Genomic DNA, 72,089 nt, shown 5'->3' on the forward strand with positions numbered 1-72,089 from the left:
AAAGTCTGCAAATTCTTTTTCTACCATGTGGTTGGATAATAATCCAACTTTCATTGAAGGCTCAAGGCTGAAGCTTATATATGAATTCAAAATGTTCTCTGCTCTCTCCTTAAGACTGAGAGACCAATCATAAGAAGCAAGTAGTGAATATGGCTGGTTTGTTCGACAAACAGGCCGAGATTTATTCGGATTCAAGGCCAACCTATCCAAGCGAATGGTTTTCGAAGCTGGCTGCTCTGACCTCTCAACACTCTTTAGCTTGGGATGCTGGCACTGGCAGCGGCCAAGCTGCTCTTGCTGTTAGTCTCTCTCTCTCTCTCTCAAATTTGGTCTAATAACTATATGTTTTTGCTGATTTGTGGATTTGTTAACCGAGTGATATGAAAGCATAAGTCAAAGCTGATGAATGAATATTTACTTCTTTTTAGTCGCATGCACACCCATTAGGTAAACCCCTAAAGCATTTTTGTGCTCTAAAAATTTGATTGGTTGCATAGTTCTAACTAGTCGTGACTTAGAATCTGATTGGACGAAGCACTTCTATTCTACCATATAATCTATTATTAAGTGCAGAATTGAGATTATTGGATTCAAATCAGTTATGGTCCATTTGGTTGGAGTAGTAGGAAAGTGTGAGGATAGAAAATGAGGAAGAAATAGAAAAGTGAGAGAATAAAAAAAATTTAGTTTTCTCTCATTTATGTTAATTATTTGGTTAGAATGATAGAATAGTGGAGAGATGAAAAACTTATTTATTTGGTTGAGAAAAAAAATTAGAGGATGGAAAAGTGAAGTTGATATAAATTTACAATTATGTTCCTATTAAATAAAACAAAAAAACAACACATTTTTTAGCAAAAAAATTGTGTTCGCGCAAACAAAAAAGTAACACATTGTTTTTAGCAAAAATAATTGTGTATGTGCAAGTGGCCAAAAAAGAATAAAAATAAAAAGCAAATGAAAAAAAAAAAGGACCTGCCCATTTTGGGAAGAAAACTTTTTGGTGGACTTGGAAAGAAAACACCTGAACCTTATCATTTCTTTTCGTTCCTCCCCATCTCTAAAAGGTTTTCCCTCCCATTTTCTCTCTAATAAGGTTTTCCATCTTCCCTAAAATCTACTCTACCAATCACACCCTTAAAGTTCTTATGTAACTCAATCATGATATTAAATTTAATAAATCTTATTTACTATTTTGAAATAAGTGAAGCATGAACTTTCTCATATTATTATTAATGAGTGATCTTAGTTGTATGATAAATATGCTAATATACCATGGTATCAGAATTCAATGATTAGGGTCACATCAATTAGATCAAATTAAGACCCTTTTGAGTATATACCGTTGTTAGTTTCTTTAAAACTTTCTCCCATCTTCCCATGTGTGTGTTAAAATATTTACTATTCTCCAAAAAAAGAAAAAGTATTAGATCAAATCAAGTCATAATCGAAGGTTTTCTCCACACACACACAAAAGAAAAAAAAGAAAAAGAAAAAAAAAGGAGTTCTGTAATAGATGAAGGTTTTCTTATAATAGTAAATAAATAATTATAGGCACAATATATTAGGTTACCCAATTAAATTCAAATACTTAAGTGGATTAACCACATATATTTAGTATTATCTTTTCAAAGAACAGTTAAATTCAGTGTAAACAGATAATTCAATTGGGAGTCTAAGGTAGGTATGATTTTAGCTTAGACTTCACTACCCAAGAGTTGTTTGGAATCACCACCAACCAAAAACACAATTTTAACAAATGAAATTTTATTAATCAACAATAGTTTGAAAACCAATAAACCATCTGGAGCTTTTATCGAGCTTCCCCGAAACAAAGAGATAAAGATAACATCCATGAAAACAAATCTTAGTTGAATTGTAACTACTAATTCATGAGTAGTCTAATGTAATCCAAACTTATATCTAAACCAAAACTAAATAAATAAAATATTAAAATATAAAATATTCCAATGAAGATTGGATGAAAACCTGAAATAAAAATTCTGAAATTATTTTGTTCTTTTTAAGATATTCTTGAACCATATACATTATGTTCGCTTTTCCAGGTTGCTGAGTATTTTAAGCAAGTAATTGGAACAGACATAAGTGAAGCTCAACTAAAACATGCAACGCAACATCCTCGAGTCAAATACATCCACACCCCCTTATCCCTCTCTGACGATGAATTAGTGACTCTAATAGGTGGTGAAAATTCAGTTGATTTGGTGACTGTGGCTGAAGCTGTGCACTGGTTTGAACTCCCAAAATTTTACTCCATTGTTACACGGCTTCTACGTAAGCCAGGAGGAGTAATTGCCATATGGGGCTACAATGACATGGAAGTAAGCCCAACATTTGATCCTGTGATGAAAAGAGTCCGTGAAACAACCCTCCCCTTTTATGACCCAAAGGCACAATGCTTTCTTGATGGTTATAGGACACTTCCATTTCCTTTTGAGAGTGTAGGTTTAGGTTCTGAGGGAGAACCATTGCAACTCGACATTCAAAGAGTGATGTCCTTTGAAGAAATGGTGAGGGGCTTAAGGTCATCTTCGGCAGTCACTAAAGCCAAGGACCAAGGGGTGGATTTATTACCTGAAGAAGTGATTAAGGAGCTTGAGAGTGCTTGGGGTGGTCCTAATGTGATAAAAACTGTGACCATCAAGGCCTTTATGCTTGCAGGAAAAGTAAAGGTATAAATATTTTCAAGCAATTCATGTTTGTGAACTAAATGTATGATCTTTTTTGTTTCTTGAGAAACAACTCTATTTATGATATGATGATAATGGTTAATAATAGTCTACTTGTCCTTAATTATTGGCCAGAATTGGGTTTCCTTCCTCCAAGTGAGAATGAAATAAAAGCTTTAAATTTTCAACTTGCTTAAAGTTATGATCACTTCTAAAGAAAGTTACAAAATATATACATATATACTAGCACCAATAATGATAAGTCCAATACCAATATTGTTAGGCATACCATATTACCATGTCTATTTTCAATGGCATCCTTTCTTTAACGAAAATTAAGGTCTCTATCATTCCTTTTTATAATATAATCCCTCACATTGCTCGGTCTGTAAAATCCTGGATTTTTTCCTTCATATGTCATCATTAGTATGGCTCAAAGAACCACATTTAGGATGCAGCTGTGAGAAGTCACACATGGTGCAAGTAGTAAACAACAGTAGAAAGAGAGCCCAATTGACATGCAAACACAAGCATGCTTTGCATATCTTTAAGTAGGTAAGACATCAAGGGCCTTGAATTTTTTGTACCAAAGTTATATCGTTACACATAAAAGTAGTAATGTAAAGCAAAGTCTGATGTAGAGATTGCAGGGTTAGCTCTTGCTTCCATTGTTTGAGAAGTATCACAAGATTCACAACGATAGGGATCAAATTATATACCTCGGGTTCTCAAATAGCTTGGCACAACTTAATAATTATTAAAATTTAAAAAAAAAAAAAAAAAAAAAAAAAAAAAAAAACTGTCTGCACATAATCTAAAAAGGAATAAATAAATAAAGATGGGGATGGTCCCAGGATTTTAAGCTAGCGGGTACCAAAGTAAAAATAAAAATAAAAATAAAAATAAAAAAAGCATCCATATAGTATTAAAAAATTATAAATACACAAAATCGTTGTTTCTAAATATATTAAGATGCAATCATTTACCAACAAAAACAAAAACAAAATAATGTTGTTTTTTTTAATATTAGGTTGGTTCACAATGATTGATCTATTTTACCACATCAAGCTACTTTATCTATTTTACCACCTCACTTTACAATACATCTGATATCAAATGTTCTATTTTTTGTATCACTTCAGTTAAAATAATATAAACAATTCATTAAAATAATAAAGAAATAGAGAGAATTTGAGTTTTTTAATTGAAGGAAGAGATATAATCTTAATAAAATATTATATTTTATTTTTAATAACTTGCTACGATTAACAGGTATTTATACCAATTTACTATAGTTGCAAAAAATTAGTTTTAGCTTCTCTAATAACACAATTTTTTGGTTCTTTGGTGGTAAAATTTTTTTTTTTTTTTTTTTTTTTTTTTTTGCTAAAGTATAATCACCATTGTGAATGTTTTTATTGTTTTTGTTAAGTTTTTGGATTAGATAGTTGCTATTTGGATGAAGTTAGCTAGGCTTATTGAGGAGAAGAGAGGCATAATGTTTTTGAAATGGAGGCCCAACTATAAAAATTAAATATATAATAACTATTAAAAACAAAAAATTGGACCTGGGGGGCTAGGCCCCCACTTGGGTCCGTCCCTTAATAAAGACAAACATGGAATTGTATATTATTGTTATTATTATTTTTTAGAAAGAAACCATATATAATCTTTATTAACCTATAGTGAAATCGGCCTAGATTACTAGAAAGGTGTTATGAGACATCATCCATCCATACTAAATAACTTACAATATGAATAACATATCTAGCAAGGTTATTAGCGACAAAGTTTCCCCTCACGGAAAACATGAGAAAATATAAGATAGTAGAAAGACTCTGCAAAAACTTTAGCATGCTGTATCAAGAGACCAAATAAGATGGAGAAACCTCTTTCAAAGAATTTATAACCAACTCGGCTTCCCCTTCAAGGACAGCTGAATCAATGTATATTACTTGAATGTAAAGACATGAAAATAGTATATTGTATAAATCAGAATAGAGCAACTATCTTGAACACTCAAAAGCAAAAGGGATCTGATAAAGGAATAGAACGAAAGAATGCTGCATAGCATGGATATATAACAAATATCACTATTTATGAACGTCACCTTGAGCTTAGCTGTGTAGGGTTTGTTGCTAAACAAGATAGTAAACTGGAGACAGAGGAGAAGCTACTACAACGTTTCCTTACATTTAGTTGTTTAGGATTTGTGGAGAAAATCAAAATCCAAATAATAAACCAGTTTTATTTTTTAAAAAAATTAATAATGATTTGGGAAAATTGTGGGGTCACTGAACTAGACAATATTATAAAGTGAACAAAAGGGCAAATGTCTTCAATTTTTCTTTTATATGTATACTAGACTCATCACACACACTTTACACCTGCAATAATGTTATTTTTTATTTATTTGCTTTTTTTGGTTTAGTGTTATAATGCTTAAAAGTGATATATAAATAATTGTTGTATTTTTTTTTTTTTTTTTAAATGAGATAAGGTAACGTAGAATAATATTTAAAAATGAGATAGAGAATTATAAGCAGTTGAAACCCAATTGGACATTTGAATTTATTGATTGGGATAAGAATTGTGATAAGTAAAAAAAATTGAGATTTGAATAAAAGAAAGATGATATATGTTAGTGTGGAAGGACGAAGATTTGTGATAACTGTATAAAATTTGGATAACGAAAATTTTGGAATGTTTTAAAGAATTTAAAAAAAAAAGAAAACCATAGAAATTTTGGGATAAAAATGAGTAGTTTTTACGATAGTGGTTTTTTTTTTTTAAAGAAGTAATTTTTTTTTTTATAAATATAATTAAAGTATTTGAATTTAAATAGATAACAAGTACAGATAAGAATCAAACATTTGAATACAAACTGGTGGTGAGAATAATGGTTTTTTTTCCCCCTTTTGTATGTGAGATAGTATTACTTTTGTAGGAAAAAAACTAAACTAAAAGGTATGTTATTTCTGAATTTATATGAGGATATTTTGGTACACCAAAAATTGAAGACGAATTAGGGAAATCCTCTTATTAATAGTATAGTATTTTTTTTTTTTTATATAAAGATAATTGAAGTATTTGAATTAAAATAGATAAGTGGTGAGAATAACAATTTTTTTTTTCCCTTTTGTACGTGAGACAGTATTATTGTTGTAGGAAAAAAATTGTTATTTCAGAATTTATATAAGGATATTTTGGTACGCCAAAAAAATTGAAGATGAAACAAGGGAATCCTCTTATTAATAAAATAGTATAGATAAAATGTAATATTAATAGTGGTTATTATTATAATTTATTAAGAATACATGGATTCCAATTAATCTTATTTGGAGAGAATATGTTATTGTAGGGTCAGAGAATTTACGACCCCGGTCCACTATACATTAGGGTCCAAGGCTCGCGCCGAGGAGAGACTTTTCCAAGGACATGAAGCGAGAGTCCAAGTGGCTTAGGAATGCAGCCGAGAACGATCCTGTCCTTGGCATCCTAAAACCTAGAAGGGAAGAACGACACGCCATCAAAGGCAGCCCCCAAAGCTCTCCCAGAAGAAAAGACGAGTACAATAAAATTCGCACGGGGGTGCAGTGTGGGAGCGGTTCAAGGAAAAGCTGTCACCTTCGCATTGAATGCGCCCACAAACGTCCTGGCCGCATTGAAGAGAAAAGACCCCTGAATAGTGTGGATTCGGTTATTGCAACTAACAGAAAGTGGGGAAAGGCGGCTGATGGGACAAGCACTCGAGTAATTACCTGCTTGATCAACAGATGGAAGGTCAGGATCAACTAAGAGGGGCTATATAATGTAAGAATTCATCCCCGAGAGATGGGGGGGAAGCATGATGTATCGACTCTTGTACTATGGTAACCGAAAGTAAAAGGTATACTAAGAACATTAAGCTCCTCGAACGAGGTCCAATGACCGGAGCCGCTCAGGCCATGCCAGAGAGAAAGTCTTCTTGGATAAACTCAGTTCACCTCTGTGCAACCGCCATGAATACCAAGACTAACCACTGTCCGGTGACCAAGACCTAGCTTTTCAACTTGATCATCAATCAAAATGGAATTTCACATAACTTTACATTCCTAAAATTATACTATAGATTTTACCAAGTACCGAATTTCACTGCAATTTCCCTTGTCTCTATGACTACAGTAGAGGCTAGTCCAAATTCTCTTTTATAAGAAAAAAAATAATTATATGTCATATCCTTTATGACAGGATTTTTTTGAGAAAATAAAATTATTTTATTATTAATTATTAAAAAGGACGTTTGGTAAATTTACTTTGACGATATTTTTATTTTTTATTTTTATGAATTCACTAAAACTTATCTTAACCATTTAGACTTACTTTTTTTATGGGAGATTTCCTAAATTTAATTACACACAATCAAGAATGTAAGAAAACTAATTGCATGATATTTTCATTTTTTTTTTTATCAAAATGATATTTGCATTCTTGAGTTGGCATACACATCCCTATCTCTATTAATCACTTTATTGTGAAACTTTCAAATTTATAAACACATATAATATGATCAAATCATTATACTATTTTTATTATCTTTCTATTTTTTTCTATTAAATAGAAAATTAAATATTAAAATTTTTTACAAATAAAACTATTGAACTATTGGAGGAAACTAATAACACAGGTTAAGAGCAAGAAATAGGAGAAATTGAGGCTACAATAGCTAGCCTTGAATAAAGGTTTGCGAGTTTATTTCATTTTAAAAAAGAATTAATTTGGAGAGTATATGCTAGTCTAATTTGTTTAATGTGATAAAGACATAAAAGTAATTAAAGTTTATCAATTCAATTAAGTAGTAGGTTCATATTTTTAATTTTATTGTTTTTAGTGAGTTGCATTTGATTCTAAAAAATATATATTGAGTTTCATTTTCTCATTATTATCTTATAAAATATTTTAAAATGCACCGCACTTCGTGTGAAAATTCAACTAGTTAAATCCAATTGGATCAATTCACGACCACTTTTCCACATGATCTTAATAAAGTTTCAAATCCAAAATTAAAATAAAATTATTTTAAACTATGTATTGGCTGGTTACTTGGGTTGAAAATATTATTAGGTTGAAGCTGTATCTTGCTCAATATATAATATGTTCCAAAAAAGAAAATATTTTCAAGTGTTTAGTTACGTTTTGAAAAATACACTAGAAAATGATTTCCGTTGTTTGGCTTCCATGTAAAATTATTTCTAAGTAATAAAAATTAAGAGAGAGATGGAGGTAGAAAACAACCAAAGATCTTAGAATGTATTTTCACTGTGAGAAATATATGGAGAGAGGGGGCAAACGGTAAAATTAAAAAAAAAAAAAAAAAAATACCATATTGGTGACATGGCTCAGACTGGCAAGAAAGAACTTCAGTTTTGGTACATGCTAGCTCGATCTCAATAGATTGAGCTTTGGTGCTTTTGTAGGCCTGAGGGAAAGAAAGAAAAAAGGAGAGAACGCAAGCTACTTAACCAGTGTGAGAAAGAGGGCAATGTTCAACAGTGGAGGTGGCTGCTAGTTCGAGCTCCCCACTCTACTATCTCTCTTTGCTTTGAGCATGTAGAGCGTGTGAGAGTAAAGGCTGAAAATGAAATGCCGTAAAATGAAGGTGTAATTGATTTTACACTCTAGCCGGCCCTATTTTACAAAAAAATGGAATTGGGTTTTTCAGTCCACCCAAAGTTGTAAAAGCTTTTCACTTGAACCAAACACATCCTAAATCCATTTCAATCCAAACTTTAAAAAAAAAAATCAAAAAACAAAAAAAAAAATATATATATATATATATATATATATATTCAGACAGGGATGACAAAATCAAGGTTGTTTGTAAAAAAGAAAACAAAGGATAGATTGGATTTCTATAATAAGTTTGAAATTATATTAATGAAAATTTCTCTCATAGAATACATGGCAGTTATTTATTGGATAGAAAACGTGTATAAAGTTAAAACCGTGTAAATTTGTTTTTTAAATCAAAGACCGCGTAAAGAAATTAATGGTGTTGAACTGTTATATGGCCGGTTTACGCTTAATGATTTAATAATGTACAAATTGCTTTTCTTTTCTTTTTTTTGGGACAAGCCTATCCTATGTTTCGTAACTAAGGAAAGGAATTTGGAGCTATCAAAAAAACAAAAAAGGTAAGGAATTTGGACATTATTAAATCATTAAGTGTAAACCGGCCATATAACAGCTCAGCACCATTAATTTCTTTACACGGTTCTTTACACGGTTTTTGATTTAATCAAAAACAAATTTACATGGTTTTAACTTTATACACGTTTTCTATCCAATAAATAACTGCCACGTATTTTATGAGAGAAATTTTCATTAATACAATTTCAAACTTATTATAGAAATCCAATCTATCCTTTGTTTTCTTTTTTACAAACAACCTTTATTTTGTCATCCCTGTTTGAAAATTCAGATGCCCGAATTTTTATCTATTCTCTTATTAATGTCCAGTGTTACACGTTTTTGCATTACCGTCGCCAAAGTCATTTAAATTATTTTTGGCAACAAATTAAATTTGTCCTAGAATCAGACATATATATAAATAGAACCAAATTCTGATTATATAAAAATAAAAAATAAATAAAATGCGGATATGTACTTTCTTAGACTCATACTCACGGCCGTTTTATGTTTTGATAAAACTTCTTGACGAAGCAAAATTATCCCACAGATCCTATATTATTTCCTTCCTTTTATCATAACTACCGACTATATATATATATATAACATAATACACAGTGGGTGACATGTATATTTTTACGCCGTTCTTCTCTCATTCTCTCTCAAACTTAATTTGTGTTGCATCTTTATCTTATACCATATTTATTTTTCTATTGGCTCTTTATACCATGGTTATATATGATATGAACCACCATGACTATGAAGCCTGGTCTGAGTTGAATAATACAATCAGTAGTATTATTGACGATGATTTTGAAAAAACACTTGCTACACCACAAGACGATTTGTGTGATATAAACTTCATTATGTTACCCTCATCGGATGATTCTTTTATTCACAGCGATTGGAACGATTTTATTAACAACAGCGATTTGGAGCATAACAACAGCAATATGGAGCAAAAGTTAAAGGTAGGAGAAAAGATAAAGGGAGAAGAAACGAAGAATAGGGTTGCCAAAGAAACAGAGACAAAGAAGAGGGATGCTTTTAAAGATATGAATGGTGTACTGGTAAGATGTATAGAAAGTTTTTCCCAGAAACCAAGAACACCTACAACTAAAAGGCGGAATACAAAGAATATTTACACTCCGAAAGAACTTACGACTAAAAGGTTGAATACGAAGAAGATTTACACTAAAAAGGAACCATCTTTTTTGAAGTTGAAGAGAAAAAATAAGGAAGAAGTGGAGGGTTATGTGAGAAAGTGCTCCCATTGTGAAGCCGAGGAAACACCACAATGGCGAGAAGGACCCTTGGGGCCAAAAACTCTGTGTAACGCATGTGGAGTAAGGTACAAGTCAGGTCGGTTAGTTCCAGAGTATCGCCCAGCGGCAAGCCCAACTTTTGATGTCTCTAAATATTCCAATTTTCACAAGAAGATACTGAGAAATAAAGGATTAGATCAAAAGTGAAGAGTATTAGAGATATGTTTTTTTAGATTTGATGTTTTTTCCTTTAGATTATAAATTTTAATTATTCATTAATTTTATTGGATTGTATTTATTTTATATATAGTTATCAAAATTTTAACAAAGTTTAGCGTGGTAGTTACATACTGATCGATGGAATCTGCCTACAACCGCACAAATCCTCGGCGAGTACTCCTAAGTTGGAATAGCAATTTTGTCCTACAACCGCACAAATCCTCGGCGAGTACTCCTAAGTTGGAATAGCAATTTTGTCCCACCCCTCCTTGCTTTGCCCCACACGGGTTTTCCTCGCCCCACACGGGTTTTCCCTACCCCGCAAAGTTGGTGGGGCGAGATTTTAGCCCCGCACCACAGGGCAGGGTGGGAATGGGTTTAGGCTCTTTAGACCCACCTCGCCCTGCCTTTCCCCGTTCTCGCCCCACGTTGATAAAGATTATAATTTTAAATTTTTCATACCCTAAAACCTTACTATTTAAATAAACATATCAATATTAGCTTATTTTATTTTACCCAACTTGGTTCTCTACCTCTATTTTGTTATGTGCTATATTATGAGATTTATTTTTTGTGATTGTCTTGTAAAACACTTGGATAATATCATTCAATTTTTACTAAAAATTAATTTGATTTGATGGGATAAATTTAGTTGTAATTTCAAGTATATTTTTATTGATGAAATAAGTTTAATTTTTTTTTTTAAAAAAGTTCTAGTTGTAAGGCAAATTAACAAAAAATAGAATTTTATTGGGTGGGGCGGGGCCCCAAGGGGCAGGGATGGGGCAAGAAAGTTTTCCCCATCATGTAGGGTGAAGCAAGAATGGGGCAAGACAAAACCATGCAGGACGAGAGTGAAGATCCTATCCTTTGACCCTGCCTCACCCCATTGCCATCCCTACTCCTGAGACTCAAATATGGTAAGAATGTGGTAAAGACCCTTGCAGAGTTCCCCAATAGTTTAGAGTTTTATGACATTGACTTGTCATCAAATTATTAGGTACGTGCTTCCTCATCTACTCTACCATGAATTTATTTAGCAAGATTCACTATATATAGATCGCGTACACACTCTCTCATCTACCCTACCGAGAATTTACTTATCTACTCCACCGTGAATTTACTTAGTAGGATACACTATTCGTCATCATCAAAGTCTGTCTTGGAGTTTGTAATTAGTGGTACAAGTTGTATTATATGAAAAGTATAACTTGGTCTAGCACTGCAAGTGCCATTGATGCTGTTCTATTAACCTTTGACATTGGACAACGATATCACCAAGTCTAGCACCACCATCACTTAACAGTTGTGTAGTTGGGAATCACTTGACAGTACGTGTACTTGGGAACATCACTTGATAGTTGTTTACTTGGGACAAAAAGAAGTATTTTTTTGCTTGGGTAAGGCTTAGCTCCAATGTACTAGAGCATTTATGACATGGACACGTGACAAAAATCGGACACGTGTTCATATTGTGTCAGCTTTAGTGCACTGGAGCTAAATCGTGTCCTTTTTGCATATTTCAAATAATAACATAACTGAAAGCTCAAATTAGTGTGAAATACTGATGCCTGTTTAGACCCCTAATTTTAAAATTATGGCTTAATCTCTTTTACTCTAACTTATCTAAGTGCGGAATAAGAGAAAAAGAAGCGCAATCACTGAAACTACTCTCTAAGCCATAAGCAAGCAAACAACAATAAATATAAAACTTAAAGAGTAAGGGAAGAGAAATGCAAACACAAGATAACACCAAGACGTGTTATCGAAGAGAAAACTGAAGAACTTAATGCAAAATCTCTCTGCGACCCTCCAAGTCGAAATTGATCCACTAGTAAATAAGTTGAAGTACATGAATAACAAAAGACCCTCAAAACCTAGTCTACCTAATGTACTTGAGCCCTCCAAGCTCCTTGAAAGTTCAAAAACGTGTATAAACACCCTTGAACGTTTTGACCCCCAAATAACAAATTAACCAATTCAAGCTTAATGACAAACAACTAGTGTGCGGAAAATGAATATAAGCTATAAACAGAATTAGAAATCAATCTAAGCCAATTATAAATCACATCCACAGCAGAAAATAAAAGGCAAAGACAAAGAGAAGAGAGATGCAAACACAAGGACAACACACGATGTGTTATCGAAGAGGAAACCGAAGCCCTCGGCGTAAAACCTCTCCGCCGCCCTCCAAGCGGTCAATAATCCACTAGAAAATGTAGTTGGGATACATGAACAGCAATAGACCCTCCAAGCCTAATCTTCCCGATGTACCTAAGCCCTCCAAGCTTCTTGCTCCAACGAGGTTGCGCCGAACCTTTGTCTTTTCTAGCTTCCCGGATTCCGCTAGTAGACCGTAGCATCCGCCATCCTTGGCATCTTCCAATGCTTCCCAAAGCTCCAAAAACACTCAACACTCTAAATGGGTGTGGGTAGTGTTTGGATAGAAATCTCCTCTCAATAGGTATGACAATGAGAGAGGGAATGAGAAGAGGCTACAAAGATTTCTCTCTAAGAATGAGTAGCTCTCTCTAAATGGGTGGGTGTTTTGAAGAGACCTCTCTTAGGGTTTTTCTTTCTGAATGGCCACACATATCTTGTGGGAATGAGGGGTATTTATACTGTTGTGAGAATGGAATACGAAGAGTCAGTTTTTCCAAAAACAGGGCTGGCTGGCGACTTGACCTCGCGACTTGACTAAGTCGCGAGTTCAAGTCGCGAGCTAACTTAATGGCCAGTCTGGATTTTTGTCGTGTAGTGCTCCAGGTGGCGTGACTGTTCAGCTCCCCTGCATGCTCTGCACGTGAGCAACTTTTGGCGGCTTGCAAGCCGCAAGCCACCCGCAAGTCCTAGCCGCGAGTCTCTGCTTTACTGCACTGTCTTGAGCATTTCTTCACACTCTCTCACACACTACCCTTACATGATTCCCACCTAAATACAAGGTTTCTAAGTGCTATATTACAAGCAAATTTGTCATGGAATAAAGCCAACACATGGTTGATTAAATTCAACCTTACACTCCTGTTACCAACGGACTTCTCGAAGTCTTGTCTTCACTAGCTTACCGAGTCCCGCAATACCGCTCAATTGCATCCACCAAGCCTCACTGGCTTCTTTTGGTAAATCCCCAAAACTTCCTAAGCTCTAAAATACTCTCTACACTCTGAATAAGTGAGGGTTGTGTCTGGGTACAAATGTCTTCTCAAGCTATGACAATGGGAGAGGGAAGGAAAAGGGACTACAATGATTTCTCACTAAAAGATGAGTAGCTCTCTCTCTAAAAGGTGGGTGTGTTGTGTTGTAGAAACCTATCTAATGTTTTCTTTCTGAATAGCCTCTTTTATTTTTGTGGGTAATGAGGGTATATATAGTATGGGTGAAGAGTAAGAAAGTCACACTTAAAATCCTTAAGGCAGAGAGTTTTGTGGATACTTCGTGAGATGGCCAATCTTGCGAAATGCAGACTAGCACTTGACTCTTTAGCTTCTAGCACATGTTTCTCATATGGCCTTTTTGCGGGAACCTTTACTCGCGAACTTCTTGCGAGCTAGTTGCGAAACAACATTAATCTTCATTGCATGCTTGATTCTTCACCAAATTAATATTAAACCCAATACAGTAAAATCTCACATAATACAAGGAAATAAATTAATGTAATTACAATACTTTTGTCATGGAATAAAGCCAACATAAAACATAGTTGTAAATCACAACTTTACAATCTCCCCCTTTAGCTATTCCGTGACAAAAATACCATAAAATAGACTCTAGACTTAAACGTGAGTTTGGGAATAATGGCAAAACTCACTCACACCTAAATTTAAAACCTGTGATGAACTTAGAAGATAATACCTTTATCCTGAAACACTTGCACAAATGCATTAGACCCTCAAGGTAAAGCAAGTAATAAAATGACTAGTATAGTGTAACAAATAAAAATGTGATCAAGTAAACATGATGTAAAACATATGAACAACTTGATCAAACACAAAATAGTCATATGGAAATGACCATAATGATCACATAGTAAAGAAAATGATCAACCGAACATGCAATCAATAAAGCATAATAGCATAGAGATGTATGCATGTCCAACACATAAACACGATGTGATGAAAACAACAAAGTATAGATACTAAACATAACTCAAAGAACCATAAAACCAAACAAGAAAATAAACATAAAGTAAACCAAAAAAAATCAAGGTTTTCTTGAAAAGAAATGTCTTCTCCACCTTGGTATATGCATCATCCCTATGGAATTTCTCCCCCTACAAATGTGCACAAGATAGAATTTCTCCCCCTAAGAATGTGCACAAGAGTCATATAGAAATGACGATACACTCCGGTATACTCTCCCCTTTTTTGTTACGAATAGATAAATGAATCAAGAAAAAGGAGGGAAAGAAATGAAGATATGAACAAGGGTAAAGATGTATGATGGGTGCAAGATGAATGAGAAAATGAAGCTTAAACAAAAGATAAAACATCTTAAAAACACAATGCTAGAAAGCATAAAGAAAACATGATATGCTAAGGATGATGGAATAAGGTATAGACCAAGGCATGACATAGATACCAGAACATTTTATATGTGCTAAAAGGTCTAAAAAGACTTAACTAGCATGAGTGAATGCAAAACATGTCAAGTGATAGAGTGTGTGCATCAATGGTGCATCTAGTGTGCATGTGAGATGCATGACCAATGCATGAGCAAGCACTTATGGGACAGAGTGTATAAAATATACAATCAATGATCAAAACATGATAAACATGAATAATTATGGTGATCCTCAAACATTGGTTCTCAATGGAGTCCAAAACAATTAAACAAATACCATAAAGACATCTTATCAAACACCTAGTATGCACACACTATACATATATGATGAACAATGCATGAACATGTGAAAATCTGCCCTTAATACATGTTTAGAATACCACAATGGGCAAACATCCAAAGTAAATAGACATTTAAAACAAAACCCAATCAAGTAGATTGACAAAAATTAAGCTTTCCAACCACTATTTGAGAAAATCCCAACTATGCACATAAAACCCCAAAAAACATAATTTATGGATTAAAATCAATTAGAAGTGTTAAAAATTACTTTAGAGATGTTAATGGAATGCAAAACACTTAAAATTAGTTAGGTTTTGATGTAGAAGCTTCGAAAAATAGGGTTTGGAGAAGATGGAGTCATAATAGAGTCATATGAGGAGTTTTGGACCAAAAACTTACGACATACCCATAAAATAGCTAATCTAGGGTATTTCACGAGTAGCTAACTTGCAAGTTACGCACGAGTAGCTAACTCGCGAGCTACTTGCGAAAGCCACTGCCTGATGACCAAAAATGCCAAAAATGCATTTTTCAGCGCAGCTAAGTTGCAAACTACTTACGAACGACTCGCGAAAAAACTCTGACCCCTGTTATTCAACCAAAAAAAAAAAAAAAGCTTGAAACATTGGAAAACAAAGTAAGTACAAAACTTAAAAACAAAGAGTGATGAAAACACTTCCAAATACAAATAAAATTATCAAAAATCTTTTTGGTTTGTTCCACATATGGTTGAGTACACATATCACATTTGAACATGTACAATCACACAAATGAAACATGCATTCATTGAACATTGGACTTGTGTGTTGTGTGTGTGAATCAAGTATGAGCTAGTACATAGTCTAGTATGAAATTTCAATGATCAATTCAATCAAGTCATATACAACTAGCACGAAGTCAAGTGACCTATCTCACTAGTAGAAACGAACATATATGACACCCCCCCCCCCCAACCAAAGTGTTTACATTGATTGAAAGCTTTTCATTTGGCTTTCATTTTTTATACTTTTTGATTGATACAACTCAATTTTTGAGCAGCAATGCTATGAAATTTTTTATATTTCTTTGAGGAATAAGCCTTTGGCTTTGACATCATACATTTTGAATACAATTTGCTCCACTTTTTCCTAGTCAAACTAGTTTTCGAAACAAGACTTTTTCAGCTCTTTCTCTTTTTAGAGATTGACTTTTGTAGAGCTTTTTGACATAATAAATAAATGTGAGGATATATATAAGCACAAGTCTACGCATGTATCAAGATCAAACAAGACTATTGACTAATCCTTTACGACAAGATTGAAAATCTATTTACAACAATCAAACATAAATTTCTAGATTTCGGTCACACTTAAAAAATGTGCATACATAACAAGGTAAACTCATAAATACACTACTCCATTAGTACGGAAGTATTAGGCTAAACTCACATGTGATATGTACTCAAACAAACATGATTAAACTTTTTGGATTTTTTACTTTTTTTGCGTTTTTGGATTTTTATACACACAAAACAAAAGTATAAAGGTAAGATCAACAACAAAAACAAAAACAATGCATATCGAGAGATGCATGATGCACAAATGCATAATAATGAAGCATCTAATGCATGAAAAGTCCTACAAAAATCGAAAGAATTAGATCAAGAACTAAAAGAGCAAAAGTTCAACCATAAATACCCTTCCTCATCCAAACGGAACAATTGTTTGGAATAAATGTATCTTAAAAAATGAGATGAGGGTTGGAAGAATGAGAACCGGAGATGCATATAGACAAGGAGGTAAGAGCATTAACCACATGCTTTAATAACTTACCACTTTCAATCAAATCCGATTTAGCTTTTTTAGCACAACTTCCAAGAAGATCAAGTTTTTCTTTTCTTTTAATTCTTTTAAGAGTTTGAAACTTAAAGCAATGAGGTTTAAGATGACCAAATGCACTACAATGATGACAAACAATGGGTTTAGGTCCATTAGGCCTTTGAAGGAGGGATCTAGCAACATGGTTTTGTTCTCTCTTAAACATGGAACATTGAGGTCTTATGTGACCGATCACACCACAATGGTAGCAAGTAGGAACAAACTTAGATCCACTCAAATCCCTAGGGATGAGATCTAAATGAAGGCTTAGGCTTAAGAGCCTTTCTCTCTACTTTTTGGTTTCTTTTGTGTGGAGGAATGTACACCGATTTTTCTTTAAAGATATAACTCATAATAAGCACAAAATCGGATCTCACAACATGATTGCAACAAATATTTTCTTCATTTTTAGCAATAGGTTCAACAATCAAACACTTGGCATGCATCTTAGGAGATTCATTTTCACATTGAAGATCATCAACAAGTTTGTAAGACAAAACAAGTTTAGCATCTAAGTCCACATTCAAATATTCCAACTCTCTCATCTTTTCAAAATAATTTTCAACAAGTTTCTTATATTTCTCAACCAATTTATTGGATTCATTGAGTTTAGCAATCAAATCATCCTTTTCAGTTGTGAACTTGCTCAAATTCTCATGAAACTTCTTAAACTTTTTCTTCAAGAGTTTGACGTTTGGAATTTTAACAACACCCAAAGATTCATGTAACATGTCATCACAAACATGAGGATAAACACTCATAGGGACATATTCACAAACACATAGCATGTTACAATCAACAACATCCATAGAAGCATACAAAGCACTATCCATGGCAATAAACACAAAGGGTCAAGGATCACACTTAGATAATTAAACCAACACAAGTATATCCGCTCTAATACCAATTGAAAGCTCAAATTAGTGTGAAACACTAATGCTTGTTTAAACCCCCAATTTTAAAATTACGGCTTAATTGCTTTTACTCTAATTTATCTAAGTACAGAATAAGAGTAAAAGAAGCGTAATCATCGAAACTACTCTCTAAGCCATAAGCTAGCAAGCAACAATAAATATGAAGCTTAAAGAGTAAGGGAAAACAAATACAAACAAAAGATAATACCAAAACGTGTTATCGAAGAGGAAACTGAAGAACTCGGTAAAAAACTTTTCTGCAACCTTTCAAGTCGAAATTGATCCACTAGTGAATAAGTTGGAGTACACAAATAACAAAAGACCCTCCAATCTCCTGCTAGCAACAGACTTCTCGAAATCTTGTCTTCACTAGCTTACCGGATCTTGCAATATCGCCCAATTGCATCTGCCAAGCCTCACCGGCTTCTTTTGGCAAATCCTCAAAACTTCCCAAGCTCCAAAATACTCTTTACACTCTAAATATGTGCGAGTTGTGTTTGGGTACAAATCTTCTCTCAAGGTATGACAATGGGAGAGGAAAGGAAAAGAGACTACAATGATTTCTCACTAAAGGATGAGTAGCCTCTCTTTAAAAGGTGGGTTTGTTGTGTTGTAGAAACCTATCTAGGATTTTCTTTCTGAATAGCCTCTTTTACTTTTATGAGAAATTAAAGTATATATAGTACAGGTGAAGGGTAAGAAAGTCACACTTAAAATCCTCAGAGAGTTTCACGGGTACTTTACAAGAGAGTCAATACTGTACTGGAGGTCATACTGGTTTGGCCACCAGTACGATATATTTCGGATACTGGTCAATACTGGTTTGGCGTGAAATGGTGCTGGGTTGTAGTTGTTGGGTTCGGCGATGGAGATTGGAGAAACAGAGATGAGGTTCGGCGATGGAGATTGGAGAGACAGAGATGAGAGATGAGCGACAGAGGAGAGAGAGTGAGATAAAATATTATTATTTTTTTACAATACGTGCTACAGTGCAATTCTATGTTTAGAATTGCACTTTAGCAGTATTGCAAAAAAATTTGCAATACTGCTGTTTAGCATTCACCAATGCAGATGATTTTGGGGCTTAAAATTCTAAATTTCCCTTAGATATGGCATTAGCATTCTCCAATGCTAATGCTCTAAATAAAGGTAGTTTTGGATATTCCAGAATATGCTAATCATAGTTTTTGTTTGCATTTTAACGAAGAGTGTCAATCCACTAACTCAAGCATGACTAAGAAAAGCTTTTGATTTTTGACTCTCTCTCTCTCTCTCTCTCACCAAATGCATCCCCTATATTCCCCTCCCACTGTCAGATAATATATATGCTTTGAACCTGGACATTTCGATTCTCTAATGATAGAGATCCTCCCCAAATCTCTTTGAAACCCACTAAATGCTGTCCTATGTTACTTTTTTTTTATTTTAATAGGGTTTTCTGTCTTGTCTTTTTTCTTCTTTTTCTTGAGCAAGTAAAGGGTGGGGGTGCAAATTGGAGATAATAACTTTCATTTCATTGTGTCATCTCTTAGATTTATTTGTCTTTCTTTATTAATTCTGAATAAAAAAAAATCAATGTTAGCTTTTAATGAAAAATAAATAACCATTCCTTTAGCAAATTAGCAAGGCTTTATAAGATGCAAAACTTCCACAACTACCGCTCTTCTACATACCTCCATTTTCAAACACATGCATGAATGGATAACTTTAAAGAAATATCTTCGATGAGAACAAAGTTCACGTCCAATAGGGAATTAAATAATTTTGTATAATGTATAAAAGTTTCTATTTACTTCTGTAACAAGCATATGACGTCACCCCTTACGTACTCATACTTACATTTTGTGATTTCATCAATCCATTGAATCATAGCCATTTGTACAAAAATTCCAGTTATTCGGTCACCTTTTGAACCTCTATAAATAATCATTCTTAACTCACTTCCTCACTCACTCAAAGGCCACTACACTTGAAAAGTAGAGAGAAAAAAAAAATAGAGTGAAAATGAGTGAACAAAGCAAGCCAAATCAGCCAAGGCCGCCCCCTTCCTTGGCAAGCCTTCCGAAGTCACGAAGCCAGATCAAGAACACCATTCTGGCTGACATTTTTAAACCCTGTGGGAAATAATAAGGTGCTTCTTCTTCTTTTTTTCCTTTTTTTTTTTTTTTTTCCGGAGGGGGAATCAGTATCTTTGTAAAAAGAAATGCTGTGTCGCAATATTTTCACAACAAATTTTAAATGATATATTAAAATCAGATATAATTTGTTATTTAAAATTTCTTGTGAAAATATTATATACATAACATTTCGAGTTTGGGTTAGAATCATGTATATATATAACATTTCGAGTTTGGGTTAGAATCATGTATATATATGTATATATGTATATATATATGTATATATGGGTCAGTGCATAGTTTGGTAGATTCTTCAAATCGGTGAGAATCACTACCAGTGTAGTGGTGGAATTTTGGGCTTTTATTGAAGGGACTAAGCCCAATATAGAATCAGGCCTAGAGCTATGTGAGAGGAGAAAGAACTGTCTCAGAATAAATAATTCCTGGAATTTTGGGCTTTTATTGAAGGGACTAAGCCCAATATAGAATCAGGCCTAGAGCTATGTGAGAGGAGAAAGAACTGTCTCAGAATAAATAATTCCTACATCTTATCGGGAACAGTCAAAATGAAGATGAAGAGCAACCCAAGTGGAAGATCTGATTCTCTATATCAGGCCGTCCTCGTTAATGATGTGCTGTTATTTGTTGTACTCGAGTTTGTGTTAATATATAAAATATAATGAACTCCCTTTTCTACCCTTACAAGAAAAAAAAAAAAAGCTTTCTTTATCCTTTTATTTTGTTATGAATGTTTGAATTTAATTTTTAAGGTCAAAAGAGGTAGGGAATTATCTGTTGCTAATTCTTGTTCAATACTCGTTTAGTCTTGAACTTTGATATTTAGTGGTGCATGACATGCTTAGAAAAATAAAACAAATCTTAAGTGGTACTTTAGCAGTTATGCTAAGCTTATGGACAACTATCAAAAAAATGAAGCTTATGGACACAATATCATCAGCGAAACCCAAATTCATCCTAATTAAGACAGATCACATTAAAGATTAAACTTACAAAATGAAAGAATGTGGACAAAGACATGACATAGTGTCCAATAAACCTAAGTTCTTTCTATAACGTTTTAAGAAAATTTGTTTGGGAGTTCCACCATGGCCCATGCCTTTGTCTTTTTCAATTTTTAGATAGAACCCACACCATTTGTTTTCTAATTAACTTAATCGATATAGACATCCATTTCAGGTCCACCACACCAAGTACTAAGTAACTGTGAAGTTTAATTATTGGTTCACATCTCACCCAATTTCCTTTCTAATGGCCATAATCCATGTTTTTTTCCTCTCACCCAAATTTGCTACATATTGATTTTTGTTCTTGTTTTTTCTTTTCAACTATTAAAAAAAAAAAACAGCCATTTGGTTGGTTTTAAATGCAAGCACAAAAATGGCTTGGAATCTAAGTTTGTTTGTTTTTTACTTCATTATATTTTTGTATTAGATTTGACTAATGAGCCATGAGGAAACGATGGGACATCTTGGAAACAGATGCACCAAAAACATTATCCTCACATAAGGTTGTATGGGTCTAGCTAGATATTTCCAAATGACATGGAGATGGATATGGCCAAAGCAATTTAATTTGGTCACTATATCAGTATCTTTGATAATCTTCTTGGAGCTTTTTTTTTTATTTCTTTTGGTGGGTTGTGGCATAGGGCTGCCATAGGCCATGTGGGTTATTCAACGAATTGTACTCCGCAAATTGACATCTCACCCAACGTCTCACCATGCAAACCCAACAAAAGAAACCAAATTATTCCTTATTTAAAGCATTCACAGCAGTTGTTACAAAAAAAAAAAAATGTCATTTTAACACACTAAAAGTTTACTTTATTATTTTACCATATCATTTTACAATATTTCATTTATCAAATGTTCTATCATTCAATTCTATACATTAAAATAATATTTACTACACACTAAAATAATATATTATCTCCTTCCTATCATCACCATCAACAACGTCATCAACAACAACGACACATCAACCACTGCCGCAACAACAACCACCAACAATCACTGCTACAACAACACCGACCAGCCACCACTGGCACAACCACCACTTCACCACCACACATGCCCAGCAAGGTAGCAACCACCACCATCCCACCATCACACATACCCCAGTAAGGCAGAAACCACCAACACCAAAAAAAAAACCAATCACCAAGCACAACCACCACCTAAATGCCAAACCACCACCAATTCAACACTGATTCAGCACCGATTCAAACAAACAAACACAACCACCGATTCATCATTTCATCAAACAAACACCAATAGCAACCTTCACCGATTTAGCCACCGATCTAACCACCGTTTTAAACAGACAAACACCAACAACAACCATCACCGATCCAGCCACCAAGAAACCAAAAACTCACAAACCACAAACCCACAAACCCATCAAAACCCACTCACCTCTGCCGTGAGTCTGTGACCAACCTCGCCGTGACCTAGGTTGCCGCGACCCACCTTGCAACGACCCACCTCACTACAACCCACCACGTCACCATACCCACGACCCACTCCGTCACCTGACCCACACCGGAGCCCACACCAGAATATACCCACCTCGGAACCCATCCTTCACTAGAGAGAGGGCAATTAGACAAAGAGGAATGAGAGAGAGCAGGATCTAGAGAAGTGATGGAGTGGCTCAGAGTGGGATGAGAGGAAGAAGAAAAGAGGATGGCTAGTGACAGAGATGGAGTGGCAGAGAAAAAAAAAAAAAAAGAAAGAGAGAGGAGAGAAAGCTAAAAAGGATGCGAGAGAATGAATAATTTTTTTTTTTTTTTTTTTTAGCATTGTCGTCCATACCTTTGCAAAATGCAACAGTACTATTCATATGTGGCAAAAATTATGAGATTTGGAACATCTGATAAAGGGGGTTTTTTGGTGTTTGATGTGCCAAATGTGCTAAATATTTCGCATTTGGTACATTTAGCACATCTAGTGTGGACGCTCTAAGTTATAACGCATGCTTATGCTAGCTGTTTTCTTAATTCTAATAAAACATATCACACACATACCGACATGCACACACACATACACAAAAAAAATGCATGCAAGTGGACCACGGTCATTTTCCCCAATTCAAATAAGAGACTTCCACATTTTGCCTCATGAGGACTCTAAATCGATGACAACGCAAGATAGTAATCCATCTGAGGTGGCACCGAATGGTGAAAAAACGGATTTATTGAAGCCACCGAATGGTGATTTACCGATGAAACAAGATTTTTTAAATAATTCCACAGAATTTTTCGTTTATTAAAATTAGGTGAAGCATAAATGGCAGTGAGCAAAAAAGGATGGGATGGATTCAGTGCCTTAATCAACGTTTGGATACTATAGTCACTTGTGGTGAGAATTTTCACTCTAAAATTGCTACCCTCATTCCTTAACATCCATATGCCTCCCAAGTGTTGATGATCATTTTTGGAAGCCCAATAGAAAGAAGAAGCCTAGCAACATGGTAGAAAAGAGTTAATAAGTGGATAGAAAAACCATTAAGCTCAAGTGGCAGGAATAATGAATTGCAGGCCCATGAAATAAACAAATGGGCCTTGAGGAAGTAGACAGGCCTAAAGGAGCCCGGAAAGAGAGAAGAAGCAAACCCATAGACAGTATGTGATGTAGAAAAGTGAGAATGGGCTACAGCAGGCTCGAAGTAATGAAAGTAACGAAAGGGGTTAATGGAAAGTCCATGAGCCCCAAGAATGAAGGATAAGGTAATTGGGTCAGGAAAGTCCAAAGGAGTTAGTAAAAACCCATAGGAATGCAGAGCTAGGAAAAGGGCCAAAACGACCCAAGGAAAGTAAATGGGCCAAGGATATCCAACGTAACCAAAAAAGCCCAAATGACTATACTGAGTCATTGAGGGAAAAATAAGCAACAAGCCCAAAGAGGCCCAATAGGCTTGGGTTAAATAACGCTACAACAGGGGATCACAGTCAAGATCACAATCACAAATACTGTAATAGCAACCTCTAGGAGATAATCGCAACAAAATAAGTAAACACTGATAAAGAAAAAGAAGAAAAAAAGAAAGAAATGAAAAACTTGGAAAGATAGAGAATAGGGAGTATAGAATGGCAGGCATGCACCACTAGGTTGATCTCCTCTCTCCCTCTAAAGCCCTGCTCTCTATCAAAAAAGACAGAGGATCCTCATTAAACATAAACCATTCAAGCCCATTCCCTCAAAGCAATTAATTTCTTTCCCCTGGGAGATTTGTCACATTGAGGAAATGGTTTATCTTCTTGGTTTCAGCTCCACAGCATTACTTGGCATGGTAGACTAATTTTTCCCACTTTAATTCAATAACCCCATTATTATTATTCCCCATTTATTTCTCCACTTTTGGCCTATGGGGTGTCTCTTGTCGCTCCCTTTTATTCATTTTGTCCACTATTTCTTGTGTTATCTTTATTATATTTGTCTGTCATAACTTACCCATAGTAGCTCTGCTTGTCATGGGCCTATGATCAAAGCCTAGCAAATGGGGCATAGTTTTTGCACAAGACGGACCAAAGTGAGTTACAGTTGGACCGGTCCCGACTCCCTTACTCAAAACACTTGGGCCTAATACTGCAGGAGGCAGCCTAGCCCAACATTGTAAAAAAGGCTCACTACACCGAGAAACCAATTGGATCAACTCTCTAAGAGTGGGAGTACGAAAGGTTGTTAATAACTGTTTGCGCCCGCTCCTCAGCAATGTGGGGCTCAACTAAGATTAGGATTTAGGGTCGATGCCTACGATACAGCTCGTATGCGTGGTTCCGAAAAGCTACACTTCCAGCTCCCTCACAATTCCATGCTATCATCTTCATGGAGGAAGATTTGGGGTTAAGGTAATCATTGGGGACCCCCAGGGTCCTCAGAGTCCTCACTATTAACCAAATACTACATTGATGCCTCGCTGTCATTGTCTTTATCCTGTAGATTGGCTCTAGCTCTCCTAGCCTTGCCCAATGCATGACAAACACAATGTATGGTTGGCTTGTGTTGGAGAACATTATGATATACAACTTTCGTTCAGGTGCACCACACATACCGAGAAGCAAAGGAGTGCGCTGATGCTCTCACGAAACGGGGGAACCACCAACAGCAGGTTTTGACTATATATCAAACCTGCCCTAGTTTTGTATATTCAGGTTATGTAAGGGATATGATCGGCCTAGACAATAATAGACTGTGTGCTCAAAGGCCAGATATGGCTATTAATGTATGAACTTTGTTTTTAATTAAATAAGACCTCCGTTTCTACCAAAAAATAAATAAATAAGAGACTACCAAACGAACACAAGCATCAATTTTTTATTTTTTTTTTTAAGATTTGGCAAAATTTCAACATGTGACATCCACTTCATAATAATGCTCCTATCATCAAATTAAGATACCAATTAATTTTTGTGTAGACAAGAGTTGAACCCTAAATCTCTTAACCTATAGTATTCATTTCATAATAATTATTTTTATCATCAAATTAAGATACCAATGGTTTTTTGTATAGACAAGATTTGATACCCAAATATTCTATTAAACTTATGACGTTCACTCCATGACGATTGTTCTTATCATTGGGCTAAAAAGTCAATTAATTTTTGGTGCAAGCGAGATTTAAACTACAATAACCGTGTAAATATGCACTGTTACTGTAGTATTTTTGGATATATACAGTGTTATAGACCCACTAATATGTATTGTTTTTGGGTAAAAATGGGTAAAATTCACTACTTTTTCTATTTTCCATGGAGCAGTGCAATTACTCTATAACTAACCAGATCAATGGGTCTATAACACCATACATATCCAAAAATGCTAAAGTAACAATGTATGTTTACACCGTTTAGATTATCTATTATATACTCCATTTTATTTGAATAATAATAATAATTATTATTATTATTATTATTATTATTATTATTATTATTATTATTATTATTATTATTATTATTATTATTATTATTATTTTCATTTCGTCTCTTTCTCCTCAAAAATCTCAAAAAGAATACTATATGGCCTTCTCACCTCTCTCTTAAAAGAATACTCTCTCGTCTCTCACTGCTTCACCGCTGCTGCTGGCCCACTACTACTTCTTCCTCTTCATTGGGATCTAGATTTTCGATGGATTTGATAATTTGTATGGATTTGATGAGTTTGCATAGAGAGTTTGGGAAGAGAGCGAAACTAAAGGGAGAAGTGAAATTGAAAAAAAATTATATATAAAGTTATAGTAACCATGTATATTTATATAATAAGAGCATTAGCATTGGAAAATTCCAATGCTACTCTATTTTACCATTCTAAAACATCACTTTATCATTATACCATACCATTTTACAATACCTCCAGCATCCCAAAACTCTATTTTTATTAAAATATTATTTTTTAACCTTTCTTTATTATTTCTTTCCAACCGTTTTTTAGTCTCATTTTCCTGGGCTTTCCAACAGCCATTTTTATTCCTTTCTCTCAACCTCTAGCACCGGTTCAACACACAACACACACACACCCATGATACACTGATCAACCTATCCAAACCCATCACCACACCCACACACACAAACACAAACATCAAACCAGCAACAAAACCACACACACAAACACAAACCATCAACAAAGCCACACACACACAAACCATCAAACTAGTTGGAGCCAACAACGGCCACCACACCCACCACCCAAGCCACCGATCAGCAAACCCAAGCCACCGATCTGAAACCCACGCCGCCAATTTGAAACCCAGGCCACCGATCAAAAAAATCATCACCGGAGCAAGCCCATTCAAACCCATTCAAAAAAAATCATCACCGGAGCAAACCCATTGAAACCCAGGCCACCGATCAAAAAAATCATCACCGAAGCAAGCCCATTCAAACCCATTCAAGAAAAATCATCACCGGAGCCACCTAAGCAAACCCATTCAAAAAAAATCATCACCGAAGCAAACCCATTCAAAAAACATCATCACTTGAGCCACCGGAGCAAACCCATTCAAAAAAAATGAGAGAGATGAGAGAGCAGATGGAGAGCAGAGACAAGAGAGCAGATGGAGAGCAGAGAAGGTAGAGAGAGAAGAGAATAGAAAAAATGAGAGAGATGAGAGACAGAGGAGAGAGAATCAGAGATAAAATTTTTTTTTTTTTTTTTACAATACTGCTACAGTGCAATTCTATCTTTAGAATTGCACTGTAGCAAGTATTGCAAAAAATTTGCAATACTTGCCTTTACAATTCTTTGATGCAGATGATTTTAAGGCTGCAAATGTCAAATTTCCCTTAGATATGGCATTAGCATTCTCCAATGCTAATGCTTATTGTTGCAAAATGTAATTATTCAATGTTATAAATTCACTTATACAAGTAGTTTTCTAGCAAAAATATATAAATTTGACACCCACTGATACCGAGTGTTATAAATACCCCAAAATTTGTTAAACTGGCCCCGCGGTATCTTCCACAACAAAATCCTTCAAGCAAAGCAACGTTGTGTGCCTTGGAGGGTTTGAAAGGGATAGTGTGATAGCATCCAAGGCCGTTGAAGAGGTAAAAAATAGCATGACGAACCTTCGCTACATTGGGCCGGCAATGGGAGAGAGCCCAGGGTCGAGCATGACTTAAAATACTTGTTACACACGTTTGAAATCCGAAAGAATCCTAAAGGAAATCAGAATCCTAGTGCAAGGATAATTCTAGAAGATACGCGCTTAATGAAAGACCCACTCTACAAGGAAATGTTTTGTCCATCATGTTTGGGATTACTCAAGTAGAGTCCTATAAGGAAAAGACTTCTATGTCAAGGAAGAAATGCCAACCTTCTACTACTATAAAAGCCCTAATACTCTCACAAATCAAGGTACGCACAATTTCCCCTTCTCTAGCACTCTAGAGTTGAGAATACTTCTAACTTGACCTTCGGAGGGTATTTGGCCGGCACCACACCGATGCCCTCTGTTAGATCACTTCTTTCTTCTTGTAGGTCGCTATTTCGAGTCTGCGAGGATCGTGTAGCTCATTGGTGATTTTACGGCATTGTCAATTGGCGCCGTCTGTGGGAATCGAAGAGTTTAGCCAAACTATCACCTCCCAGACATAAGAGTTGCATGGTACTCACTCGCTCGATAGCTACCACTAACAACGTTCAAGGAAATGAGCTGCCAAGATCTACTGCATTAGAGAGGCAGGTCCAGACTCTCATGGCAGCAGTAGAATGACTCACAAAACAGAACCATGATCTGGAGGAGCAGCTATGCCAAAGGGATGAAGGACATAACGTTCAAGAGTAAAACCAAGAGGGTACCAGTGCCGAACGAAGGGACCAAGAGAAGCCAGAGGGCAGCAATGCCCCAAGCAGACCAGAACAGCAAAACATGAGCCTTCCATCCCTCATGGATTCGGCCCCTCCACCTATTATCGCAGAGATGCAGACGATGAAGGAGCAGATGGAGGTCAAGATGAATGCCCTCAAAGGATGAGTGTCCAATGATCTTGACGACCTAGTAAACAGAACTGACTCACCATTCACTACCTCCGTCAACTCATTCCCCTTGCCCCAAAAATTCTGCATGCCCCAGATCGAAAGCTACGACGAGGTCAAGGACCCCTTCGATCATCTAGAGACTTTCAAAACCCTGATGCACCTTCAAGGGGTACCAGACGAGATCATATGTAGGGCATTCCCGACGACGCTGGAGGGCCCTGCGAGGGTTTGGTTCAGTAGATTGACGCCAAGCTCCATCAACACTTTCAAAGAGTTGAGCGCCCAGTTCACCTCGCATTTCATAGGCGGACATCGGTACAAAAGGTCCACCTCATGCTTAATGAGCATCAAGCAGCAAGAAGACGAGACACTGCGGGCCTACATAACTCGTTTCAACAAGGAAGCCCTTTCAATTGACGAAGCTGACGATAAGATACCCGTAGCTGCATTCATTAACGGGCTGCGGAAGGGTAAGTTTTTATTTTCTTTATACAAGAATGACCCAAAGACCATGACGGACGTGCTCTACAGAGCCACCAAATACATGAACACAGAAGATGCATTGCTAGCCCACGAAGAGAAACCTAAGAAGAGGGAGTGACAAGAGGACACAGGACAAGATAGGGGGCGAAAGGTTGCTAAAACCGGAGATCAATGAGATGAAAGGCGCCCTAGACCCCCCACTGGAAAGTTCACCAATTTCACCCCATTAACCGCCCCGATAGATCAAGTCTTGATGCAAATCAAAGATGAAGGAGCACTGACGTTCCTTGGTAAATTAAAGGGAGATCCCAACAAGAGGCCAAAGGACAAGTATTGTCGCTTTCACCAAGACCACGGGCACGACACAGCCAACTGCTATGACCTGAAACAGCAGATTGAGGCCCTTATTAGATAAGGGAAGCTACAAAGGTTCGTCAGCAAGGAAAGAACCGATCCGTCGCAGGAACAGGCCCCATGACGGGGGAACAAGTGCCCTAGACCACCTATAGGGGACATAAGAATGATCGTAGGGGGCACAACCGTAGCCGAATCTTCCAAAAAAGCCCGCAAAACAAATAAAAATAAAAAATAAAAAAAAAAATAAAAAACACAATATAAAATTGTTCACTGCACACAAAGAAAACAAATAATTAACACAAATTACATAGGATCATCTACTCCCATCCTTGAAAAGGATCTACATCAGGACCATAATATACATAAGTATTAGCATTTGTCAACACAATATCATTTTCACCATCATCCTCATCAAGAACAACAACATCATCATCATCATCTTCCAAAGTCATTGTTGCTAATGGTTCTTCAATGCTAGCCCAACTCACATCTTCCTCAATTAGTAACAGAAATTCAGATTCCTCAGATACCTGATCCTCCATTAAATCAATATTATCAAGGCTTATAGGATCCAAGTAATCCTTTGTCCTTCTAATGTTCCTACCAAAATCAATATCATACATCAGTGACATTTTCTAATCATTCAAAATAAAAATTGAATATATTTAAAAACATACATTTCTCGTAACAATAGATTATAACGAACATACACCAAGTCATTCAAACGTTTATGCTCAAGCCTATTTCTCCTCTTGGAATGGACAAACTCAAATGTGCTCCAAGATCTTTCACAACCAGTTGCATTACAACACTAACTTAGCACTCGAATTGCAAACTTTTGTAATTCTGGAGTGTCATTTCCAAATTGCTCCCACCAAGCAACTTCCAAAAATAAAAGAAATTATTAATTTAGTACAAAGCAAATAACAAACTTTCAAATGAAATATATATATTTATGTATGTATAGATACATATAGCATACCTGAACTTAGTTTTTCACATTGGCGGATTGCCATAGACATTCCAAAGTCACCTAAAGACTTTTTGTATGATTCAATTTAAGAACTAAAAATGTCTTGCTCATCAGGATCAGAAACCAGCCTTGTAATGGTACTAAGTAGGCCTTTTGTAACATCTTTTTGCTTCTTAAATGAAGGCCTAAAGAAGATTCCAGGGTTGAGATAACAACCTGCTGCATGTAATGGACTATGGAGTTGTTTATTCCATCTAGCATCAATGACACTAGTAAATGGTATATATACAGAAATTTTATTCTTCAACCTTGCTTTTATATTCTCCTTTGCTTTATCCATTGCCTTATACAAGTATCTCATTGATGGTTTTTCATCCCCATCTACAAGACGTAGTACTCTAACCAAAGGCTCACTAATCTTCACTATTTGTTGACATTGTAACCAAAACTCTTTATCTTCCAAAACAATTGTAGCCACCTCCTTTCCCATGACATCTCTAGCATGTCGAGATTCGACCCATTGATCACAAGTAAACATTTGCCTAAGTTCTTTCTTGAACTTAGTCAAGCATTGAAGACTTAAAAACTCAATTGCAAACCTTGTGATGGCTGGACGAATCAAATCCCTACCATTAATGAAGTCGCTTCTCATCAAAGATAAAATCTTGCCATGGTTGTATATGAATTTAGTAATCTTTTTAATCTTTTGAATGGTTTCGTCAATGATAGGAAAATATCTACTATCAGAAAAATTTTCCAACATTAAATCAATGCAATGGGCTGCACAAGGAGACCAATAGAATGACCCATATTTCTGCATTAGCTTCTTTCCTGCAGACTTGTAAAAATAATCATTATCTGTAATGAACTGCACAATGTGCTCAGGCCTAACTTCTTGAACAACTTTATCAAATAGCTTAAACAATGTATCTGCATCCTTTGTTAGGCCTGACACATCAAGGGATCTAAGAAACATGGTACCTCTAGGACAAAACACTAAAAAATTAATGATTGGAGCTCTCTTTTGATTTGTCCACCCATCTGACATTATTGAACACCCATAAACTTTCAAATCATTTTTCACATCTAAGAGATAATCATTCATTTCACCCACATGTTTTTGTAATAAAGGCCCCCTCAAGTCATGATAAGAAGGTCCCTTAAAACCAAGCCCAATAGCTGCTACACTATCTAAAACTCAATAGTTGCTACACTATCTAAAACTTCTTGATAATACACAGAGCGAGCGGCATGGAAAGGTATATTAGCATGGTACCACCATCTTGCAAAATTCATTCTTGCCTTCTCAACCATTTGCTTTGAGGCCAAAGAAGACCTTATGGATGGTTGAGAACCAGGTTTTGTTCTTGGAGCAAAAAAAGATTTAATGTTTGACTTTTCTCCAACTTTTTCTTTCCCTTTGGTGTAATAATTACTAACTGATGAATGACTCTTTGAACCCCCTCTCTCATTATCATTATTACCTTCATTATGATGATCATCATCATCCTCCTCCTCCTCTACATCATAGGGATTTGCAATTTCTTTATTCATTCTTCTTTTTTTCTATTTACTTTTCTTTAAATCTTCAATCAACTGTTTCATTTGCCATTTTACATCTTCAGATACTTTTTTACATGCTTCAACATCACCCGAAATCCCAGCAAAATGATACTTGAGCCTAGTAATTCCTCCCCCCCTTATCATTTTATAACAAAAAGTACACTAGGTGTTATTTCTTGCATCCGGCACAGCACGGCCATAAGCCTATGCTAGATCCTCGAATCTTACAACCGGGCCAGATGCTACACTTGACTAATTTTCAGTCATAATTCACACTGCATATATATCATCAATTATTTGTTAATAACTCTAAGTTACCTTTTTATTAATAGTCATACTAAGTTGTAAATTACTAACCCAATATTTCAAGCTAACCAAAATCAAGAATGAAACAACAATATATATCAATTCATGAACACAGTATCAACACAATAATCAATTTTGCTATCAATTCTTGAACACAGTAATCAAGTTGTTACTTATCACATTCCACATGAAATATAATTCCACACAGAAAAAATTAAGACAAAATTTTACCTGAGAGTGGCCGAGAGAGTGAGAGACACAGAGCAGCTGAGAGAGAGCGTGAGAGAGAAAGAAAGAAAGAGGGTTGTGTGGGTACTGGGTAGTGCAAGGGTTTTAGAATTAGGATTTAGGAAAATTACCATGTTGCGCTTGAAAAATGTCAAAATTAACCAAAAAGGGGCTTTTCAGGTTTCGGTCCGGTATCCATTTACCGACCGGTACAGCCGGATTTCGCCGGTACGAGGCCAGTACGACTGGTACAAGGCCGATACGGCTAATATTTTTTTCGATACGAAACAGGGGGGTCGAACGTATCGGATTGCTGGCCGGTACAGTATATTCCGATCGTACCGGCCAGTACGGTACGGAATCGATAACCTTGGTACCTTACGAGATGGCCTGTCTCGTGAAGTACTCGCGAAATGTAGCCTGGCACTTGACTCTTCAGCTTCCAACACATGCTTCTCACGTGGCCTTTTCATGGGAACCTTTACTCGCGAACTTCTTGCGAGCTAATCGCGAAACTGTACTGATCTTCATTGCATGCTTGATTTTTCACCAACTTAATACTAAACTCAATACAATAAAATCCCACAAAATACAAGGAAATAAATTAATGCAATTACAACATTTTTTGTCATGAAATAAAACCAACATAAAATATGGTTGTAAATCACAACTTTACAATAGCAATAGCGTCAAGAAACCCAAAAACTCGAAGCATTTTTCTTTCTAACTTACAATGTTCATGGTTCTTAGGTCTTGCTCTCTCTGCATTCTCCTTTTTGTGTCAATTTCAATGTGCGGGAGCTAAGTTGTATCTTTTTTGCCTATCTCAAACAACAACATAGCTATAGCGTTAGTAAGAAACCCAAAAACTTGAAGCACGTTTCTTCGAATTTACAATGTTCCTGTTTCTTAGGTAATGCTTTCCCTTCATTCTCCCATACATTTTCCTATCTATAGTGCTCACAAGATTTATGGTCATTTACTTTTTCGTTTTCAATATTTAGAATAATTTGTTGTTTTCAATATTTAGAATTTAGATTACATATGGTTAAAAAGAAATGTTTCTTTTGTGTTTATGGATTCTCAAATATGTCTTTCTAAAGTCTCAAGAAAAAGAAGATGGGGGATTTTGATTCTCAGATCTTTTGTTTTTTTTTTTCCTTGTGTTTTTTAACGGTAATACAGAGGTGGATTAGGGTGAAGGGTAAAGTTACACTATTGAAACTATGGGTAGGCAAACATGAAATCGATCCAAACCACTAATGACTAATTTAAAATTATACCTATGATTTGACTAATTTATAATTATCCCTACTATTTAACTTCTTTGAAGATAAGGCCTATTTGGTAAGAGTACTTGAATATAATTTTTTATTTTGCAATCCATAAAATGGTGGCCCCTACACTTGAATTTATTATTTGACTAATATTTTCTAAATACAATTTTCAAAAAACAGTATCTTATTTTCTTGATTTAGAATAGAATTTTGAAAATAGCTAAAAAGGTGTTTTCAGGATACAAAAAATGTTTTTAATGATATAGTTGTAAATAAATTGAAAATAGTGGATCTCACATATTTGTCCAAACTCTTTTATCTCTTAAATTAAAGAGCTTATCTTTATCACAAAAAGAATTCCCACACTTCAAATTTAAAACTTATCATTAAAATATATATATATATATATATGATGATGATGAGCTCTATTCTCTTATCATTATCCACACACACACATACACACACACAAAAAAAAAAGTAATCTACAGATTCTACACGTTACTTTATATATATATATATATATATATATATATATATATATATATATTGTAAGGACGCGATTTGCAACGAACCTTAACAGTGTTGGGTTCGCACGTAAAAAGGCCCAGACAATATGATTTGTAAAGCGTGGGTGTAAAGAACTAGGTTAACTATGGTATCTTAAAAAGAGTCACTCTCACGTATATTGAAGGTCAAAAGTTGGTACAACGATTGTTTTCTTATATGATCAATACAATTCTTTTTCTCTACTTTTGCTCTCTTCCTTTTTGTCTGTGTTTTTTTCTCTTTTCTTTTTCTGTTCCGATTCCCTTTCTTCATGCTCTTCTTTTAGTTTATATACCCCTCTTTGTGTTCCATCCTCACCGCACACGTGTAGGTTGGGTCCGGAGGATTTCTTTCTGTCCCATCTAGCACCTCTTGGAACTTCCTATGGGCAGCTGTAAGGCTGCTTCCTTACTGTTCAGGTATCACCTCCACATTAATGCGGCCAGAGAGTTGGTTGAGAGGTCATTAATGCGGAGGCAGCTGTAGTTATAGATATTTGTTTGCCTTATCTCTTTCATCCTTGGTCGGTTATTCTATCTTTTACGGTGACCTAATTCTGAGGTCTGGTTGCAATAAGACCACGTCCTGATTGTCCTCGGATGCATACTGTCGAGGAGTATGGTGTCCTTGGTCGGATACAGAACCCTACCCTTGTGATGTTGACTACCATCCCCTTCAGTAACTACCTTATGACCTGACTTGGCCTCCTCGGACGGATATGCATCCTCGGATGGGCCACGGGCCCAACATTCCTGAATCAATCCTGAACTTTATGGGCCTATTGATCAAACGGTCCCACATATATATATATATATATATATATATATTTTTTAAAATCTCAAAATTAGAAATGGTCTCCCAAACAATTATTTTTTGTTTTTAGTATTTTGAAAATTGTTCCTAAAAGTGAGAGACAAACACATAAAATATAAAAATTATTATTTGACAACTAGGTTCAAGTTCAATTTTTTGAAAATTGTTTTTATATTTTTTTAAATGAAAAAACAAAAATCCTCCTACCAATCAGGCCCTAAGTGATCGGTTTTGATAGGCTAAAATGAAGGACTTCCCTAAAAGGACTTGTACTTATGGATAGGTTGTTTTGTATTAATATTTTTAAGTACTGAATTAATGTTAGAATCTTATATCTATATAAAATATATTTTAAAGTAGTGAATTAATATTGGATTTTCAGATTTGATTTTTAGACTTTGGAATGAAAATTTCATTTGTGTTTTTCTTTAAATCTGATGTTATTTTTTTAGTATTTTAATAATTGATCTGTTAATAGTCTATATAAGCAGTTTGTAAAATAATTTGTAAAATAATTTGTGACTGTAGCTGTGGGGCCAAAGAAAGTGTAGCCCGGCCCAAGCCCAGTTTATCTTAAGGTCTGCGGCCCAAGCCGAGGAGAGCCATTGCCGAGGACGACCTCCTCCTCGGCACTTCACTAAATGCCCAAAGAGAGGAACAAAATGAGTGTAAGGGCAGGGCCAGGGAAAAAGCAACCAACACAGTAATACGAAATTCAGCGTCTGATAGGCCCATGCCCATGCCCATGCACCTTTCCAGCAATTCCCAACCACTCTAGGTATGGGTCGACTGGACAGGCCTGCACCCCAAAAAGTAAAATCAACACGTGGATACAAAAAAGGGGATAGAGCACCAGTATAAAAGGAGAAGAGAAAAACTCCAGGAGGGGGGTTTTGGAACGAAGGAAATCAAACCCGCCCATGCAGTATTTTCCCAGAGGAACTACTACCAAGCAGATTATCTATGCTCAAGGCCATACCTTTGAAGCCCACTCTCTACAAATGATATTGTGAGAGCCTCCTTTCGTACGAGCCCAATACTGTCTTGGGATCGTAACAAATTGGGCACCTACAATTGGCGCCGTCTGTGGGGAGGTTTGTGTCTTGGCATAGATGATGGTTTGAGACAATACCCGTGTCGTTTCTACCAGCCACTTACAGTGCTCTAGCGTAAAGCTTCGATAGGGGCTATGATCCTTGACTAGGGGCTACACTTATAGCGTTAGCCACGTAGATGGTTCAAGGGGCTCGGCCGAGGATTTCATTCCCGTCAAGGCCCCACAGATGAGAAAAGCAAAATTACAAGTTTTGGACAGAACCAAGGTCTTGTATGGTCCTCGGACTCAAGCCTCTGGGGAAACCAACTACTTAGAAGAAAAATTACAAGTTTTGGACAGAACCAAGGCCTTGTATGGTCCTCGGACCCAAGCCTCTGGGGAAACCAACTACTTAGAAGAAAAATTACAAGTTTTGGACAGAACCAAGGCCTTGTATGGTCCTCGGACTCAAGCCTCTGGGGAAACCAACTACTTACAAGCAAAATCACAAGTTTTGGACAGAACCAAGGCCTTGTATGGTCCTCGGACCCAAGCCTCTGGGGAAACCAACTACTTAGAAAAAAAATTACAAGTTTTGGACAGAACCAAGGCCTTGTATGGTCCTCGGACCCAAGCCTCTGGGGAAACCAACTACTTAGAAGAAAAATTACAAGTTTTGGACAGAACCAAGGCCTTGTATGGTCCTTGGACTCAAGCCTCTAGGGAAACCAACTACTTACAAGCAAAATTACAAGTTTTGGACAGAACCAAGGCCTTGTATGGTCCTCGGACCCAAGCCTCTGGGGAAACCAACTACTTAGAAGAAAAATTACAAGTTTTGGACAGAACCAAGGCCTTGTATGGTCCTCGGACCCAAGCCTCTGAGGAAACCAACTACTTAGAATAAAAATTACAAGTTTTGGACAGAACCAAGGCCTTGTATGGTCCTCGGACCCAAGCCTCTGGGGAAACCAACTACTTACAAGCAAAATTACAAGTTTTGGACAGAACCAAGGCCTTGTATGGTCCTCGGACCCAAGCCTCTGGGGAAACCAACTACTTAGAAGAAAAATTACAAGTTTTGGACAGAACCAAGGCCTTGTATGGTCCTCGGACCCAAGCCTCTGGGGAAACCAACTACTTAGAAGAAAAATTACAAGTTTTGGACAGAACCAAGGCCTTGTATGGTCCTCGGACTCAAGCCTCTGGGGAAACCAACTACTTACAAGCAAAATTACAAGTTTTGGACAGAACCAAGGCCTTGTATGGTCCTCGGACTCAAGCCTCTAGGGAAACCAACTACTTAGAAGAAAAATTACAAGTTTTGGACAGAACCAAGGCCTTGTATGGTCCTCAAACCCAAACCTCTGGGGAAACCAACTACTTAGAAGAAAAATTACAAGTTTTGGACAGAACCAAGGCCTTGTATGGTCCTCGGACCCAAGCCTCTGGAGAAACCAACTACTTAGAAGAAAAATTACAAGTTTTGGACAGAACCAAGGCCTTGTATGGTCCTCGAACCCAAGCCTCTGGGGAAACCAACTACTTACAAGTAAAATTACAAGTTTTGGACAGAACCAAGGCCTTGTATGGTCCTCGGACCCAAGCCTCTGGGGAAACCAACTACTTACAAGCAAAATTACAAGTTTTGGACAGAACCAAGGCCTTGTATGGTCCTCGGACTCAAGCCTCTGGGGAAACCAACTACTTACAAGCAAAATTACAAGTTTTGGACAGATCAAGGCCTTGTATGGTCCTCGGACTCAAACCTCTGGGGAAACCAATTACTTACAAGCAAAATTACAAGTTTTGGACAGAACCAAGGCCTTGCATGGTCCTCAGACTCAAGCCTTTGGGGAAACCAACTACTTAGAAGAAAAATTACAAGTTTTGGACAGAACCAAGGCCTTGTATGGTCCTCAGACTCAAGCCTATGGGGAAACCAAGTACTTAAAAGAAAAGCTACGTTACATGGGCCTTAGGAACTATCCGAGGAGAATTTCCCCATTAACGGTTGGGTTAATCCCTACACTGAATGGATTGTCCAGCCTACCCTCGGACCCTCAGTACCAAAGGGATTGATGCAACTTAGAGCAATGTGCTACCAAAAAAAACACAATTGAGGTCCCTCACTGCTCGGCTACCCTCTCGGATGAATTATTTAGAGTTTATCGTTCTCGAACATTGGTCTAGCATGCATCGCGCAGCACTCAGCCGTTATCCCGGTTAGTTCCAAGAGTTTAATTTATTGAGGATTACCATTGTTATACTTGATAATGTCTGTAAGTTTGAACTAGTAGGAATCTGTGTTAAGGCATTTTTCTGCTCCGAGTATCATTAAAGGCAAGCTTATATTTAATATTCATGCACAAAGTAGTTGTTGCAGAAAAGAAAAGCATTTCGAAAGAAATAAACTCATCTTTTATTAAGACAAAGGAATAGTACAGTGTACAATGAAAAGCTGAAATAAGCTTACATTAAAGCAAACTACGTAAGTAAAAAGAAAAATACAAGAGAGTAAAGATAAAGCCGAAGGAGAAACACAGAGGAGAGGTTGGCTGCTGCGCCGAGATGTTGAGTAAGGGAACCACTCCTCAATACTTTTACATGCCCATAACTCAGGCAGCAAAAGAACCCGACGAGGGGCCTGCACCTTCGAAGAAAAGGTGCAGAGAGCACCTGGTTTTGGGCTAGCGCCGCTGAAGAAAAGGTGCAGGAAACCCAACTTGGGGCCTACACCGTTGAAGAAAAGGTGCAGGGAGCCGGAAGTTGGGGAGCCCTCGCGAAAATTTGCCTGCGGCAAGGCAGACGGCGCTGATGGCGGAAATTCCTTCTTCTGACATGCCAAAAATCTGGCATGACCAGAACCTGCTTCGGATTTTGACTAAAAGAGAGAGGAAGACCATCTTCCCCCTGTCAAAGCGGAGGACCGGCTTGAACCTATGCCATCCTTGTCCGTACCATATCACCTTGAGGATTCGGTGTCTCTGAAACGGGTAAAGACCCTTCATCCCCACCCATGCCTCAAGCATACTGCCCTGAGGCTAAATGACACTGAAAATGGAGACTGAGTATGGCGGATGGATTATGTTTCTGAAGGAAGCAGAAGGGTTTGTATGCAAGGGGAGTGACCCCCTATCCTATTTATACACAGAGCAGACCGGTGGCATTAAACTTGTGCAAATTTCCAGGAACGCTACAGACAAAGCAGACTGGACTCAATTTCCAATCTCAACCTCAGCCGTAGGATCTGAAGATCCTCGTGAAGGCGCGCCTCGAGTACCGAAATATCAAAAGGCTCTGCGCGAATGAAAAATAAAGGCGCGTCCCTTGGTCTGACACGACTCCCGAGTAAATGGAAAAATGCAAATATTTATGGAGTGCAGAATCAGAACAGGCTATGATGTAGGCTCAACATTATCAAAACCCTCCTTCCCAACTAAAAGTCGGGCAGCAGGCTTTTAAGGGGCTATTGTGGGGCCAAAGAAAGTGTAGCCCGGCCTAGGCCCAGTTTATCTTAAGGTCCGCGGCCCAAGCCGAGGGGAGCCATTGCCGAGGACGACCTCCTCCTCGGCACTTCACTAAATGCCCAAAGAGAGGAACAAAATGAGTGTAAGGGCAGGGCCAGGGAAAAAGCAGCCAACACAGTAATACGGAATTCGGCGTCTGACAGGCCCATGCCCAAGCCCATGCGCCTTTCCAGCAACTCCCAACCACTCTAGGTATAGGTCGACTGGACAGGCCTGCACCCCAAAAAGTAAAATCAACACGTGGATACAAAAAAGGGGATAAAGCACCAGTATAAAAGGAGAAGAGAAAAACTCCAGGAGGGGGGTTTTGGAACGAAGGAAATCAAACCCGCCCATGCAGTATTTTCCCAGAGGAACTACTACCAAGCAGATTATCTATGCCCAAGGCCATACCTTTGAAGCCCACTCTCTACAAATGATATTGTGAGGGCCTCCTTTCGTACGAGCCCAATACTGTCTTGGGATCGTAACAAATTGGGCACCTACAGTAGCATTACTTTTTAAAAATAAAAAAATTGTAATTTCCATTTTTCTTGTACAAGTTTAATACCAAAAAATATTTTCAAAAACACTATCATATATCCAGATAAATCGTTTTGTTATTATTTTTTTTTTTTTAAGAATATTTTATGTCAAAACAAACAACCAAGAGACACTATATATTGATGATGAATAATTTGTGACCTCGTCAACTAGTCTGACTACAATGATACAATCAACTACATTAAGAATCACATTTTGATTTGGAGCAATACAACATAGTAATAAAGGTAGTTTTGGATATTCCAGAATATGCTAATCATAGTTTTTGTTTGCATTTTAACGAAGAGTGTCAATCCACTAACTCATGCATGACTAAAAAAAGCTTTTGATTTTTGACTCTCTCTCTCTCTCTCTCTCTCTCACACCAAATGCATCCCCTATATTCCCCTCCCACTGTCAGATAATATATATGCTTTCAACCTGGACATTTCGATTCTCTAATGATAGAAATCCTCCCCAAATCTCTTTGAAACCCACTAAATGCTGTCCTATGTTACTTTTTTTATTTTAATAGGGTTTTCTGTCTTGTCCTTTTTCTTCTTTTTTCTTGAGCAAGTAAAGGGTGGGGGTGCAAATTGGAGCTAATAACTTTCATTTCATTTTGTCATCTCTTGGATTTATTTGTCTTTCTTTATTAATTCTGAATCAAAAATCAATGCTAGCTTTTAATGAAAAATAAATAACCATTCCTTTAGCAAATTAGCAAGGCTTTATAAGATGGAGAAAATGATAAAAGCTCACTCCATAAGCTTTAGTTTGATGGCTAACTCCAAATAATCTGGCAATGACTTTTTCTTTTTTTGTTTTTTGGCCTTGAATGGGGTTTTTTTTTTTTTTAGTTGATGACCCTGGTTGGCCATTTGGAGGACAACCTTCAAGGTCAATTCATTTACAAAGTGATTAACCAATAAATTGTCGCCACTTCCATCAAATAATAATTATAATAATAGTTGTGCAGGCAGCAGAAGCGAGGGTCTCTCCTTTCTTCCTCCGTGGGCTCTCTGGAAACCTGGTTGGGTTTAAAAATCCCGTCTGCTATCCATTTGTCAAGCAACACATCCAGCTCCTTGGGAGTACATGGTAAGGGTGGGGGCGTATCATACTCCCTTTCCTCTGTTTTCCTTCTCCGCTCTCCAGTGGACACTGCCATAGCCTGCGGGGCGTTTCTTTTGTCTGAACTGGGTTTTACAGACTGAGCTGTCTTTCTAACTTTCTGCAATAGCTGCGCGAACTAGGAAATTTCTAGATTTTCCAAGACAGCTCTGAATTCCTGAATCATGTTGGTCATACACATTTCCACTGACGTCCTTTCTTCACAATGGTCGTAACAGTCAAGTGCTATGTCCCTGAACCGTTTGATATATTTCATCAAATCCTCACCATTCCTTTGCTTGGTCGCTTGCAGAGTTGCGAGCATTACCGTTTCTTCTCCGTAGAAATACTTAATGCAAAATACATCCACCATGTCATCCCAAGTTGGGATCGATCCTGGTTTTAAGCCAATGTACTAGGTGTATGCCTGGTCACACAGTGACTTTGAAAATTCCCGCAGACATAAGTCTTCGTCTGCTGTGTAAGGGCCAAGGGTATCAATAAATTTGCTCACATGCTCTACTACACTTCCCTTCCTGCCATCGTACTATGCAAAGGCCCTTGGCTCATACCTCTCGGGGTATGGTTTGCTGAGTACCTTTAGAGGGTAAGGAGGTCTTCGTGTGTAAAACCTCTCCTTTGGTGTTCTGGCTCTCTCTAGCTCCAGGAGAGCCGCTACTTCAGCCATAGTAATGAAGCGCTGTTCAGCGTTCCGTGGAACACCTCCTTCCAGTGTCTCCTCTCTGTCTGCCGCATGATCTGGGTCATGCTGGCTGCCTTTTTCCTTTGTTTTGTCTACCTTCAATTGACGGATCTCTTCCATCATTTGTTGCTGCGAGTGCTGCAATGATTGCAATACTTCGATAAAGGTGTTGACATTGTCCGCGGGGACTCTTGTCTGAGGCTAAGGGTCAGCCCCTGTTCTGTTAGCACCTTCGGTTTGGTTAAGTTGCTGTTGGTGAGGCGTTGTTGGCCTGGATTCTGCTTGCGAGAGTACGACACTCATATTCCGTGTCGTCCTGGACTTTGGTGGCATTGTTTGCAAGGGGCTTTATTTTCTTTTTCCTTTTGCCCCTATCTGCTTCCCAACTCCCCAGTGAAGTCGCCAATTGTAAGGGGGTGAGCTGTGCTAGTGGTATTGGGCTGCCTCCTATTGCACTAAACCCAAGTTTTCTGGATAAGAAAGTCAGGACCGGTCCAGCTTCAACTTAAGGTGGTCCGGCTTGTGCGCAAACTAGGCCAAGTCTGCTAGGAACGTGTTCACGACAGGCGAAACTGTTTCAAACAAATTATGGCAGGCAGACATAAAAATAATAGAATAAACAGAAAATATCTAGCCACTTAGATGTGGAATTGACCAAATAGCCCTTAACATCAATTATAATAACAATACTATTTGTTTTCTTTTTTGCGGAAGAGAAAAAAAGAATAACAAAGAAACATCAAATGTTTATAATCATGGGTTGATCGGAATACTAGAGTAATCGACCGGAAATTCAATCTGCGGGAGCAAAGCCACAAAGGGGAGAATGTCCCTCCTCAAAGCCGTTAATCTCTCAGGAAAGAGTCCTGCCGTAGAGGTTAACAGCCCCGAGGGAAACGGGCCTGAGTGGTTTTCTACGTAGGTATTTTCGAGTTTTTTCTGTTACAGAGAGCCGAATTTCATGAGGGAGAGAAGGGCTTAATCTACCGGTGCATGCCCACCTTTCTAATTCTCATTGTTTCTTTTTCTTTCTTCTCACTTTTGTTTTCTTTGCTATTTCTTTTAAGTTTTCTATTTCCTTCTCTAAGTTCCGTTGTTCCTTTCCCTCCTTTTCTGTTCACGGTAAGATCCTCCTTTTATAATGCTTGTCGTGACCCGTTTTACTGTTTTAACCCTTAATTCCCTTTGTCTGGCCTGGGTGTACTGGCCGACCATCACTGTTCCGTCTGTGTGTCGTCCTCCCATCGCCAGACAAGGAAGAGTATTCTGTTTGCTAGTCTGCCGTGGCACCCTTCCTGCCACAGTCTAGGTTATTTCTCTCTCCCCATCCCTCATGGCATACACCTAATGGTTCCAACACAGCTTGCCTCTTTTGGGTAGTAAGCTATCCCAGCAGGACACATCCCCAAAAGAGCCTGAGCCGGAACCATAAAAATAGATTTTTCCCCTCTCCCCACCACCAAACCATGCCTCTGATCCTCTGACCCCCCGACCGCACCATGCTCTATATTGGCTGGGTACAGGTTGGTGGTGCCTGGATCTTACGCGTGCCTTCATTCCATATGTGTCCAAAACTTGCCTGCTGCCCATTCGTCTGCTGTGGTCTGGAGGCTCACTGTCCATGTTTTTTGACTTCTTATGTGGGCTGTTCTTTATTTTTCCCGCTCCATTCAAGAGCTGGGCTTTGTCTGATGATGAGCCTTACATTTCTTTGGCCCATTCCTTGGTTTCCTTTATTTCTTGCAATGTCGTACTGTTATTCATACTGTAATAACTTAATCCTGCTGGACCTCTTTTGGGCCAGCCATTTATTCCTTCTCTCAATGGCTTGGCATGGCCACTGTTTTGCTTTTACTTATGGACTCCTATGTCCCTTTGGACTTTCCTTTGGGCATCCTTGGCCCATTTGCTTTCTTTGGATTTCCTCGGCCCTTTTACTAATTCCACACTCTCATGGGCTTTTTACTAACTTCATTGGGCTTCCTTGGCCCAATAACCTTATTCTCATCCTTGGGGTTTATGAGCCTGCCATAAACCCCTTACTTTCTTAGTTTGTATTACCTTGGGCCTGCAGCGGCCCTTTCTCGCTTTTCTACCTTATACACTGCCCATGGGATGCTACTTCTTTCTTTCCGGGCTTCTTTGAGCTCACTTGCCTCTTCAAGGCCCATTTGTTTATTTTTTGGGCCTGTGATCCATTATTCCTGCCGCTTGAGTCTAATGGTTTTGTTATCTACTTTGTCGATTCTTTGTTGCTCTTGTTATTGGGCTTTCTTTCTCACAAATGGCCCTCAACAATTGTCTAATACTAAACGAAAAGTCTAAAGACACAAAAATAAAAATAATTATGCACTTATTGTCACAACTGAAAAATTTATGGAAACTTAATTCTCTATCCGCATGATTAAACACTCATCAAATGTTTATGAAAAATAGAAACTCATCATAAAAAGAAATGCTTTTAAAAGCATGGATCCTTTTCTTAATCAGCAAGAGAAGTTTAGACCCATTGTCCCACTTTTGTGCTTTTACTTTGACGGGAAAGGTTAGACCAAGCTTTAGTTTATCTTCTCTCTATATTTTATTGGGATTTAGATGTTTCATGTGTACTTTAATAAACACCTCAAAATAATCTTTATCTTTTAGTTAAATTGTTTTCCTGTAAAAGAAAAACAAAAGTTGAAAGAGTAATGTATCAGTTCTAAAATATTTGAAAATAAAGTCATCATTATAAAAAATAATTAATAATTAAAAAATACTACAAATTACAGTGAAGAGCAGTGAAGAGCAGCAAAATAAAAAATGATATTTCCCATGGCTTAACCAAAAAAAGATATTTCCCATGGCAGAGAATGAAATTTTCAGTCAATCACATTTCTCCACGGCTACACGCCATACCACTAAATCCATATAAGTACGTTCAAGATAGTCAAGTATACCACGTGAATTCTATTGTCATTATTCGGATATCAATGAAAATATTTCAAATGTCATTGAATAAATTACAAAAAATACCAAAAAGTCAATCGCAAGTCGACACGTGTTCTTGGACTCTTCTTTGAATATCCCAAATTACCTTCAAGAACAAGGAAAACTTTCACCTCCCTTTCCTCCAATTTTCTTCACAAGCCAAGCTCCTTATACTAGACTAGCTTTCTCTTAAACTGGTTCATTCAAGTGGCTTTTGGTTCAACAGGTTGTATTTCTTTTCTACACTCCGTGATGCTAGAGATTGGAACTCTGACTTTCACCTCCAACCAAAGGCTACTCAAAGAGCATTAAGTCATTGACAATAAACCACTCGTGCATATTAGAATGTGGCAACTAGTTGGATTACAATTCACTTTATTTGGACCTACCACAACATAAAAGTAAAAGAAAAATATGTGAAAATTTCAATATATGTTTCTAGACTTTTTGAATTCTTAAAGACCTTCTAAGGGCCAAAAGAGCTTTGGTCAAAATTGCAACTCATTTGGCAAATTTTGAAAAGAGCTTTTAGGTCAATCTGGAAAAGCTGTGGTTTTGAAGTTTCTATCCTAAAATTTTACTTAGCTTTTTCGTGGAAATTGTGAAGGTTAAAATACTTCTGATTTTTTTTTTTTTAATAACATTCAATTCATAATGTTAAAAGTATTGTAGTTCAACTAGTTGACACCTTTGGTATTTTTAACAGAGATATTCAAAATTCAAATTCTCCCATCCAACTATCAAATAATAAATAAAATAAAAAATAAAAAATAAAAAAAAAGGAGGACAATAGGCCCGTAGGGTATCATTCAATGAATATTTAGTCATTAGTTGAATTATCTTTGCAACAAAGTCCTTCAAGCAAAGCAATCTGGTGGGCCTTGGAGCATTTGAAAGGAGTAGTGCTAGTGCTGAATTGACAACAAATTGTGATAGGATCCCATGGTGATGGGGTGAAGAGATGTGCTGCTTGCTAAAAAAGATTGAAGATGCAGTTGTATAGTTAGAAGATTACCCTGTATTTTCTTTTTCATTGTAAAAAATGTTATTCATTGAAATAAACTTTCTCTATGGTTTCCCCAAAACAAAATCAAACATAAAATAAAGGAAAATTTTATTACATATTGTGTGCACTTCTTTTTGGAATCATGTTTTAAAAACGTAATTTTAATATATATATATATATATATATATATATTTATTTATATATGACGCCATAACAGTGCATATAGATATTGTGATAATCATTACTCTAAAAATAAATATTTATGAAATAAATTAACAACACTTTTATAATAACTTCTGTAATCATTTCTCACGTCCAAAATTATTTAACAATATTTTTTTGTTGTCAAGTAAATATGATGCAAAACTTCCACAACTACCGCACTTCTACATACCTCCATTTTCAAACACATGCATGAATGGATAACTTTAAAGATATTATCAAATATCTTCGATGAGAACAAAATTCACATCCAATAGGGAATTAAATAATTTTGTATAATGTATAAAAGTTTCTACTTACTTCTGTAACAAGCATATGACGTCACCCCTTACGTACTCATACTTACATTTTGTGACTTCATCAATCCATTGAATCATAGCCATTTGTACAAAAATTCCAGTTATTCAGTCACCTTTTGAACCTCTATAAATAATCATTCTTAACTGACTTCCTCACTCACTCAAAGGCCACTACACTTGAAAAGTAGAGGAAAAAAAAGGAAGAGTGAAAATGAGTGAACAAAGCAAGCCAAATCAGCCAAGGCCGCCCCCTTCCTTGGCAAACCTTCCGAAGTCACGAAGCCAGATCAAGAACACCATTCTGGCTGACATTTTCAAACCCTCTTCCCCCACTACCACCTCTCCGGGTAAATAATAAGGTGCTTCTTCTTTTTTTTCTTTTTTTCTTTTTTTTTTTCCGGAGGGGGAGTCGGTATCTTTGTAAAAAGAAACGCCGCTGTGTAATATTTTCACAATAAATTTTAAATGATATATTAAAATCAGTAACAATTTATCACTTAAAATTTCTTGTAAAAATATTATAGACGTAACATTTCAAGATTGGGTTAGAATCATATATATATATATATATATATATAGAGAGAGAGAGAGAGAGAGTTCGGTTAATGTTAATAAATCTCATATATGGGTCTGGTTAATGTGTGTCTTTAAGACACATTAATCATCCATTTTGAGAAAATTTTTATGAAAATTTAAAAAAACTATCAAAATAATGAATTACTTTTTCATTTTTTCATTAAAAAGTTTTCTAAAATAGATTACTATAATATATATATATATATATATATATATATATATATATATGGGTCAGTGCATAGTTTGGTAGATTCTTCAAATCGGTGGAAATCACTACTAGTGTAGTGGTGGAATTTTGGGCTTTTATTGAAGGGACTAAGCCCAATATAGAATCAGGCCTACAGCTATGTGAGTGGAGAAAGAGCTATATCAGAATAAATAATTCCTACATCTTATCGGGAACAGTCAAAATGAAGATGAAGAGCAACCCAAATGGAAGATCTGCTTCTCTATATCAGGCCGTCCTCGTTAATGATGTGCTGTTATTTGTTGTACTCGAGTTTGTGTTAATATATAAAATATAATGAACTCCCTTTTCTACCCTTACAAGAAAAAAAAAAGCTTTCTTTATCCTTTTATTTTGTTATGAATGTTTGAATTTAATTTTTAAGGTCAAAAGAGGTAGGGAATTATCTGTTGCTAATTCTTGTTCAATACTCGTTTAGTCTTGAACTTTGATATTTAGTGGTGCATGACATGCTTAGAAAAATAAAACAAAACTTAAGTGGTACTTTAGCAGTTATGCTAAGCTTATGGACACCTATCAAAAAAAAAAAGAAGCTTATGGACACAATATCATCAGCGAAACCCAAATTCATCCTAATTAAGACAGATCACATTAAAGATTAAACTTACAAAATGAAAGAATGTGGACAAGGACATGACATAGTGTCCAATAAACCTAAGTTCTTTCTATAACGTTTTGAGAAAATCTGTTTGGGAGTTCCACCATGGCCTATGCCTTTGTCTTTTTCAATTTTTGGATAGAACCCACACCATTTGTTTTCTAATTAACTTAATCGATATATACATTCATTTCAGGTCCACCACCAAGTACCATTATTTTCAGAATTTCCCAATTTATAGCTGTTTATAACTGTGAAGTTTAATTGTTGGTTCACATCTCACCCAATTTCCTTTCTAATGGCCATAATCCATGTTTTATTCCTCTCACCCAAATTTGCTACATATTGTTTTTTGTTCTTGTTTTTTCTTTTCAACTATTAAAAAAATAAAATAAAAATAAAAATAAATAAAAAATAAAAATAAAAAAACAGCCATTTGGTTGGTTTTGAATGCAAGCACAAAAATGGCTTGGAATCTAAGTTTGTTTGTTTTTTACTTCATCATATTTTTTTGTGTTAGATTTGACTAATGAGCCATGAGGAAACGATGGGACATCTTCGAAACAAATGCACCAAAAACATTATCCTCACGTAAGGTTGTGGGTCTAGCTAGATATTTCCAAATGACATGGAGATGGATATGGCCAAAGCAATTTAATTTGGTCGCTATATCTTTTATTTTTTTTGGTTAAATGAGATATAGCAGTATCTTTGATGGATTTGGTCGCTATATCAGTATCTTTGATAATCTTCTTGGTGCTTTTTTTTATTTCTTTTGGGGGGTTGTGGCATAGGGCTGCCATAGGCCATGTGGGTTATTCAATGAGTTGTACTCCGTAGATTGACATCTCACCCAACCTCTTACTATGCAATCCCAACAAAAGAAACCAATTTATTCCTTATTTAGACCATCCATAGCAAATGTTACAAAAAAAAAAAAAAAAAAATGTCATTTTGACATATTAAAAGCTTACTTTATTATTTTATTACATCATTTTACAATATCTCATTTATCAGATATTCTACCATTTAATTCTATACATTAAAATAATATTTACTACACATTAAAATAATATATTATCTCCTCCCTATCATCACCATCGACAACAACAACAACGGCACATTAAAATAATATTTACTACACATTAAAATAATATATTATCTCCTCCCTATCATCACTATCAACAACAACAACGGCACATCAACCACTACCGCAACAACAGCCGCCAACAATCACTGCCGCAACAACACCGACCAGCCACCATTGGCATAACCACCACACCACGCATGCCCAGCAAGGTAGCAACCACCACCACCACACACCCCAGCACGGCAGCAACCACCACCATCCCACCATCACACACACCCCAACAAGGCAGCAACCACCAAAAAAAAAAAAAAAAACCAATCACCAAGCACAACCACCACCTAAATGCCAAACCACCACCCAAATGCCAAACCACCACCGATTCAACACCGATTCAAACAAACAAATAGCCACCGATTCAAAAAGGATGAGAGAGAATAAATAAATTTTTTTTTTTTTTTTTAGCATTGTCATCCGTACCTTTGCAAAATGCAACAGTACTATTCATATGTAGCAAAAATTATGAGATTTGGAACATCTGATAAAGGGGGTTTTTTGGTGTTTGGTGTGCCAAATGTGCCAAATATTTGGTATTTGGCACATTTAGCACATCTAGTGTGGATGCTCTAAGTTATAACGCATGCTTATGCTAGCTGTTTTCTTACTTCTAATAAAACATATCACACACACATACACAAAAAAATGCATGCAAGTGGACCACGGTCATTTTCCCCAATTCAAATAAGAGACTTCCACGTTTTGCCTCATGAGGACTCTAAATCGATGACAAAGCAAGATAGTAATCCATCTGAGGTGGCACCGAATGGTGAAAAAACGGATTTATTAAAGCCACCGAATGGTGATTTACTGATGAAGCAAGATTTTTTAAATAATTCCACAGAATTTTTCGTTTATTAAAATTAGGTGAAGCATAAATGGCAGTGAGTAGAAAAGGATGGGATGGATTCAGTACCTTAATCAACGTCTGGATACTATAGTCACTTGTGGTGAGAATCTCCACTCTAAAATTGCTACCCTCATTCCACAACATCCATATGCCTCCCGAGTGTTGATGATCATTTTTGGAAGCCCAATAGAAAGAAGAAGCCTAGCAACATGGGCAAAAAAGAGTTAGTAAGTAGATAGAAAAATCATTAAGTTCAAGTAGCAGGAATAATGGATTGCAGGTCCATGAAATAAATAAATGGGCCTTGAGGAAGTAGATGGGCCTAAAGGAGCTCGAAAAAAGAGAAGAAGCAAACCCATGGACAGTATGTGATGTAGAAAAGTGAGAATGACTACAGCAGGCTCGAAGTAATGAAAGTAAGGAAAGTAAAGGGTTAATGGAAAGTCCATGAGCCCCAAGGATGAAGGATAAGGTAATTGGGCCAAGGAAGCCCAAAGGAGTTAGTAAAAGCCCATGGGAATGCAGAGCTAGGAAAAGGACCAAAAGGACCCAAGGAAAGTAAATGAGCCAAGGATATCCAACGTAACCAAAAAAGCACAAAGAGGCCCAGCAGGCTTGGGTTAACACCACAACAGGGGATCACGGTCAAGATCACAATCACAAACACTGTAATAGCAACCTCTAGGAGAGAATCGCAACAAAATAAGTAAACACTGAGAAAGAAAAAAAATAAAAAAAGAAAGAAAGGAAAAACTAGGAAGGATAGAGAATAGGGAGTATATAATGGTAGGCATGCACTAATAGGTTGATCTCCTCTTTCCCTCTAAAGCCCTGCTCTCTATCAAAAAGACAAAGGATCCTCATTAAACATAAACCATTCAGGCCCATTCCCTCAAAGCAATTAATTTCTTTCCCCTAAGAGATTAGTCGCATTGAGGAAGTGGTTTATCTTCTTGGTTTCAGCTTCGCAGCATTACTTGGCATGGTAGACTAATTTTTCCCTCTTTAATTCAATAACCCCATTATTATTATTCCTCATTTATTTCTCTACTTTTGGCCTATGGGGTGTCTCTTGTCGCTCCCTTTTATTCATTTTGTCTACTATTTCTTGTATTATCTGTATTATATTTGTCTGTCATAACTTACCCGTAGCAGCTCTGCTTGCCATGGGCCTGTGATCAAAGCCTGGCAAACGGGGCATAGTTTGTGCATAAACCGAGCCAAAGTGAGTTGCAGTTGGACCGGTCCTAACTCCCTTACTCAAAACACTTGGGCCTAATACTACAGGAGGTAGCCCAGCCCAACATTGTAAAAAAGACCCACTACACCGAGAAACCAATTGGATCAACTCTCTAAGAGTGGGAGTATGGAAGATTGTTAATAACTAATTGCGCCCGCTCCTCAACAATGCAGGGCTCAACTAAGATCAGGATTTGGGGTCGATGCCTACGATACAACTCGTATGCGTGGTTCCGAAAAGCTACACTTCCAGCTCCCTCACAATTCCATGCTATCATCTTCATGGAGGAAGAGTTGGGGTTAAGGTAATCATTGGGGACCCCCAGGGTCCTCAGAGTCCTCACTATTGACCAAATACTACATTGATGCCTCACTGTCGTTGTCTTTATCCTGTACATTGGCTCTAGCTCTCCTAGCCTTGCCCAATGCATGACGAACACGATGTATGGTAGGCTTGTGTTGGAGAACATTATGGTATACAACTTTGGTTCAGGTGCACCACACATACCGTGAAGCAAACGAGTGCGCTAATGCTCTTGCGAAACGAGGGAACCACCAACAGCAAGTTTTGACTATATATCAAACCTGCCCTAGTTTTGTATAATCAGGTTATGTAAGGGATATAATCGGCCTAGGCAATAATAGACTATGTGCCCAAAGGCCGGATATAGCTGTTGATGTATGAACTTTGTTTATAATTAAATAAGACCTCCGATTCTACCAAAAAAAATAAATAAATAAGAGACTACCAAACGAACACAAGCATCAATTTTTTTTTTTTTTTTTTTAAGATTTGGAAAAATTTCAATCTGTGACATCCACTTCATAATGATGCTCCTATCATCAAATTAAGATACTAATTAGTTTTTGTGTAGACAAGAGTTGAACCCTAAATCCCTTAAACCTATAGTATTCATTTCATAATAATTATTTTTATCATCAAATTAAGATACCAATTGGTTTTTTGTATAGACAAGGTTTGATACCCAAATATTCTATTAAACTTATGACGTTCACTCCATGATGATTGCTTTTATCATTGGGCTAAGAAGTCAATTAATTTTTGGTGCAAGCGAGATTTAAACTACAATAACCATGTAAATATGCACGATTGATGTAGTATTTTTGGATATATACAATGTTATAAACCCACTGATGTGGATTGTTTTTGAGCAAAAATGTGTAAAATTCACTACTTTTTCTATTTTCCATGGAGCGGTGCAATTGCTCGAGAACTACCCAGATCAATGGTTCTATAGCACTATACATATCCAAAAATGCTAAAGTAACAGTGCATATTTACACCGTTTAGATTATCTATTATATACTCCATTTTATTTAAATAATAATTTTTATTTTATTATTATTATTATTTTCATTTCGTCTCTTTCTCCTCAAAAATCTCAAAAAGAATACTATATGGCCTTCTCACCTCTCTCTCAAAAGAATACTCTCTCGTCTCTCACCTATTCACCGCCGCTGCTGGCCCACTGCTACTACTTCCTCATCATTGGGATCTAGATTTTCGATGGATTTGATAATTTGTATGGATTCGATGAGTTTGCATAGCATTTTGCTTAAACAACTCAAGAAAAGATAGAGAGGAAATAGAGTCTGGGAAGAGAGCGAAACTAAAGGGAGAAGTGAAAGAGAAAAAATATATAAAATTACAGTAATCATGTATATTAAAATAGTTATTGTTGCAAAAATGTAACTATGCAATGTTATAAATTCACTTATACGAGTAGTTTTCTAGCAAAAATATATAAATTTGACACCCACTGATTTGTTAAACTGGGCCCCGCGTTATCTTCCACAACAAAATCTTTCAAGCAAAGCAACGTTGTGTCCCTTGGAGGGTTTGAAAGGGATAGTGTGATAGCATCCAAGGCCGTGAATACCGTTGCTAGTGGTGCTGTGGTTTTCTGTCATCAGCAAGTTGGTTTTTATCAGCAAGTTGGTTTTTATCAAATAATTTTAGAATGCATTGCCCATGAAATGTATCAACTCAATAGAGTCTAAGCCCTTCCAGGTATATTTTGTCCAACTTCGAATATGACAAACACATGACATATCATATTTAACAATATTAGTAAATATTTTCGATTAAAAAAATTCACATCCAATAGGGTTTTAAAGAATTTGTATAGAAATTTTTATTTTCATTCTTAACAAGCCGACATTACTAATTGCGTCACCCCTTACGCACTCATGCTCAGGTGTCTTTATGACCTCAGTGTAATGAATTTTATCCATAATTATCACAAACATCAATAATTCAATCACCTTTTGAGTCATCAATATATATATATAAAACCGAAGCCTCTGACCTCTCCACAATTTTTCACATCAACATTTTTTTTTAAATTTTTAAATCTGATTTATTTCTTTTAATTAAATATATATACTCTCCTTTCTCAAACCAAATACTCTACCCGATAAAATTCTGAAACCAAACGCAGAACGGCAAAACCTGAAGCAACAGCACAAGGTCAAAACGGCAGAACCTCTCCTTTTGACAAAACCAAACCCAGCACCTCTCCTTTCGAAATTACTCACCAAACGCAGAACATCTTCACTCTCTCAAACACAGATCCAAGCTATTTTGCAAAAAGCTTGCAAGGGCACGACCATGGGAGCCAACGATTTCAATCTCCGACCCAACCTCCATATCAGAGCATTCTCTCTTGGTATCTCTCAATTAATCTATGAATAAACTCTTTTCCTATTGTCTTTAATTAGGTTTTTCTGTCAATTTAAGGATTTCGTCTTTAATTATTAATCTATAATATTCTATATATTATTATTATTATTATTATTATTATTATCAATATATATATATATATATAAAACCGAAGCCTCTGACCTCTCCACAATTTTCCACATCAACATTTTTTTTTAATTTTTAAATCTGATTTATTTCTTTTAATTAAATATATATACTCTCCTTTCTCAAACCAAATACTCTACCCGATAAAATTCTGAAACCAAACGCAGAACGGCAAAACCTGAAGCAACAGCACAAGGTCAAAACGGCAAAACCTCTCCTTTCTAAATTACTCACCAAATGCAGAACATCTTCACTCTCTCAAACACGGAACCAAGCTATTTTGCAAAAAGCTTGCAAGGGCACGACCATGGGAGCCAACGATTTCAATCTCCGACCCAACCTCCATATCAGAGCATTCTCTCTTGGTATCTTTCAATTAATCTATGAATAAACTCTTTTCCTATTGTCTTTAATTAGGTTTTTCTGTCAATTTAAGGATTTCGTCTTTAATTATTAATCTATAATATTCTATATTATTGTTATTATTATTATTATTATTATTATCAATATATATATATAAAACCGAAGCCTCTGACCTCTCCACAATTTTCCACATCAACATTTTTTTTAAAATTTTTAAATCTGATTTATTTCTTTTAATTAAATATATATACTCTCCTTTCTCAAACCAAATACTCTACCCGATAAAATTCTGAAACCAAACGCAGAACGGCAAAACTTGAAGCAACAGCACAAGGTCAAAACGGCAGAACCTCTCCTTTTGACAAAACCAAACCCAGCACCTCTCCTTTCGAAATTACTCACCAAACGCAGAACATCTTCACTCTCTCAAACACAGATCCAAGCTATTTTGCAAAAAGCTTGCAAGGGCACGACCATGGGAGCCAACGATTTCAATCTCCGACCCAACCTCCATATCAGAGCATTCTCTCTTGGTATCTCTCAATTAATCTATGAATAAACTCTTTTCCTATTGTCTTTAATTAGGTTTTTTTGTCAATTTAAGGATTTCGTCTTTAATTAGGTTTTTTTTTTTGTCAATTTAGGGATTTCAACTCCTATCCCCTTTTTCTCTATATTCTTTTTTGTTGAAGTTAGGGAAACACTCATAGAACATTAAATTCTACAGGTTTTGTTGGAGATAGTATTGAAGAGCCTCCCAACCTTCAAAATCTAACAACAATCCTACAGGTTTTGCTTCAAGTTTTGCTTTATTTTGCTATCTAGGTTTTTTAGCACATCTAATTTAACTTAGCTTAATCATTTGATTGATTGAATAATTATTTGTGCACCTAAAACGTCAGCCTTCTTTGTCTCCACTCAGTCCCCTATTTTTTTTTTTTTTCAAACCGTCTACCTCTTCTGTACAAGTTCATGTCTTTTTTATTTTGGTCTGTCTCTGATTCTAAAATGTAGGAAGAAATTTTATGTTCTCAGTTGGGTTGTAGCTGTTGTTTTGTTTTATAGTAGAATTGTAGTGAAACTCCAGCAATTATTCTTTTTAAGTTATTCTAGCAGATGTTAAGCTTATTCTTTCACATAGTTGATGTTAAGCTCTTTTGGAATGTAAAAAATCAAAATTTGATGATTTCTAATGCATTCATTCATCTTATGCATTTAATTGTTGGAAAAGGAAACTGAGTAGCTAATTATTTCAAGAAACAACAAAGGATCCTTGAAGGTTTTTTGGGTATCCTCTCTTCTAAACACATAGCAAATATATGGTTAGAAACATGAGAGAGTTTGAATGTTAATGTTTTGATTAGAAATCAGTGTTTTTTTTTTTTTTTTCATTTATTTTTGTAGATAAGTTTTGGTAATGAAATTTGTTTAGAAATCTGTAACTATAAACAAATTTAATTAGGACTCTATAACCATTATCTTATAAATAGTTTTTGTGATAATGTTTATTCTATTTTTTTAATATATATATTTTTTGTGTACCAAACCAATTCACGGCTGTTCAATTTATAATTCTTTGTACATTTGTGTTGTTCCTTCCCTGCAACAGATTTAAAACAGCAGATTTCAATGAATACCAAACAGCAACAGATTTAATTCTTTGTACATTCGTTTGCTGTTTTAAAGCAGGTTTCATTCTTAATTTTTGTTCTTCCATTCACTTTTATTTAGATTTAATATTCCTGATTAATTTCTACTTTTTTATTGCCTTTCTCTCCATTCGAATCAAGGTTAAAGGTATGGTATTCGTTTGCCTCTGTACTATTTCTGAATTTTTTTTTAGTATAGGGTTAACTATCGTAATTATCTATATATATATATATATATATATATATATAAAGATTTACATCAAAGTTAAAAACTTAAAAGAGGCAGCCTAATTCACTAGGGAAGCTACCTAAACAGTGTGTGCTAGGTTGGATAATTGATTGATTGGTGTTATTGTTGCTTTCATATGCCTCTTATATCTACGGCTGAATTCATAGATAGCTTACCTTCTTTTATATTTTTGTCTAATTTATTGGTCTCTGTGATGTTTCTAGCAAGATGGTTTTCCCTTTTTGGTGACTTTCATTGGCTTTACTTACACTAAGTGTTGTTTGTATTCATGTTAATCAAATAGTTCGATGAAAGCGATAGATATAAGTGCAATTTATGAAAGTTAGAATAACAGTTTCTTATCATTTTTCTTTATTAAATGAAGATAGAAGAAAATTTGTTATATATTTTTGAGTTTTCATAGATACATGTTGGAAATGAGTTTGTTTAATTTTATATTTCTGTCTAATTTATTGGTCTTTGTGATGTTTCCGGCAAAATGGTTTTCCTTTTTTGGTAATTTTTATTGGCTTTACTTACACTAAGTGATGTTTGTATGCCTGTTAATCAAATAGTTCGATGAAAGCGATAGACAATTTAAATAGAATTTCATAGTGGGTTTGTGTGTTTGTGTCTGAAATTGTAATTTTAAGATAGATTTGTTTGATTTTGATTGCTTGAATTTATTTGTCCTAAAGTAAATGTATCACAACAATACTTTTTAGGTTATTGATATTGTTGGGATCCTTAGAATAATGGTTAGAACTCTAAGCCATATGGTTGTGGTTGTAAGGAAATGTTTGCTCTACTCTCTGCCCTCTATAACACTCTAATATGTAACATTGGTTACACATTTTTGGATTGAATATTAGCTTTAGGATGTTGATTATAATGACAGAATTTTGTATAACCTTATACACATTCTTATGTAGTGACCACATGACACTTTTTAAAGCTTTTGAAGGATAGACGGATGCAAACTGTAATGAAAAGAGTCCTGTCACTTTGCAAATGACAAAGGATATGAGAATGCAATTTGTAGATCTATTTAGCATTGACTTTGTAAACAAATTGATGAGTGCTAATGTAAGTTCTTTAAGATTTTCAAATTTTAAAACATTGATTTGCTAAAATCTTATAGTTAATAAAAACTTTTCCGTGCATCGCACGGGTTAACGACTAGTTATAAGTAACCACTAACTGTTCTCTCAAAAAAAAAACCACTAACCACTCTCAAACCCACTCACTCAAAGGCACATAGACAAGAAGTGTGAAGTAAGAAAAGAGAGTGAAATATGAGTGATCAAAACAACTCAAATACGAGCAATGGGGCCGCCCAACCTGCCTCCATTTCTTTTGCAAACCAGCCGAAATCACGAAGCCAGATCAAGAACTCAAATACGAGCAATGGGGCCGCCCAAGCTGCCTCCAATTCTTTTGCAAACCTTCCGAAATCACGAAGCCAGATCAAGAACAAGATGATCACTGACACTTTCAAACGCTCTTCATCGGCTCCCTTCTCCTTCTCCTCCTCCAGTTAAACATAATTATCTTATCTTGTATTTTTTTTGTGTGTGTGTGTTTTTTTTTTTTTTTTTTTTTTTTGAGAGAGATCAGAGAGATAGTCTGTTTGTAAATGGAGAAAACGTTCTATCAGGCTGTGGCGTAAAACCAGTGTTTTACGCCAGCCAATAAACTCCTGCCACATGGACTCACTTAAATCCCTCTCCAAACGAAGAAAGAAAACCACAGCCTGAAGAAAGAAAACCAGAGAACGAAGAAAGAAAACCAGTGCTTCCTCTGCTTCCTTCACGCCGAACCTCCACCACCACCGCCACACAGATCGCCGGAGCAGAAAGAGTTCTCGCCGTGCCCTCTGCTTCCTCCTCTGGGGTTGTGCCGTCCTTTGCTTGCCCAAACCTCCACCACACCACACACCGAAGCTCACCGCCACAGAGGTCGCCGGAGCTGTGCGTGGAGCTTGGAAACATACTGGAGCCGCCTTGAGCCACGATCCACAGGTTTTTTTTTCATGATTTTCCCTTTTCCCCAATTTGGATTTCGAATTATTGATGGGTTTTTCTGTTTTCTGGGTTTATGGGTTTAGTACAGTTGTGTTTGGGACTTTGGGTTTTGGAATTGGAGTTGAAGGGTTCTGGGTATTGCTAGTTTTGTGCTAATATTGCTCATTACTAATAACTAGAGGGTTTTTTTCTTTGAATCTATGAACTGGGATTACTTTCTGTGTTCTGAACTATTAGTCTTTGAATTGATGACCTTGCTCAACTGCCTTCTTTCTTTTTGGTATATGATATATGCTTCTTGATTCATCAACCGGGTTCTTTTTAATTTTTATTGTTTCTTTTCTTCATTTGTCACCTTTTTTTTTTACCCCTATGCTCCTCTGTTTTTGTCATGGATTATGAGTGTCTTTAATTACTATCATTATGATGATGATAATGATGGGGATTTTATAGTTAATTCATGTTAATTTCATGGCCATCCGGGCATTCGGGGGCCTCTGTGTTGGTTGGTTGGACTTGGGAGTCTAGGCTAGCAATTAACTATCTAGTAGTGAGCCACTATAGGGTCATGAATGAATTAGAAAGCTAAGTTGACACCATAGGATAGATCAGGTCCAGTGAACTTCGGGTATTGAAGTGCTCCCACAAGGATTTGATAACTATAAGGATCAGGATAAGGCTCATCAATAGATGGGAAATGTCTGCCTTTCTCAGGCACTGGAGTAATAATGGGTTTGCACATCTGCATGAAAGCTAGTTCTAAGATATCCTCAGCATACTGGTTTGACATCAAAACAGGCTATGTTGGGTAATGCCTAGAATGTGATGAAGGAAACACTTTTTATGAACATTACTTTTTCACCACAAGTCTTAGGTGGCAAATTATTAATGATTCTAACTTTACTCTATCATAAACATTATTTTTTATATATCTGCGAATAACAGTTATTCATTTTATATCTGTTATGAAAATTTTATGAATATAACATTTCTTTAATATATATATATATATATATATATGAGCCAATGAATAATTGTGTAGGTTCTCTTAATTAGTGGAAATCATTATAAGTGTAGCTGCCAATCTTTGGGTTGAGAGGACTAAATTAAATGTCCTATTGGATCTATATCTTCTATGAGAGAGAGGACTTCTTACCTAGAAGTGAATAATTTCTTCATTTTATCCGTCACTCGTTATTTGGAACATCATCGATGAACAGCAACTTAAGTGGACCGGAAGATCTGATTCTACATAGGCCCTCCTCCTTGAGCACTAGCATTGAAAAATGCTATCCTATACTATTATACCATTTCAAAAAATCACTTTATTACTTATACCATCCCATTTTACAATACCTCCTACATCAAAAAACTCTATTTTTATTAAAATATTATTTTTTAATCTTTCTTTATCATTTATTTCTAACCGTTTTTTTGTGATTGAATCACATTTTCCTGGGCTTTCCCAACATTTTTTTTTTCCCCTTTCTTTCTTCCTTAACCTCTGGCACTGGTTCAACACACAAATTTCTCCCTTAACCTCTAGCACAAATTTCTCCCATGATGCACCGATCAACCAATCCAAACCCATCACACACACACACACAGCTCTGGTTCAACACACAAAGCCACCCATGATGAACTGATCAACCAATCCAAACCCATCACACACACACACACCGAGCCACACACAAACCACACCGATCGGAGCAACGGCCATACACCGATCGGAGCAAATGGCAATCAGAGAGAGGAAAGATAAACCCACACACACACACACACACACATCGAGACACACACAAACCACACTGATCGGAGCAACGGCCATACACCGATCGAAGCAAACAGCAATTAGAGAGAGGAAAGATCAACCCACACACACACACACACACACACACCGAGCCACACACAAACCACACCGATCGGAGCAACGACCATACACCAATCGGAGCAAACGGCAATCAGAGAGAGGAAAGATCAACCCAAATCCAAAACCCAAAACCCATAACCCACAACTCACCATGCCGATCCACCACTTGACCCATGATACACCAATCGGAGCAAACCAGACCCACATCGGAACAAACCCATCGAACCCATCGGAGCAAACGGTAATAAGAGAGAGGAAACATCAACCCAAATCCAAAACCCATAAACCATAACCAACCGCCCACCATGCCGATCCACCACTGACCCGTGATACACCGATCGGAGCAAATCAGACCCACATCGGAACAAACCCATCGAACCCAGTGGAGGAAACGGCAATCAAAGAGAGGAAAGGGAGAGGCAGAATGAGAGAGACGAGGACAGTTGAGAGACAAGGAGAGAGGCAGCTCAGCAGAATATAATATGTTTATATGTTTTAGAATAGTGCTACAGTACTATTCTAAAGTTAGAATAGTACTGTAGCACTATTGCAAAAAAATTTGCAATAGTGAGCTTTACCATTCCTTGATGCAACCAGTTTTAAGCCTTAAAATGTTAAATTGTACTTAGATTTAGCATTAGCATTTTTCAATGCTAATGCTCATGATGTGTTGTTATTTGTTGTACTCGTGTTTCTATTAATATATAAATACAAGGAACTCCCTTTTCTACTCCCAACCAGAAAAAAAAGTTTTCTTTTTCCTTTTATTTTTTTATGAACGAATGGATATAAATTTTTGAGCTCAAAAGAGGTAGGGAATATAGTTATCTATTGCTAAATTTTGTTCTATACTCTTTTTTAGTCTTAAACTTTCCATGTTTAGTGGGACTTGCGTTGCTTAAAAAAAATAAAAACAAAACTTATGTGGTATAATTAGCAACCCAAATTCATCCCAGGACAGATCACATGAAACTTACAAAATGATAGAACGGGGACAAAGTCATGACCCCCAATGTCCTATAAATCTAAGTTCTTTCTATTTGCATTACGTTTTAAGTAAATTTTTTTTTAGAGTCCCACCATGGCCCGTGACTGTCTTTTTCTATTTTTTTGGACATCGAACCACACCTTTGGTTTTCTAATTAACTTAATCGCTGCGTAACAGACATCCTTTTTAGGTCCACCAGGACCAAGTATACTATTATTTTCAGAAATTCTTATTCCTCCCACCCAAATTTGCTAAATTCACTATAAGAAAAAAGAAAGAAAAAATAACTATTACAACGGGAAAAGTAGTTGCAATAATTACAAAGCTATTGTAATAAGGTGTTACAAAAAAGTTGTAGCGAATTATTATAATAAACTCCGAGAAAATAGGTTTATGCAACACAAGATCTCGTTGCAATAAATTCTACATATTGCAACAAATAGGCTAATACAGTAACTTTTTTATTACAACAAAGAACTTTGTGATAATAGCTTATTGCTTCAAAGATTTTGTATTTTTAAATTTATTTTATTTTATGTTTAAATTTTGCTGGCGTAGCATTTATAAATGCCAAATAAATTTTTTTTATTAGCCACACTAGCACTTAACTTGCCAACAGTGCACTCTATCTGTCATGTAGACAATGTCTATTACTAAGATGACGGTAGGGACCAAAGTAGTAAAGATTTTTTATTTTCAGAGACCAACATAGGCGCTCCAAAAAACTAGAGACCAAAAAGGGAATTGGCTCAAAATGTAAATACCAAAAGTGTATTTTTGCTTTAAATATATAAAATGCCTCAATTTCAGTTTTTGCCTTAACTCCCAAATGCATCAAGCTGTCTCTAATATCTATTACAATAACATTTTTTAATGTAAAACAAGGTTTTACCTATTACAACAATATATTTTTATGTGAAATAAATAATTACTTATTGCAACAGCATATTTCAACCTAAAATGAAGTTTAGCTATTATAACATGCAACAATCTTAAATTGATGTCATAAATTGAAGTTACTATTACCAAAAAAAAAAACCCACGGGCACAATAATACATATATTACCCAATTATCTTTTCTTTTTTTTTTTCTTTTTTTGTTGCAATAGTACTTATTGTAACTGGTCTTTTTTCACCTATTACAACAATATATTTTGGGTGGAAATATTATTTTCGTCCTTACATTTTCACCACATTCTCACTTTGGTCCCCAACTTTTTTATTTTACTACTTTTAGTCCCTAAAATGAAAAACGCGTTCTATTTTAGTCCCTATCGTCTTCTCATTAACAGAATTGTTTACATAGTAAACGAAGTGCACTATTGGCACACTAAAAGCTAATGTGGGCATTAAAATAATAAAAAAAATATTTGGCATTAACAAATGCTACATCAGCCTCTAAATTTAAAAAAAAAAAATTAATTTATCAATTTTAACTAAAAAAATTAAAAACCAAAAATTACATGAATTAAGATCTAAGTTTATCTTGAACAAAAATAACAAGAATACAAACCCAGATTTAAATACAAGAAGATCATTTTCCTTTTCAGTCTCCTTTTCATCCTCTCCTTTTCATTAAACCCACACAATCCCATCCTCTCTCAGTCTCTCTTTTCCTCTCTCACATAGCTCGATCCCCTTTCTCACATAGCCCAATCCCAACCATCCTTTTTTCCTCTCTCACTCTTATTGAGCCAATCCCAGCCATGGTCGAAAGTCATTCACCTTCTCTACCTTGTCCTCTCAAACCCAAACTCAGGCAAACACAAGCATGAAGAAAGCAGCGACAACTAAAAGAGGAGGTGGTTTTGTTGCCAAGTGAGGTTGATTTCATTTGGGTTTGATAGTTTCAAATCTGAGGTTGGACGTGGTTTGGTTTTGACACTAAGGTTTGAATCTGAGGTTTGTGTTTGGTTTCTCAGAAAGTATAAGAAAATTTAGGTTTTGAGTTTTGTGTTTTGGGGACCAAAAATCTGGGTTTGATTTTTGTGTTTGATGCTTTGGTGGTGTGGGGGTTTGAAATATGGGTTTGAATCTAGGTTTGAATTTAATTTTTTGAATCTGGGTTTGAATTTAATTTTTTGGGTTTTAAATTTTCTGGGTTTGTGTTCTTGTTCAAATGTTTAATGTGTTTATGTTTAATTTATCAATTTTATCTAGGTTTGTCAAGAATGTTGGCATGAATTCTAATTCTGGGCTTCGGCTCTATGGTTCAAATTTTCTAAGTTTCAAATTGTGTTCATGTTTAATTTCTTGTTCATGTTTATTCTGACGTGGATGTGAAGTTTAATTTTGTGTTCTTATTTTTTGGGTTTGTGATTTTTGGTTTTTAATTTTGTGTTCTTAAATCTAGGTTAGTGTTCTTGTTGTTCTTGTTCAAGATACACTTTGATCTTAATTCATGTGATTTTTTTGTTTTTAATTTTGTTTTTAACTTTTTTTTATTTAGTTAAAATTGATAAATTAATTTTTAAAATTTATATGCTAACGTGGCATTTTTTTAATGCCAAATAATTTTTTTTATTAGTGTGCCAATAATGCACTCTGTTTGCCACGTAGACAATTTCCATTAGTGAGACGACTATAAGGACTAAAATAGAACGAGTTTTTCATTTTAGGGAATAAAAGTGATAAAATAAAAAAGTAGAGACCAAAGTAAGAATGTGGTGAAAATGTAGGAAAGAAAATAGTGTTTTTGCCTATATTTTTATTTGAAATAAGTGGTTATTTAAAATATTTCAAATTAAAATAAGGTTTAGCTATTACAACACATTTAGATGTAACAAGGTAATTCTTGCAATAATCTTAAATTAATGTAATAAATTTAAGTTACTATTACAACAACAAAAAAAACAACTCACAGATGCAATAGTATATATATTACACCAATTATTTTTGTTATTGCAATAATATTTATTGTAATATGTCTTTTTTCTTGTAGTGATTATTCATTATTTTTAATTTGTGATTCTTTTTCCTTTTCTTTTCCTTTTTAACAAGTCTCATTACCACTAGCTATATAAAGAGAAAAAACACAGCCTTATCATCTCCTGTTTGGTAGGTTTTCAATTTCAATGCAAGCATAAAAATGGTTTGGAATCTAAGTTTGGTCTTCTTTTTTTCTTTTTCTTTTTTACTCTATTATATGTTTTTATATTAGATTTGACAAGTGAAAAAATGATGGGGGCATCTTGAAAACCACATGCACCAAAAACATTATCCTCCCAAAGATTGTATTGAGTAAAGATACGGGAGGGCAAAAGCAATTTAATTTTGATAACACTTTTATGGGAAATATAAAAAACTATTAACAAAATTAATTGCTTTATCATTTTTTTCATAAATATATTTTTTTAAATAGTTCATAAACCAATGCCCTTAAAGCATTCGTTAAAATTTTCCTTAATTAATTAGGTCACCCTGATGATCAGTATCTTTTGAAGTAGCTTTTGGTTTTTTTTTTTTTTTTTTAAGGAAATGTTAACGAATATCTTTACGGCATTGGTTTAGTAACTAATTTTAGAAATATTTTATGGAAAAATGACAAAGCAATTAATTTTTCTGACAGCTTTTTATATTAACCATGAAAGTGGTGTTAAAAACATTTCTAATATGGTTTATTAACCATTGTTTTAAGGGCACTTGTTAACATGACCCTTTATTTTTATTTTAGGTGGGTTATTTAATGAATTGTGTGCTCTATGAATGACAAAATTTAGCTAAAAATTGGTTTTAATCTTAAATTACAACCTTATTCAATATCTTTTTTTTATTGGAGATGAATTTTGACAAATCCAAAATTGAATTACATCTTTTTTTATATTCTCTATATTTGCAAAATTCCTAAAAAATTAAAGATCAATAATTATGTCTGATTGGCCAAGAATGTATTGACTTCTTTGGTAAATTAATCAATTAATTAGCCAAGTGACTTAATTAGATTCAATTACATGCAATAAGCGTGGTAGCATAAACAAATCACCAACTAAGTTAAATGTAGCAGAAAATAAATTTGACACAGGTGATTTGTTTACAAATGAGGAAAACCACCGAGGCAAAATCCCACCAGGTGAATTTAAGGTCACCACTCCCAAGAATCTACTATTATCAAAACAAGCGGTTACAAGTAAAAGAAATTTCAGTATCTAATACCAACCTACAGTTGAATCTTTACCCCAATATCCAATTGGACTTGTATTGTAGTGAAAATCTCTCATTTTGATGCACGGCTCTCAGAACGTGACTAACACACCAACTTGAGGAAAATGTTGGCTGCAAAATTCTTCAGTTGATCCAACAATGAAAATCAAGAAGCTCCTTAGTTACAAAACCCTTGGCACAAAGACGCAATAGCTTCTACAAAAAATATGATGAACTAGGACAAATTGTCTCCGGTCACAATATGCATGTATAATCACTTTGCATCAAGTTGCATCATTTGTGACGGCCATTAAAATAATCCTTATATATGTCTAAGGTTGTGAGAAAAGAAACCTTATACAAATACTCATGAATATGCGTGAAATTAGATCTGAAAATTCTAATTTTGTAATTCTTGACAGATACAGCTTTTGTCGAGCTTCTGTCGAACCAACATTAAACCTCGATAGATATGATTTTGTCAAGACATCTGTCAAGTTTTAATAAACAGCACTTCTTCACTTGTTTCTTGGTCAAACTTGTATGGTTTCAATACTAAACTTGAATACTTGTTTCCTAAAGTACTAAACTCATCTTAAATCTACTCAATTACAAGTAAAGTACATTTTGTCAAAGAACTAGCCAGTTTACATCGCATATGTCTCTAACAATTTTCACATATTTTCTAATAATGTCATCAATAAATTGTTTAAATTGTAAGTTTTTATAGTTTAAAATTATGCATAAAATATAAATTTATGGATCATATAGTAAATAATATCCGATTAACACAAAATTTAACAAGTATATTAATAACGTAAAGAACATTCAATTTAATAGTTAGATTTTCAAAATATATGGTAATTTTTATTTTATTTAGTAAGATTGTAATCTAAAACTACAATAAATTTTGTTGCTAAATATTGTCCTTCCTAACATCTCATCCAACGTCGTACTGTGCAAACCAATTATTCCTTTATAACGCATGCTTTTGCTAACTGCTTTCTTCTTTATAATAAAAGTATAAAACTTCACAGTTCACACACACGCACATGCAAGTCTGTGTTTTTAACTTTTTTATTAAACTTTCGCGTTCACATCTCAATTTGCAAAAACAATAATAATTTATCATTGATTTTTTTTTTTTTTTAAATTTTCGGTTGGGAATTACGATGTTCTATACAGTCCCACCAAACTTTTTAAAAATTAAGGGTCTCTTCCACTTGCCATCACTTGGAGTAGTTTGTCACTTTTGCTCTTTTTTATTTTGGTATAAAAGTTTTAATTCAGGTGGTTAGCTTGATTCTTAAAGACTCTTGTTATCAAGTAAGAGATTTAGAGTTCAAATCCTGCCTACATAAAAAAAACTAACCAATGTCTTTAAAGGTAGCTCTATAGCTAGCCTTAGGGGTTCAAATGAACCCTCTAATCGGGGCAAAAACCAAAAATTATATATATAATATTTTTATTTTTTTACCCTTAAAATAAAATTTTAAACACTCTAACCCTAAAATTTTAACAACTTGCCACTTAAATTTTGTTCTGAAAATGTTCTGTTAGTCGCTAGCTATACTCTTAAAAGTACTACTTTATTATTAAAAATAAATAAATAAATAAATAAATCTTCTCTCTAGACTTTGACTTACTTTGTCATTGGTTGCGGAATGAACTTTTTTTTTTTTTGGCACTTTTCTTCTTCATTAGCAAAAAATTACACAACTTTTAGCACTCAAAAATTACAACACTATTAACCCCCTTAGAAAAAAAATCCTAAAGTCACTACTGAATGTCTCATGAAATGTAAATCAAAGTTTATTATATCTATCTGAGGAAAAAAAAATTATTCCATTTTTTACACACAAATTCATTATAGAATTGAAACACATGTTATTGTCAAATTACATTATAACAAGGGCCAAATTTCTGATATTGTCAAACCTCGTGTTGAAATTTGAAAAGGAAATCAAAATCACAGGTGAAGAAAAAGAGAAACTTAAATGGATAAAAAATTATATAAAAAAATTTATAAAATAAATTAAAATAAAATAATAAAAAATAAAAAGAAGAAGAAGAAGAAGAATGCAAAACACACCCTTGAAATTTAGGTTGATGAATTGAGGTTCGAAAAAAAAAAAAAAAAAAAAAAAGATAAAGAAGAAAAAATTAAAAGAGAGAGCAACGTTAAAATAGCTATGAGCAGTCTCAAGACTCTCAACCATAGGCCTTTGCATGAAGTGGAGGAGTGGGTCTCATTTCTTCTTTTTGAATGACCCCAAATTGTTGTGAGATTTTTTTCTTCTTGGGTACGCGTTCAGTGTGGTGCAAAATCGGGCTTTTTTATTAAAAACAATTTTCTCACCATCATCACCCAAACCTAAACGCTTAGTCCTTTCTCTCTCTTTCTCTCTGTCCTTCAACTCAAATCCCTTCTCCATCTCTCTCCTTTGTTCCAGACACTTTCTCTCTTTTTTCAATCATTTTCAGCCCCAACTAATGCTCCCTCCACCGGTCCCCCAAATCTATCTCTTGTTTCCGACAATCCCACCCATCAACCACTCTTCACCATCCCACCCATCAAATCCCTTCCCTCTCTATTGGCGCTACTCCCTCCAAACCTCTCTCATTCCGCAATTCCGATCCCCCACCCACACTGTTGCTGCCGAGAACCACCCCTCCAAACTTTGTGAGTATAACATTACGCTTCTAAAAATTAATGATATTGTTTAAGGGAAACAAAATTTAATTTTATAGAACAAAATTGCTAAAATTAGTACACCTATATATAATAAATAAATAAATGAGGGGGCCATCGCCCCCCTAGTCCAATGATACCTTTGTCCCTATTATAGGCAATGCCAGCTCAATGCACGAGACAAGTTTTTTTTTTTTTTTTTTTCTTTTTTTTTTTTGAGTAAACAAGAAATACCATTAAACAATAAACAGCCAAAAGAGTTTCAGGACAAAGCATGTGCGCATACAAACCAGTGGCATCAGCCTCCAAATAACTAAGTCCACAGGCGAACTTGAAAAAACAATGAAATTGCTCTCAAGCAAAGTGCCTATTCTAACCAAGCAGTCAGCGCACTTGTTAGCCTCTCTATAGATATGTCTAAACCTCTTCTAGGGGATCCGGGTAGCCAAGTACCTGCATTCATCCATAATAGAGGACACAACAGAATTGGAAAAAGTTGGAGAGTTAAAGGCATCCACAATGGCTTTAGCATCTAACTTAATAACAACAGCTTGAGCATGGGTTTGCAAACACAGCTGCAATCCATCTCGGAGAGCGCATAATTCAACCAAGTAACTCGATGCATTCCCAATCCTCCTTGCAAAACCCATAACCCAATCACCATTTTCATCTCTGACTAGCCCACCTCCCTCGACTGGACCCAAGGTGCTTGCTGTCGAGCCATCAAAGTTCAAGGTGAGCCAACCAGCCCTCGGTTTCTCCCATCTAATGTTCTTCACAATCATCCTTTTGGTGACCAAAGCATTGTTTGCACAAAAGAAAACTCGGAAGCTCGATCCACAATTTCTCTACTCAGGTTAGGATTAGGATTTTTATGCTTGAAGACTCACAGATTCCTATCTTTCCAAAGTAGCTAGAGACTAAATAAAAACATTTGATTCCAAGGAAGACCCATATTGTGGTGAAGTTTAGAAGTGGCATTAGTGATTAGCCATTCCTGAAGACTCAAGGAGAAGAAGTTAGAACTATTTACCTGCCTTCCAAGATGATGCCACACGTTCATGCTTAAAGGGCAGTCACGTAACAAGTGCAGAATAGATTCTACCTCACAGTGACACCTAGGGCAACAAGCATCCATAAGCAATCCTCTAGCCACCAAACACTGATTTACCCCAAGACTAAGATGCATACACTTCCAGACAAACATTTGTATTCTAGGCAACATTTTTAGCTTCCAAATCCATTGACCATTAAAAGATGCATCCCCTATAACATCCGTAGCAAGCAAATATGCACTTTTAAGATCAAAAACCCCCTTGACTGAATGCTTCCAGGCCAACCTGTCCTCAATTCTAGTAGAAAAAGTAATTGGAGTGGCCATAATGTCTCTAAGAACCTTATCCGGGAAGATCATTTGAATTGAAGACCAGTCCCATCTGCCCGCATAATCCACTACATCCTTAATCTTCAAGCTGGCTACTTCTCTAGACAAAGGTCCCTAAATGGTACTCCTCAAAGGATCGTAACTAGTCCAATTATCATTCCAAAAATCCATGCTACTTTCAAAACCCGGAATCCATTTAATACCTTTCTTAAAAGTTTCTTCTCCTTGCAACATCCCTTTCCAAATTCTAGAGCTACGAAGCTTACTTGCATTTCTTGAATTCAGTTTTCGAGAGCAGTAGTACTTCAATCTAAGGACCTTGGCCCAAGGTGCCTTATCCTCGGTATGAAACCTCCAGTTTAGCTTTGCTAAAAGCACCGTATTTCTTCCTTTAGCTTTTTGAAGCCCCAAACCCCTTCATCCTTAGGTCAAGTGACCTTCTTCCAGCCCACCCAACGCATTTTTCCCTTACTCTCGGTCAAACCCCACAAGAAATTTCTATTAACCCGGTCAATACCATCCAACACCTTATTAGGCAGTAAATTACTTTGCTTTATATATGCCGAAACAGCTAAGGATGAAGCCTGAATCAGAACTGCTCTCCCAACCAAGGAATGGATATTTGCCTTCCACCTCGCAAGCTTACTCTTCACTCTATCTAAAACAAAACCAAAGTTCTAGTTGTTATTTCCTTGGTGTTTGATAGGAAAGCCTAAGTATTTCCCCAAGTACTCCATTTGATGGAAGCCGAGAATATCACTGAAAGCCTCCCTATCGTCCTGATCAATATTCGGCGAAAAGTACACCCTGGACTTAGAATCACTCATTGTTTACCCAAAGCATCTACAAAAGGTGTCAAGCACCTCTCTGATGGCATTACAATTAAATGCATTAGACTTGGCAAAGAGCACTTGATCATCGGCAAAAAAAAAAGATGGGAGAAGGAAGGGCCACTCCTAGACGCCTTAACCGGACACCACACTTTGGCCTCGCACTTTTCTTAGATGAGCTGGTCTAAGAATTCCATACAAAGGATAAAGATATATGGGGATAGCGGATCACCTTGCCTTATACCTCTCGAAGGTTTGAAGGGTTCAAGACTCCCTCCATTAAAAAGAAGTAACGTCAAAACAGAAGATATGCAACTCATGATGATCTCAATAAGGTTATCAGGGAAATTATATCTAATCAACATACTCCTTATGAAGCCCCATTCGAGTTTGTCATAAGCCTTCTCCAAGTCAATTTTAAGAACCATATAGCCAAATTTTCCCTTGGCTCTCCCCATAGTGTGAATAATCTCCTGGACAACAATTGCATTATCAACTCCCCTCCGCCCTGGCACGAAGGCTGTTTGGCATAGGGAAATTAGTTGATCCAACAAGGGTCTAATTCCTCCAACCAAAATCTTGGACACTATCTTATACACTGAGTTGCACAAACTAATGGGGCGGTAGCTACCAATGGTTTCAGGTCCTTGGGTCTTCGGAATAAGCACAATGTTTGTGCTATTAAGGTATTCCGGCATTTTTTTTTCTCTCTAAAAACAGCCAGCACCTCCTTTGTAATCGACCTTCCCACCACAAGCCAGGTATTTTGACATGCGCTATTAAGACCCCAAATTTTGACTGCCAGCAATCTCAACCATGCGCTATTAAGACCCCCAATTTTTACCAATAGAGATGTCCAAGTACCAATGGGAGTATTAATTAAGTTTCAAAATATTCACCAATAAGTAAATTTTTTTTTTTTTCAAAGCAAACCAAGAAAAAAATTCTTATTAGATGTGACAATTATTGTTCATGTTTCTTAGTTTTAGTGTGTAAAACTCATTAATCTCCCACTAATAAATAAATTTATACTCAAAATTTTGGCAAAAATGAACTTTTAGTCCCTATATTTTAGGTTGATTCTCGTTGTGGTCCCTAAACTTTATTCGCACTTACCGGAGTTCTTGAAAACGAAAAATCATGTTTATTTTTGTTCCTGCTGTCAACCTACTAACAGAAAATTCTCATGACAACCGGAGTGCATAGGTGGCATGTTATATGTTGACGTGGCTAATAAAATAATATTTAAAAATACCACATCAACATCTAATTTTAAAAAATTAATTTATCAATTTTAACAAAATTAAAAACATAAAAATACATAGATCCAAATTTGAACAAGAATACACAAGAACATGAACCCAGATCACACAAGAACACAATGAACATTCATGTTCTTCCCAGAACATGACTGTTCATGTTCTTGAAACCCAACAAACCGATCAAAACAGAAGATCAAAACAGTGAAACCAAAATCAAAACAGAAGCCACCAATATGAGATTAAATCGATCAAACCCATATGAAATAAAAAATAAAAAATAAAAATCGATTAACCCATCAAAACCAAATCAAACCCATCAAACTGTTCAAGCCATCTATCACCACGAATCTCATGCTTCCGCTTCACAACCACCAACCATTGCCGATCTCAACCTCACCCAGCAAATCACCTACCTCAGCCCCTTTCTCTCTCTAATTCGAGTTTCTAAGTTTCACATCCACCGATCAACCCATCCACCATCACCGAGTTCCCAAATCAAGAAACTAAAACATTAGATATAGCTTCATAAGACCAAACTCCATGGGAGGAAGAGAGAGGAAGCTCCACCTCATGCATATCGAAGAGAGAGAGAGAAAAAGAGAAAGTGTGGTTTAGGCTAAGAGAATTAGAGAAGGATGAGAGTTTTTAACTTCAG

The 72,089-nt window shown here is 35.9% G+C and overlaps 4 protein-coding genes across 4 annotated transcripts; 3 read left to right on the plus strand and 1 right to left on the minus strand.

The window, feature by feature from the left end:
* The first annotated feature begins 149 nt into the window (after window positions 1-149).
* LOC115962685 (putative methyltransferase DDB_G0268948) lies at window positions 150-2,754 on the plus strand. Its single transcript, XM_031081570.1, has 2 exons — window positions 150-299; window positions 2,067-2,754. The coding sequence occupies exons 1-2, from the start codon at window positions 150-152 to the stop codon at window positions 2,697-2,699; spliced, it is 783 nt and encodes a 260-aa protein (XP_030937430.1). The 3' UTR covers window positions 2,700-2,754.
* Window positions 2,755-9,529: 6,775 nt separating this feature from the next.
* Window positions 9,530-10,330, plus strand: LOC115964777 (GATA transcription factor 4-like). Its single transcript, XM_031084030.1, has one exon. It carries the CDS (start codon window positions 9,587-9,589, stop codon window positions 10,328-10,330), a length of 744 nt encoding a protein of 247 aa, XP_030939890.1. The 5' UTR covers window positions 9,530-9,586.
* A 20,140-nt stretch (window positions 10,331-30,470) lies between these two features.
* Window positions 30,471-31,361, minus strand: LOC115964778. Its single transcript, XM_031084031.1, has one exon. The coding sequence runs from the start codon at window positions 31,359-31,361 to the stop codon at window positions 30,471-30,473; it is 891 nt and encodes a 296-aa protein (XP_030939891.1).
* Window positions 31,362-54,284: 22,923 nt separating this feature from the next.
* Window positions 54,285-56,129, plus strand: LOC115962866. Its single transcript, XM_031081743.1, has 4 exons — window positions 54,285-54,368; window positions 54,672-54,899; window positions 55,094-55,155; window positions 55,976-56,129. The coding sequence occupies exons 1-4, from the start codon at window positions 54,311-54,313 to the stop codon at window positions 55,979-55,981; spliced, it is 354 nt and encodes a 117-aa protein (XP_030937603.1). The 5' UTR covers window positions 54,285-54,310; the 3' UTR covers window positions 55,982-56,129.
* Window positions 56,130-72,089: the final 15,960 nt, after the last annotated feature.

The sequence above is a fragment of the Quercus lobata genome, chromosome 10 (genome assembly GCF_001633185.2).
Source record: "Quercus lobata isolate SW786 chromosome 10, ValleyOak3.0 Primary Assembly, whole genome shotgun sequence".
NCBI classification, from domain to species: Eukaryota; Viridiplantae; Streptophyta; class Magnoliopsida; order Fagales; family Fagaceae; genus Quercus; species Quercus lobata.

What these genes read in the sequence shown, in the direction of transcription:
- LOC115962685 (XM_031081570.1), top strand. Translation starts at nt 150, where the DNA reads ATGGCTGGTTTGTTCGACAAACAGGCCGAGATTTATTCGGATTCAAGG. An exon ending in GCGGCCAAGCTGCTCTTGCT is followed by an intron (nt 300 to 2,066) that starts GTTAGTCTCTCT and finishes TCGCTTTTCCAG; the next exon opens with GTTGCTGAGTATTTTAAGCA.
- LOC115964777 (XM_031084030.1), top strand. Translation starts at nt 9,587, where the DNA reads ATGGTTATATATGATATGAACCACCATGACTATGAAGCCTGGTCTGAG.
- LOC115964778 (XM_031084031.1), bottom strand. Translation starts at nt 31,361, where the DNA reads ATGTTTCTTAGATCCCTTGATGTGTCAGGCCTAACAAAGGATGCAGAT.
- LOC115962866 (XM_031081743.1), top strand. Translation starts at nt 54,311, where the DNA reads ATGGGAGCCAACGATTTCAATCTCCGACCCAACCTCCATATCAGAGCA. An exon ending in TATCAGAGCATTCTCTCTTG is followed by an intron (nt 54,369 to 54,671) that starts GTATCTTTCAAT and finishes AACCAAACGCAG; the next exon opens with AACGGCAAAACTTGAAGCAA. An exon ending in TATCAGAGCATTCTCTCTTG is followed by an intron (nt 54,900 to 55,093) that starts GTATCTCTCAAT and finishes TAAATTCTACAG; the next exon opens with GTTTTGTTGGAGATAGTATT.